The following is a 60,948-nucleotide window of genomic DNA, read 5'->3' as shown; positions in this document are numbered from 1 at the left end:
TTTGCATCTTAAAACGAGGTACTAAAATGGCAAGGTTTATCTCAAGTCTCAACCATTTTCTAAACGGTAGCTACAGATTTGATCCTAATTAGAAGTAACGGTTACTCCGCAGAAGCAGATCGGAATCAGTTATGACGTAGACAGTAATCATTCTAATCGTAATCATGTTCATTGACCATAACGACGATGAAAGCACACCATATAATGACGTTTCGACATCATATAATGAAGTAAATAAAACCACATAATATAAGATTACAAGCACATAATATAATGACACAAGCGCATCATATAAAGATGTTTGCACATAATATAAGGGAAACTGCACATCATATAATGATATGTACATATCATATAAGCATATTTGCACAGCATATAAGTATATTTGCACAGCATATAAGTATATTTGTACAGCATATAAGTATATTTGCACATCATATAAGGAACTTTCAACATAATATAAGTATATTTTCACATCATATAAGAATGTTTGCACATCATATAAGAATGTTTGCACATCATATAAGTACATTTGCACATCATAAAGGTATATTTGCACATCATATAAGTATATATGCGCATCATATAAGTATGTTTGCACATCATATAATGATGTTTGCACATCATATAATGATGTTTGCACATCATACAAGGATGTTTGCACATCATATAAGGATATTTGCACATCATATAAAGGTGTTTGCACATTATATGATGACAAGTGTACATCATATAAAGGTAAATGCACATCATATAAAGGTAAATGCACAACATATAATGAAAAATGGGCATAATAAGACAGTGTTGGCGTTCCATAATATAACATGGAAACAATCATTATGAAAACATTGAAGTCCCTGTGGTTGAAAATGTTGGTAAACACAAATGCCATGGAAAAGATGTTGTTTCGTAAGACATTGATTTTCCCACGCCTATAATTCTATAGAGAATCTTCTTATTCAAAACGATACACGCATTTCTTTTGAAATGAGAACTATAAACACAACTTAGTTTTGTATAATGCCAAATATGTATAATGTCCTCCACATAATTACAATAGTAATCAACAATCTTTTGGAAGTTTGAAACAATTTGTTTTTTTTCCAAATCAAACGCGTACTATTTTCTGAAAACTTCGGATATTATTCTATAAGATTTTGAGGTTGTTCAGGGAAAAACAGACTTGTTAAAACACTGTGGGGTTACTAGGGTGTTTCCTGGCGACGATTGTTATTAAAATTGCTTTATGTATGAAGTTCATGGTCTTTTTTTTTATGCCGTGGTTGGTTTTTTTTTGCCTTTTTCTGTGCAATATATGTTAACTGATTAGACAGATTGTGACACATGCACCATGTTCTGCGTTCTGCATAAAATAAACATCTTTTGTCACAAGCATTGCATAAGTCAAAGGCAACACTATTTTCTAATGTTTAACATTCGTAATCTATCCATCTATATATAGTTACATTTTATATTGCTTCTCTTTTTAAGACGCAAAATAGTTGACATAAAAACCGGATAATTAGATACACGTATATTCAGACATGGTTATTTTGATAATGAAAGGTTTTATGGTTTATATGACATTTTGTGGTCACTCGTATGGCCTTACTTTCTGTCTGAACATTTTATGGAATCTGTAGAACCACCAGACACATTCTTAATAAATAAAACATCTAATAAACTATGCTTAATGTTTTACTAATAGCATAGCGCGGTTTTACCACATAAAATGACGGATTCTATTCTGTGATATTATATGTAAATTTAATTTGTCCATATTCTATGGATTTCACTTGTAGGGTTTTTATCTAGCCATGATCGTAACGACAATTACTGCAAATTCAGTTTGGCTTTGATATACAAGTATTAGTGATTTGACTGTTAGATACTGATGCATATAATAATACAGAATTGAGTGTTGATAACTTCCTTTCCAGAACAATTTTGTTTTAGTCTAGAAATAGTTATTCCGTGCTCAACAGAGCGTAAGTGACAAGCTTCTGTCCTCTCATAAACGTTACTAGAAATAAACGATATATTCTAGACAAATTGTATTAATGAAGTGGCATGCCAGGAATATAGAACATGGACAGAATCTACCGTCATTAATGAACAGCTTTATTGAGTGTGACAATAACTCCGAGAGCAAAACAAATCGAATAAACAAATAAGTACATGAATGATTAGATGTAAATTACTCATCTTATACAATTACGGTTTAACAGTAGGATGCTGTGGAATACGAACGACTAGTTAATACATCGCCGTCGAATAATGTCACGTCACATACGCTGAATATTATGTTTTACATTTCCTTGATTGAAATCTATAAATCAAATGGAATAGAGAGTAAATATATCTATATTTCTAATACAATGATGTACTTACTTCTGCATCTGTTTATTGCGACAAACCATCTTTTCCGCAAGTTTATTGTTATCTGTTTGGTATTAGATTAATGATTAAGATCTATTTTGTTACATCTTGTGATTCGTTTATTTGGCAATCACCAATGGTAGTCAGCAGGGTGTAAGAACATCCGTTGTTCAATCACCAATGGTAGTCAGCAGGGTGTAAGAACATCCGTTGTTCAATCACCAATGGTGGTCAGCAGGGTGTAAGAACATCCGTTGTTCAATCACCAATGGTGGTCAGCAGGGTGTAAGAACATCCGTTGTTCAATCACCAATGGTGGTCAGCAGGGTGTAAGAACATCCGTTGTTCAATCACCAATGGTGGTCAGCAGGGTGTAAGAACATCCGTTGTTCAATCACCAATGGTAGTCAGCAGGGTGTAAGAACATCCGTTGTTCAATTACCAATGGTGGTCAGCAGGCTGTAAGAACATCCGTTGTTCAATCACCAATGGTAGTCAGCAGGGTGTAAGAACATCCGTTGTTCAATCACCAATGGTAGTCAGCAGGGTGTAAGAACATCCGTTGTTCAATCACCAATGGTAGTCAGCAGGGTGTAAGAACATACGTTGTTCAAGGCAATCACCAATGGAAGTCAGCAGGGTATAAGAACATCTGTTGTTCAAGGCAATCACCAATGGTAGTCAGCAGGGTGTAAGAACATCCGTTGTTCAAGGCAATCACCAATGGTAGTCAGCAGAGTGTAAGAACATCCGTTGTTCAAGGCAATCACCAATGGTAGTCAGCAGGGTGTAAGAACATCCGTTGTTCAAGGCAATCACCAATGGTAGTCAGCAGGGTGTAAGAACATCCGATGGTAGTCAGCAGGGTGTTAGAACATCCGATGGTAGTCAGCAGGGTGTAAGAACATCAATCCCCAATGGTAGTCAGCAGGGTGTAAGAACATCCGTTGGTAGACAGCAGGGTGTAAGAACATCCGATGGTAGTCAGCAGGGTGTAAGAACATCCGTTGGTAGTCAGCAGGGTGTAAGAACATCAATCCCCAATGGTAATCAGCAGGGTGTAAGAACATCCGTTGGTAGTCAGCAGGGTGTAAGAACATCCGTTGGTAGTCAGCAGGGTGTAAGAACATCCGATGGTAGTCAGCAGGGTGTAAGAACATCCGTTGGTAGTCAGCAGGGTGTAAGAACATCAGTTGTTCAAGTGCGCTTTGTTACACTGAGTATATACTTTTCACTGTTTTGACCTTTTAGAAAATGTTGTTTGTGCTGTAATTAGACCCCTCTACCAAGAAATTTGTTTTGCATGCACAGGATTTCAACGATTCCCAAAAATTGTTACACGTATAGAATTTATCCAACGCAATCATAGGTTTGTTTATTTCTAATACACATCCTTAAAATAAGCCAATTACGAATTGCAATAGTATGGTTCTATAGAACTGCATCACAACGACTGTCTTAAATTGCTTAGATTGAACAATTTCTGGGATTCCCTATTTTTCGCATCTCGTTAACGTATACATTATATGGTTTCGTTTATTTTCGTCTATATTTCTGATTAAAAGTTGCATTGCGCAATTATCACTATTGTTTATATCTGTTTGCTTAGATATTGTCATATGCGGTTATGAACACCGTCTAAAGTCTGAATGCGATTTGTTAGTTGTTATTCTTGTATTTTTTTCGTAAAGTTATGATAGAATGTAGGACGTTATTTTTAGTCCTTTTATATGTGAATGTAGGATTAGCGATGATTTTAGTTTCTTTATAGTAAGTTATTAGCTTAATACCGATATCCATTGGACATGTCCCTCATGTCTGTATTTTGTCCGTAATACTCCACAATATTTATTTGTTATCTATGAAACGTGAACATTATTTTCTTATCTTATTGAATATCTGTCAGTGACTTTGTTGTTATGATTTATTCTGACTTCACTGTTTTAACCATTTATATCATTTTTTAATTATCAGAAAAGTACGTTGGTTTCTTAATTAAAAGATAATGAAACAAACATTAAACGTCTATGAGATAGCAAACAGATATAAAAATAAAACGACCATATCCTTTAGTAGAAAAGTCAACATGCATACAACATGGCGGAATACACGTTAGGATCAAAATGTTACTTTTTATTTTACATTATTTTCCCTTTTATGTCTACATGCATATTTTTCATTAAAATTAAACAATTCGGTGAGCTTCGTCCATTAATTGAATTAAAAATATGTATCATTGGCAATCGATTCCTATTATCTTACATTTCATTTTCAGGATGATTTCAAACATAATTACATGGAACAAATTCGACACCAAATTCTATTTTCTTGAGATTTAATACGCGACATTGGTAATTATTTCGTTGGATATGAGAGGAAAAGAGTAGATTACATCGTAGAGATAGAAAATTAGAAACCCCTGTGACAGTTGTCAGGCTAAAACGTCAAATGACTCGATTTAATGCTTAACTGGCACTAAAGTAATTTACACGATGTCCAAGAAATCAAAACAACTAGACAATGGACGGTAATTTCTATGCATGGAGGTTCATAATTTCGGTTTCCAAATTACTTGGCTTTTAAATGAAAACCGTAAACTAAACCTATTTTCTAGCAGATGAAGTTAAGATTTTTAGATGATAAAATGAGATTTTTGTTTTTTATTAAATAAAAAGAGAGGTGGCATGATTGCCAGTGAGACAACTATCATACAAAGTCTAAATGACGTGGCTGAAATAATCTATTTATATGTCACTAAATATCCTTCAACAATGAGATAAACCAATACCGTATAGTAAGCTTTAAAAAAGTGCTCGATACGAAATATTGTAAACTAATTAAACGAAAAATGCACACTGTTAAGGGGAAGGAATTAATATAATGTTACGGGGTGTTTGTGAGCGTTCAATCTTTCCTGTGTCAGTGGTGTAGCAGTGTTATAAAACAGACTGTAAAAAACATTTGGAAAGTGCTTGTCTCATCACTGAACAGTTGAACATTTAAATAAACACGACTTCTTAGTATGATGTTTTGCAAATTTTTGTATAACACACGATATCTCTTAGACTTCTTTTGAAGTAGACCTTTGTCAAATACATTTCTTTTATCCTTTTGGTCTAATTTCGCTCAGATCACATGTAAATTCACATTGCGATAAGACGTGTCACGGTACTTGTCTATCCCAAATTCATGTATTTGGTTTTGATGTTTTATATATATTATTCTCGTGGGATTTTGTCTATGGGTGTTACATTTTAGTGTTATGTCGTTGTTCTCCTCTTATATTTAATGCGTTTCCCTCGGTTTAGTTTGTTATCCCGATTTTGTTTTTTGTCCATGGATTTATGAGTTTTGAACAGCGGTATACTACTGTTGCCTTTATTTGTATATCGTGACGGAGCCATATTGGCCGAATTAATGTCTCATCGAAATTTTAGAGTTTACTTTGGTAAACTTTATCAAACGGCTGTTATTATTATTCTGTATTCCGGTTTGGTAAATGTGTAAAACAGCCTCCAATTTTCCCCCATCCTATGCTGTCGAAATCGAAGTTAGCGTCGGTTTAAAGTAATAATTTATACCAAAAAATACTAACAACGAGATAAGTCATTTAAGTTTTAAAATATCTGAAACTAGACCTGAAGTTAATTAAAAAAAAATAAATAATAAAAGTGTAAAAAAGACATTTTTCTATACCAGCAGATTACCTCCTGTTATCTACATCTTTGAGTAACTAAAACACCTATATTTGATGTAAGAATTTATAATATTGTTAGGTGAAAATGTCTGTCTGGCATAGTTCATATAACTTGGATCCCATTTTCATAGAATACTGATAATGTTAAGTTTATTGGATACTTAGTTGTAGTAAAACCTTCCTTTTAAGCTGGGGTCACACATTCACGATTTTCACAGCCGTCCTTGCAGGACCATTCCCGATTAAAATTTAATAAAAGTCTGATCAAGATCCTGTAAATCGTGGATGGAAATTCAAACTTTAATTAAAATTTGTAAAAAAAAATTTAATCACAACAATCAGATATTGTTCAGGAAGCGTCGATATTCAACCGTTTCCAAGCGAATTTATCCCGATAATCCCGTTCTAAATCCGCTTCTAATCCGATTTGTATCTTTCGCTAGGTAAAATTCGACCGAGTCTGTCACGACTGCGTCCCGATTCTACCGAATGTAATCCGACAGAGATCAGATAGTGACAAGACAGTGAACCGACGCTGACGGAAGTTATCCGTTCGAAAACTGTCGGCATACTCGGGATGATCAGGTACTGTCGGAATGTAATCCTATCACGGTCCGCTCTATCGCATTGCAAACGGTTTTGTCTTGTCTCAGTCGTATTGTATTCTGTAATTGTCCGGATTCGGACGTGGGTATCATTGACGAATTTAGAATTAATAATGGGACTGTTTCGGAACGGTTTCGGCAAAAACGGTTCGCAATCGACAAGATCTGGATGCAATCTGGACTCAATCGGCAGAAAAACAGCAATGAAAAATTTCTCCAGATCATTCCCGTTCCACAGTACACCGTCCCGAATACACAGAACATTGTTAGGAATTCGATACGATACAGCAGAATCTGTCACGACATAGTCACGATTGTAATCCGACTAGACAAAATCGGTTGAGTTTCCCCGAATGTTACAGGAGGCACCTAACTGTCGGGGTGCTTTGCCGAACTATTCGGACCCTTCCCGACCAATAGGAATCTGTTACGAACTAAAACGACTGCGTTCAGACAATAATAGAACATTCCAGATAATTGAGGATACTAATCCGACTTCTTCACTTTTCGTGTCGTATCGCTGTCTGATCTCAAACGGGAGCAATAATCGGCAATGTGTGAACCCCGCATTACAGACTTTCAACATAAATTCTATGATGCGAGACTGCGAGACGTTTTCTGGGGGTGCACTCTTGCTCTATCGCGTTGTTTTGTTTTTGCTTTGTCCACTGTAACTTTGTGATGAAGAATTGCAGTATTCAAAAATTTTATTTGCTTTTTAGTTTATCAGTAGATATAAATAATATTAGATGTAGAATGTACGCCAGTGAGACAGCAACAACACAACACAAAGAACAAATTGACAATACAGTATTTTACTCTAACTAACTGCTCCTATGCTTAAATAAGTCTTTTGTTTTTCAATACAACTCCTCGTTCTTAGTATTGATCTGAATTAGATTAATCTTGTCTGTTAAATATGTTTTACCACTGCCCACACACCCGGCAACACACTTTATTTACCAGTCTAATCTACCCGTGCGGTGCTTATCCTTCACTTTCTTATAGGCCATTGTCCCTTTATAATTGTTTCACACTTAATTTTCCTGCCGCCTTTTATAAATTAACTTATAGAAGGGGTCGTTGTTCATTTTTTGTAAATTGGTTAATAACACATAAGTTCAATATCACTTATCTCAATCACATAAAAAATACTGATATATTTTATATTCATTTTATTTCATAGATGACTTCAACTATGACAAATAAAGATACAGTAATTGTTTATTGTATAAAATGTCTCAAAACCTGTTTTGAAATTTGATTTAAGGCTGTCTATAAACTGTTTTGAAGCTCATTTTTATATTTGTCTGTAGACATGTTTTGTAGCTGGCGTTTTTTGGATGTCCGTTTACCCGTTTTGTCGTTTATTCTTTGATTGTGCGTAAATTAGTTTATCTTTATTCCTTAATTGTCCGTAAACTTGTTTTGTATCTTATTCTTAACAGTTTGATTGTCCCTGTTTCCCATCACATCTGTCCCAGTTTGAGATCGATATAAAAAAAGAAATAAATAATTTGTGCAGAAAGAAAATTCTATTTTTTAGTAGAATGTCAGCTAATTCCTAGAATACCTGGCTGTCACTCCAACACAACCAGCAGCAGATTCGTACCTTGATGTGTATGGTGATAAAACAGATAATAAGTAGTAATTTATTTAGATGGAAAAAAAGAAACTTAATCAAATTGCCCATATATCTAATTCTTAAAATCGTCGTCCAAGTTATATCAAGGGAAGAATTCATATTACAAGATGAATGCCATTATTTCCATCTCTATAGCGTGTTACATTCCCTTTTCTTAGTTTTAGTATCTGGATAGTAATAGCATACATGGCATGTTCATCAAATGATTACATCATTTGCATTAATTTCATTCAAATAACACACTTAATTTCAAAGAAAAACCCCGAACATTCTACAGTTAGTTGTCTCATATTTCAATTGTTTTCTTGCCTTGCTAATTCTGAAATTGATACCTTCCTGCACTGAAGTAAGTTAACTTTCACCTGTTGATTTATTTGTGACGCAATTCACGATATCTATCATCCGATAATGCCAAATTACTGCTATTAATGGCAATTATTGCAATGGACTATGGTTTATTGGATAACTTTAAATAGACCTATAAAATGTTACACGAACTATTCGTAATAGTGATTATTTTTTTCTTTATTATGCAAGAAACTAAATCAAAGGTAAGTATTTATTTCGTGATATACGAATAACAAACAATACTGAGTGAAGATCATTTTGATCTCCAAATCGAACTAAAAGCTAACTTCTACGTCTGACTCATTAGTCTATGATTTGAAGTTGTCTCATTGGCAATCATACCCCATCTACCTATTTAGAAATGGTTGAAACCCAAGTTCAAAGTGCCTCATCCAGAGTTAACCGTAAATGAATTTATCTATTATTTTAGGTCCTGTTTCTTTTTCAAAAGTTTCGGGTCTTTTACATTATTGTCTATCAATTTTTTCGTCTGGAGTTGGGCGTTTCTGATGAAAGTATATCATCATTAAAGCTTCGGATGCTTATAATTAAAGTTTAATAAGTGTATGTAAACTAATATTGTGACAACTTGTGTTATATTCTTTAAAACTGCGTTAAAGGCACTGTTACTCCAAGATGATAAACAACAGTGCAAAAATAATTTCAAAACGGTAGCAGTTAGAATTGAAAAATAATTGCAATATATAAAAAAAAAAAAAAAAAAAAAAAAAAATGCATTTGAAAAGATTTAACAACAATAGAATGACTAAATAACCTTTTCTTTGAAGTATAAACCAGATACAAATGTCCAAAATGACAATGTTTATCACCACAATGCTTATTAATTCTCTAAGTTTTGATTATAATTGACTTGAATGAATGAACGAACTTCTCTCAAAGAACTTAAATCAAATTTACAGAGAACATTAGAAAGAAGAAAAATGTCAATGTATTTAAACACTGTGATTAAATAAGAAATACAACATCTTCTGAACAAGCTGAGTGATAAATCAGGCGTAGAAAAAATATGAAATTATTTTACAAACAGTTGAAAATCTTTTTTTTTGAGAATTTTGTATCACTGATGACTTGCGTGGGGTGTCTGTTTGACTATGTGGAATGCACAAGTACGCAGCCACATTCGGCCAAAATGGGGACATTAAATCCGATGCTTCGTTCAGAGAGAGTGCCACACAAAATTCTGGTCACATCCAATATACATTTGTTCTCGTCCTGAACATACATGGAATATTTGCAATTTCACGTTTAAATTGATGTATTTATACCGTTTTTAGAGATTAGTAAATAAAGTACTGATACGGTTTTCAGATTTGCCCCCACACTGAGCATACTTGTGACACTTCTTACAATGTATTCTGTCTTGTAACACTCTTTACAATGTGTAATGTCTTGTGACACTTCTTACAATGTGTAATGTCTTGTATCACTCTTTACAACTTGTAATGTCTTGTGACATTTCTTACACTGTATAATGTCTAGTAACACTCTTTACAATGTAATATCGCGTAACACTCCTTGCAATATTTAATGTCTTGGAAACTGCATTGCAGTATATAATGTCTACTAACACAACTGCAGTGTATAATGTCGTGTAACACTTCTGGCAATGTTTCATATTTTGTAACACTATTTTCAGTGTACAATGTCTAGTTTCACCCCTACAATGTATAATGTCTTATGAAACGCCTTACAATGTATCACTCCTGGCTATGTATAATGTATTATAACACTCTTGGCAATTTATAATGTCTTAAAACACTCCTGTCAATGTTTTGTAGCACAAATTTTAAACACAGTTAATATACTGTAACGCACCTAACAAAGTTATTTGAGTTGTGCCACTTCCCAGCAAACGCTGTTTTATTACCTCTTGTAATTTAATTGCCATTAACATTTCAGGTCATGCTTTATATTGCCCTCTTTATTCTTTTATTGTTGCTGTTTCTGTATTGCAAATGATAACAATCAATCTCAACATGATATCAAACATTTTAAGCACACGCGTTTTCTAATGTAAAACATAAGACAGGTGCACAAAACTTTTACACAGAACTACTCCTTATTGAGACGGATATTCTCATGAATTGTCTGATGATGTCCATTCTGTCTAAAAATAAAGCAAGCCTAACATAGAATGTCTATAAGAGAGATTATAATCTCTTGACAATTATTCATATTTTCAGGCTATAGAGATTGTGAGCATCGAACGTTTGACACAACAAGTGATAATTATGATTTTCTGTTCAATTAGCACAAGAGTGATAATCTTTTATCGATTTTTATCATTCACACAATAGCATTTTCGTTATGACAATGTGCGATATTTTCAATTCTAGATCATATACAAGATGTTTTCTGGTTGAGATTTGATGGAGGAATCCTGATGGAATTATGGCAAATATCTTTAAAAAGGTATTGAATTTTCTTCTTTATTAATATGTCATTGTTGGACAGAATGTGCATGATAAATTGATGTCATTGATAGTAAAGGAAAATACTTATTTTACGGTAATCAATTAAGTAACGTTAAGATCACGAAGTGGAACATAATTGGATAATCAATTAATGTCAAAAGCACTTCAGACACCGTACAAGATAACGCTGACGTTCAAATCTATGTCGAATCTCGATATAACTTTGATATTGATACTATTGAAAGTTGTCAGTTCGGAAAACAAAATGTATGATTAGGTAAAATCTATTGATATTCCTCGGATGAACAGGTGTTCCTTAGCTGGTGTTTGTCTCCTTTTTGATTTATGAATTGTTACTCTTTAAATCATTTGATTTCCAATGTTTGGTTTTGAAAATCATTGCAAAAAAAAAAAAAAAAATGATAATAATTTCGAAATGCACAGTTTCGAGAGTTGATAAACACATTTAACACAACCACGTTTTTTGTCCGGCTTTCCAACCCAGGATCATTGAAACAGTGATTGACGTTGGTTAGACTAGTTGATTAGATTTTGTTAATTTGACGTTAAATAAACTAGACTGTTAGGTTTCTATTGAATTGGTTTTACTTTTGTCATTCCAGGAATTGTAATAGCTTACTATGCAGTATTGGTTTTATGCAATGGTGAACTGTTTTTGTTCACATCTTTATTCTATGGTCATTATGGATATTTGTCTACATGGAAATCATACCACGTATCCCTTTTTAAAAACAGCTTTCAATTTCGATATCTTGGATACTACCCAATGCTGATATAATAGTAAACTCCATTTCTTCGTTTTGTGTGATCAGTATTTTTCAATTATGAATTATTTAATTTTTCAGGCATTCAAAGGTCGTCATCTAAATCCGAATAACAATGAATGTAAACGTTCTCGAAGTCCACAACCTCCACCATCGCCAGATCTTACAGGACTAAGTTCAGTTGAACTTGCAGCACTTAATGATGTCATAAAGCGACAAGAAGAATTCGAAAATAAAGAGAAAAACAGAATAGAGTAAGTAATTTTTACCTTTTTGTTTTTACCCTTTTTAGCATTGTTTTTTTTCAATTTTAAAAGCAAACATAGCGAATATATAGACATATCGGCTATCCGAACTTAGTGTTATTCGCAATTCAAAACGGCACAATTCAATTAGGTTGTGTTCGGGAAATACAATAAACTTATGAAGATTCACCAGGATAAATTATGAAAATAATTTTATTTCCATAATGCTTAAAAGTCGATAAAACCAAAGAAAAACTCATCAAAGATACTAGGCTTAATTTTGTACAGACAACAAAAAACCCCGAATGATTTAAGTTAAAGAGTCAAATCATGCAAGAAGGTAAAGAGCCCTGATGACCTAATATGAAAGGTATTGCCTTATACATTTTTATGTGTTAGGTTGCTGTTTAAATGACAAATACCTTACATTTATACCTTACAAGTATAACCGTATAACATTATTGTCACCATCCTTCAAACATATTTAGATATTGTTATCTAGACGTAAATATTAATTCATTTTTGTTTAAAATTTTCAGTAAAAACAATAGAAATAGTCGACATCTGTTTACTGAAGTAAAAATCAATGCCATTTTACCTGTTGTATATGTATGACGTCTTTAATGTCTTAAAGGACACAGGACATCGATGAGATTTATATCTTAATATTTCATTTTATGGACAACTGAGATATAAATTAATTCTAATTGAAACCTGCATAGACGATCAATTTTCTACCGCAATGATAAATGTTCCTAGCAATTAAAATACCTTGATGTTTGTGAAGCCTGAATGATGGAGATTCAGTTAAGTTTTTAATATCGTACCGTTTAAGTTAGATTTACTCATCTACAGATTTCCACATGATTCTGCTCCATGTCCTATTTGTACTTATATCTTCTATTATATTTATCCGTATTTTGAATTTCTGCATTCATAGGTAAAAATAACGAAGCATGACTGGTCGTTATTGAAGAGTAAACAATTTCTTACGGTTGACCTAAAATTATATATAACCTTTTTTGTCATATATTGTAGACAAATCAAAGAACAGTTGAGGGTATACGAATGTCAAGTAAAAAGACAAAGCAGCACAAAGGGTAAACTGAAGCATATAGACCTTAGACTATGCAGGCTATGTTATAAAACAAAGTTTGCTGATGGTATTGGTCGTGTTTGTTATGACTGTAGGAAAAGAGTATGTCAGAGATGTGGATCGTATGTTCGAGACCCATATAATCACAAGTCAAGCAAGGTAAGTTTAGCATTAAGGTTATAGATCTATTCAGAGTTATGCCAACTATAGTAAGTTGGCCTATACATAAGTTCTTTGACAAGGATTATGTCAGAGATTTGAATAGTCAAAATGAAAACAAGGAAGTTCAACATACAGGTCTCATATCAGAGATTGGTGCAATCTTTTATCAAGCATAAAGGACTTATGGTAGAGATTGTTGCAAGCTTTTATGAAGCATTAAGATATCATATCAAAGGTAAGAACAATCTTTTATCAACCTAAAGGTCTTTTGTCAGAGGTTAGTGCAATGTTTTTATTAAGCATAAAGGTCTTATGCCAGAATTTGGTGCAATATTCTATCAATGTTAGATATTGGTGTAATCTTTTATCAATCATAAAGGTCTTATGCCAAAGACTACTGCAATCTATTATCAAGCATAAAGTTCTTATTGTAGGGATTGATGCAATATTTTTATCTATCATAAAGGTATCATATCAGAGATAAGAACACTCTTTTATCAAGCATAAAGGTCTTATTTCAGATCGTTGCAATCTCTAATCCAGTACAGGTCCTGTACGGGTCCTGTTTTAGATATGGTTTTCTCATACAACTCATCCGTTGTATTTACAAATTTTAAACAAACAGTTAGATAAAGAAAAAAAAACAATGGGCCTTTTAGACAGTGAGATAAGTTTCCTTATGAACATCAAGTTATCAGTATTAAATACATGTCGGAATTCCTCTACAAATAAAGAATTTCTGCAAACACATGTCAAGATTGCTTATAGATATCAATTTTTCTTTAAAACACATTGCAGTAAGAACGTTACAATATGTCTGTTATCTAATTAGCACGACATATTTTACACTTATTTTACACCAGCAAAAGTGACATATTTCATCGCAGTAATACATAAAACTATTTTTGCGTGCACTTTATTTTTTTAATGTTTCTGCAAAATGATTTGGCTTCTCTATAATTTGTTAATTTAATCGTATGCATTCCTCCTGGGTTGATCACAAAATGTCTAAGTGCAACACCTCCGCAAAATATAATGGATTGATTTAAAACGGATATTAATGGTTAATACTATTTATGATGGAGTATGAACGGTGAAATCAGTAATCCAATTTTGTTTTAATGAATTTAGTTTCATACTGCAATTGCCATGAATCACTATTTCTTCATTTTTTATATCATATCATGTTACTATAAAAAGAAGAGACTAAAATAGTGTCTTTAAGTTATCATTGTCCCTCGTTCTTCTTACTGAAAAGTTTGATGAAAAAGAGAAAAGGCGGATCACAATTTGTTGGTGCTTTCTGCAATAAAAAATGCATATAGCTTGTTAATCATCTCTTCAAGACTGTAAGGGATAACACATGTATCGTTCCTGCCAGATGTATTTCTTACTGGAATAAAGAGAATCTTTCGACAAATTAAATCTGGAAAATGAAAAAAACGTTTAGACCAACTATTATTGATACTTTTATTTATCAATGGATGTAGATACACATAAGAGTTTATCAAAACATGACGCTTTTATCTTCAACATAGTGAATTTACATTCTCTGGGTATCAAAACTAAAATAACAAAAAAAAAAACGTACTTTCAGGAAAATTCTAAATAGAAAGTCCCTAAGCAAATGGCTAAATCAAAACCTCAAATTCAACAAACGAAAGGATAACAATTGTCATATTTTTGACTTGGTACAGGCATTTTTTGTGTGTAGAAAATGGCAGATTAAACCTGGTTTTATAGTTAGCTTAACCTCTCACTTGTATGACAGTCGCATTATCAAGCTTCTGGTATGAATTATATCTTTTAACTTTTGATTGGTACTGAATATCCTTTAACTATATCAGTGACATGTAGTGTATAGTTAAGGTTATATTTATCTTTAGCTCTGACCATCAATATGCCTTTAAATGGTCACAATTAGATGAAAGATCAATATAGAGTTAACTTGTTACAAATATATATTTTAATAGATATTTCCAATTTTATCTCATATCGTTTTTGACCAATTGTAATCGGCAATGTCAATGAGTGTCTATTTAACGTTATATTACAAAAAGGAATTAATTATGAATTGGTGTCTTTGAAACTGTTTTTGATAGAGGATTTAATGTTTATGAATTCGGTGTACATTCATCATTTCATTGATTTATTATTCGTCAACATATTGCTGTTAAACGAAACGAAAAAATTATATATGTGCTAATTATGAACACATAATAGAAATTCAGGCATACCTTCGTCGCAAATATTAAAACCGACCCATTCTAAATGAATAGGACCATTTCAAGGTTGTATACCCCTGACGGAGGTCTTCGCCTAAATTCCTCATATTCGGAAATCGTATTAAAATACCGAGTATCAGTTCTGTGTTACGTAACTATTTACATTTTCTATCAATTTCTCAAGGACTGGAATATTAAACGAATAATTAGCGCCTTTACCACATTTTGAGGCCGACTAAAACTAAGCGCGAGGTTTGACTAGCCACAAAACCAGGTTCAACTTACCATTTTATCTTGAAATGTCCTGTGCCAAGTTAGGAAAATGGCAGTTGTTATCTTATAGTTCGTTTCTTTGTGTGTTACATTGTCGTTTTTTTGTTGTTGCACCTAAGTATTTCTGTTGTTTGGTTGATTTCCTCTTATACAAGCAGTTGATGTATTTCCCTCGGTTTTAGTTTGTAACCCGGACTTGTTTTCTCTCAATCGATTTATGACTTTCGAACAGCGGCATACCACTGTTGCCTTCATTTACCTTGCATATAATACAAAATAGTAAACTTTTAGCACTGCTCGTGCTCATGTAAGTCATTAAAAGCATCTAGAAGTTTAGTCGTCATAAGGGACATGTTCAGAAACTAATCGATACAGACACTTCACTCTTTTGAGACGACAGGTCAACTTTTTTTAAAGGATTATTTCGACGTTTCCATTAACCACAGGAATTTAGCTTAACCTTGTCTACTTGTGATTAGTATATTTTATTTGTTGTATAACGTGACGGTACCCAAATTGCATCTATTTTGACAGTTTTTTCACCTACGTTTTTTATGATAAAGAAAAAAAAAACCATTCTGTGTTTATTTTGTAGCCGTATCCTTCTTTATTATATAGGTACACCAATTTGATTGTTAATCCATATGGAATCATAGAAAAATTGGTCTAAACTGACCTCCAAACCATCAATGATTCTGAAATGAGGAGTACCCAAATTGCATCCATGCTTAAATTCGCACTGTCAAAATTCTAATAACAGAGCTTTTGTTGAATTTTTTTCAAATATTTTGAACAATTGGATATTAGTCCATGCTTACTCTTAATTTTTTTTTATGGAGACATGTAACATATTGAATTTGATCATTTTAAAAAGATGACGTTTTGATGACGTCGCATTACGACGTTTCTGTACATTTTGCCTTTTCAGTAAACACTTCACCTGTTGATAAATACGTTGAACGTTTTGTGCATATCTAAATAGTTTTACCTATGTTGAAAGATGTGCATAGTATCAAATCATAAAAATACAAATTGTTTACGGTCTCTAGGAAATCTTGTAAGATTATTTTTACTATTTTGGCTTAATAGGTGCAATGTGGGTACTCGGAGCAATTTGGGTACCGTTACGTTACATTCTTTTGGTATCTCAAAGAAATTTTGATGGTCTGTTTAGTAGATTTCCTTTTCTATGCTTGTTTTTCATAGAAAATTTTCTGTTCCCAAGAAAGTTTTGCTGTTCAGAGTAGATTTAATATCGACAGCTTAAACTAATTACAAGTGTCCTACACTAAAGTAAATATACAGTCAAATTTGGTTGGGTAAAACTTACAAATTTCTGATTCGCCAAACTTTTCAATTCATAAGTGCAAAAACACTGAACTAAATAAATTGCTATCATGATTTCCGATCAAAATATCCTAGGTCCATGAAGCTGAATTTAACAATGATAATCTAAGAAAGTTTGAACCACTAATTCTCTAAAACCTTTGGTAAAGATTTAATCGATAAAATGCATGATTTATGAAATTAATCTTTTTCTGTCGATATGCATCTTAGATCGCTGCTACATACTAAAACAGCCAACATGGAACAACATATAAAGAGCTTCTTCATTAAAACCGAATCTTCTGTAATACCGGATAGTATATAAAGATGATATGATCATTTACACAAGATTTATGTCGTGCTCGCTTCCAATAAATTACCAGTAGAGTTTCCAAAAGTTTTTAAAAATATTTATAAACCTGAAACAAATGATTCGAAAAGTTTTCTCCAACAGAAACATACAAAAACATATTATGACATGATATATTTCTATAAAAGCTTAAGAGCCATTTCGACAGTCCATCAGTAATAAAGATTACACTAATTCCAATGAAAGACCACTTCATTAAACTATCAATATTTATTACACCAAGAAAGCTATCAATTACCTGTAGGATGACAGAAGATTCATTTGTTTGTAAATGTATTGACCAGAACAAATCATTGATTTCAGAGAGGCCGAGGCAGATGGCAATGTAACATGTGTCTACTAAAACGAGAACTTCTGTGCAAGACAGGGGAATGGTATCACGGACATAAAGCTCAACCAAGTTTAAACAAACAGGCCTTTACTGAAAAATTAGATTCTATAGATGTTGATTCTTCGGACATTGAGGTAAGATCATATTTTTTTTAATAGTTTTGCATCAGCATTATGGTTCTTGTAAATAAAGCTACTCGACAAAATCTTTCGAAATTTTGTTCAGCAGTACTCTTCAACTTCGTAGTTTATTTGACTTTTTAAAACTTTTTTTATTCGAGCGGTCACATAGTCTTTTGTAAACGAAATTGCGTCTGACGTATACAATTTTAAATCTTGTTATCTATGATGAGTTTATTTACTTAATGTTTTGCAAGAACTTAGTTTTTATATTGATATCCAGGTATGCTGTGCTCATACTACATGAAGATTTTTTTTTAATTTTACAACTGATAGATGCTTATTTGAAAAACCATATTGTGCCCATTTTCATACGTATGGTACTTTTGTCTAGAACGATGATATATGTCAATCGTGTTATGTAATAAATCGATTAAAAGATCTTTAACCTACAACTGTTGCCGGTAATGAATAAGTTCTGTAAACAAATCTATGTTATAATGGTATGACAAAGAGTTTTGTATTGATCATGACAGGAAGGTTAAGTTATAATGTGGAGTAAAGAAAAGGCTGTCAGGATAACACAACCATTTGTTTGAAGATAATGCTTGAAATACAATGGAAGATTTTGTCTAATCTGTACTAAAGATCATGTGATTATTTTCAATAATTTCAAAAGTCTATTCCTTGTCTTTTGTGAAGATAAATATTCGAATGTTCTGCTGAAAAACTAATATATAGAAACAATTGTAATAAAAATTGAATTTGATTATCTATAAAAGAGGTCTTTACATTTAGATATTCCCTTTTTTTTTAAACCCCTAAAATTTCCCCTTCAAGGAATTAAGGAAAGGAAAAAAAGTGTTTACTTAGTGTTCAGTGATAAAATGAAAATAACTTTCTATAAATTTTATGTATCAAAAGCGCTTTTCTCGATTTACCTTATTCTGGAACACTTTACCTTATTCTGGAACACTCAAAGCCAAGAATGTATAAAATCTAAAACATTTGGAGAGTTATACGACCCAAGCGACAAAACAACTATACCCATATATCAATCTAAAACATTTGGTGAATTATACGACCACAAGGGACAAAACAACTATACCCCTATATCAATCTAAAACATTTGGAGAATTATACGACCACAAGGGACAAAACAACTATACCCCTATATCAATCTAAAACATTTGGAGAGTTATACGACCACAAGGGAAAAACAACTATACCCCTATATCAATCTAAAACATTTGGAGAGTTTTACGACCACAAGGGACAAAACAACTATACCCCTATATCAATCTAAAACATTTGGAGAGTTATACGACCACAAGGGACAAAACAACTATACCCCTATATCAATCTAAAACATTTGGAGAGTTATACGACCACAAGGGAAAAAACAACTATACCCCTATATCAATCTAAAACATTTGGAGAGTTATACGACCACAAGGGAAAAAACAACTATACCCCTATATCAATCTAAAACATTTGGAGAGTTATACGACCACAAGGGAAAAAACAACTATACCCATATATCAATCTAAAACATTTAGAGAGTTATACGACCACAAGGGAAAAACAATTATACCCCTATATCAATCTAAAACATTTGGAGAGTTATACGACCACAAGGGACAAAACAACTATACCCATATATCAATCTAAAACATTTGGAGAGTTATACTACCACAAGGGAAAAAAACAACTATACCCCTATATCAATCTAAAACATTTGGAGAGTTATACGACCACAAGGGACAAAACAACTATACCCCTATATCAATCTAAAACATTTAGAGAGTTATACGACCACAAGGGACAAAACAACTATACCCCTATATCAATCTAAAACATTTGGAGAGTTATACGACCACAAGGGACAAAACAACTATACCCCTATATCAATCTAAAACATTTGGAGAGTTATACGACCACAAGGGAAAAAAACAACTATACCCATATATCAATCTAAAATATTTGGAGAGTTATACGACCACAAGGGACAAAACAACTATACCCATATATCAATCTAAAACATTTGGAGAGTTATACGACCACAAGGGACAAAACAACTATACCCCTATATCAATCTAAAACATTTGGAGAGTTATACGACCACAAGGAAAAAAACAACTATACCCCTATATCAATCTAAAACATTTGGAGAATTATACGACCACAAGGGAAAAAACAACTATACCCCTATATCAATCTAAAACATTTGGAGAGTTATACGACCACAAGGGAAAAAAAACTATACCCATATATCAATCTAAAACATTTGGAGAGTTATACGACCACAAGGGACAAAACAACTATACCCATATATCAATCTAAAACATTTGGAGAGTTATACGACCCAAGCGACAAAACAACTATACCCATATATCAATCTAAAACATTTGGAGAATTATACGACCCAAGCGACAAAACAACTATACCCCTATATCAATCAAAGGTCAACTCTGCCTGATTGAAGATAATTTATAATCTTACCGAAGCAACGACTACTAAGCCGCTGATACCCTCGGTGGCTCATTGTCAACCGGCCACGTCATCAGTATTTTTATCTTGTAAATTCATTTTTTTTAACGTAAATTCCAATATTTTGGTAAATTGTATGTAAGTTTTGTTTCATTATGTTTTATCTCAATGTGCACTTTTAAAATCTAACTAAAGGCAACAGTAGTTTATAGCTGGGCAAAAGTCATAAATCGATTATGAGAAAACAAATTTAGGTTACAAATAAGTAACTCAAAGGTCAAAAGAATAGACAAGAAAAACATTTTTCTATGTTTGTTTTGTGTTTGTGTAAGGATCATACACCTGGTGAAGATGTGTGCATAGTTGGGACAGTCAAGATAGTTACGTTTCAATTAATATATGTAAACGCGATACGAAGCAGCAGATGATATGTTACTGATGAGAAATGAGAATTTGACAATTGGAAAGTTAAAATCATCGCATTTTTTTTTTATAGATTTTAATTAGAATTAGTTCATTTGTGTCAATATCAAGGAAAAGGCTAAGATATGAAGCATACCTTCTGTTATTGTTTGTTCAATGGGATATATGATATTTAGAAATGTGGGACATTGAATTACAGGACATCATCAATATGTCTAAAAGTGAAATTAAAAAAACTATGCAAGGTGCTTTTCTTTTTGTCTTTGAGAAAAAAGTAAAATAAAAAAATACTGAACTCCGAGGAAAATTCATTCGGAAAGTCCCTAATCACATTGCAAAATCAAATGACAAAATACATCAAACGAATGGACAACAAATGTCATAATCCTGACTTGGTGCAGGTATTTTCAAATGTAGAAAATGGTGGATTGAACCTGTTTTTTTGTAGCAGATTCGATAAGTATTCTACTTCATATAAGTACCCAAAAGAAATCGATATGCGGTGTTGGTGGACTACTAATACTCATTGGAATAACGATGACATACTACCTCCAGAAATGCCAACAAATATGTTATCGATAGAAAAAAGTCAAAAACATTTGATGACATCATCTTCAGTTCATATTTTATAAAATTGAGAATGGAAATGGGGAATGTGTCAAAATAAAAAACAACAGCAGAGGGTCACCAACAGGTATTCAGTCTTGTAGTCTTCAGAAATAAAGATTGTTCATGACCCAAAACTTTGTATCTACGTTCTCCATTTTCCTAGAAAATTTATGTGACCAGTTGTCATCTTAAGAAAGTAACAATACCAGCTATATCTTAGAGATTACTTCTGAGTATTCGGAAGGAGAATTATTGTTTCAAACTTGATACAGTTACAGAAAGATGACCCGGTTTGAACTCAGTTTTATAAACAAAGTGGAGACATCGTAGTACCAATAATTTTCTACAAAAAGTGTGAAAAATGTTTTGTTTTTAAACAGTTCATTCTAAAGATAAGTCATGTATTGGTCTACTCATTTATGCATTAGATTATGTTTCAAATGTGTCTTTGAACTAGAGGTAGTGACCTCAAATGTAGTCCTTGGAAATTTAAAAAAAAGTTTTTCGTAACTTCTAAGAAATATAGTTTTAATGTTTTAGTTTAAAATAAGTATGTTAGGTGACATTTCGGTCTTTATTATATCAAATGCACGTACATCGAACTAGTGGAGTAGTTATATTCCTTAGTTGGCAGTTTAGTTAAACTTTTTTTTTTTGGTACTATTATGATTATTTAGCACCATATAATGTATAATACGTGTAAATGATAGGATTTTTTGTCCTTTCGTTCAAATGACATTAATCTGTCAGACATTAGTATTTATTTTCATTTTTTTCCGTATATATTTTCATTAAGGCTTTAGAGTTTTTTTATTTATGCAAACCTGTCTATACTGTCTAGATAGACACATTGTGAGATCTTGTCAATATCAGCTGTACCAGCTACACGATTTTTTTTTACACAGATGTCAGGGTGTGTAAATTATCTGTTTGTGTAAGGCTGTTGCTCATATTTATTTTGTGCAAACACTACGTTTGAAAGGCTATGTGATGTCAAATATGTCAATATAAACATTTTATGAATCCACAGTGACACAAAAAGTGACTTATTGCACTCCAGTGTCAAGATTATATAAACATTTTCTTTAATCAATACAATTAACCTTATTTCGATAGATGTGAGTAACTTTACTATTTTTGAAATTTCAGTAACCAAATAATAGCACTTATCAAATCTCCTCGTTGACATATAAATAGAAATCTACTGCACTGAGACTTTGGCAAGTAAAAATATGTTTATAACATAGACTTAGTGTTAAAATCATAGTAATAAATAGTTTTAGCATTTACATAAGAAATCAAGTTATTTCATTTTACTTCATCAGGTAGCAATATTTTTGAAAACTTGGTTTTTTTTTTATTTACATGTTCTATCCAAAGTTGAAGTACATCTACCGTAAGAAACTCAAAGATTTGAGAGAGAAAAAAATAAACAGATAATAAACAAATGCATATTATTAATATTCATCCTATTCAAATAAAAACTGTGAACCATAGCAGTTTTCTTTTTATCGAAAATACAAAGGTGTAACAGAACTATAAACACTGTTTAGCCTCGTTTTAAAAACAGGCTTAACCCAACATTTTTATCCAAAAAATGCCACTAACATTATAGGGAATATGACAGTTGTTTTCCATTCGTTATGGTAGTTGAAATAGTCTAGTGTTTGATTTTGTCAATATCATATATTGAATTACCAGAATCTGCAGTTTGAGACTGTACAAAAATGAATCCAACACAATTGAACATACAATTTTATCGAGTTACTCAAACCTTTCAAGCTGATTTTACATTATTTTCAGAAGAAACAACAGTTATCGTGTACAAATAAAAAGAATGACGTGCAATTCAGAACAAGTGAAATCAAGTGTGCAAATATGGTAAGACAAATCAGCTAACCACGAATCTATACATGCAAAACTAAATTCAAGCAGGTAAAACACTCCACGATTTAAAGTAGACTTGCCGCAATATCATAGAGTGAAATACCTCTGGTAGTACAAATACAGAGATAATAGCAGACACGAGTTGAAGTAGACTTGTCTTATATCATGGATCTATTGTATTAAGGACTATTATTAAAGTCATGTAGTGTTTATAATACTTGTCTTTTGCATGGTCTTAAATATTATGCATTTGCTATTGACACCTTTCATATAAAACCTACTATCAACTACTAAATAAATATACATTTTGAATAACTGTCATTATCTGTATTTGAAAACGACTTCGGCAAATAAAATATAAGGGGTCGTCTCAAAAATGATAGGATCCTCTATAAATATTGCTAATAGGTTACTGGTTTAAAAATGTTGATTGCATGTTTTAGTTGTAAAGCATTTGTTATTTGAAGATTAATCATTTTTGAATTGAGTATGGGGAAAAGGAAGGGTCTAAATATTTCAATTCATCTTAAGGATGACGAGCTTCTAGAACAGCATATTTTACCTGCCCTTATCAAAGTGCAGTAGAATTTTCATTTATCATGTTTATACGCCAGTGCTATTCAGTAACAACAGATGATAAATATAAAGCATTTTAGTTAGACATGCTGTATACTGTAGTACATTGAACTGTTTAGAAATATGTATTTTGAAAATGAATCAATATATTTTTTGAATGTTTTATGATCTTTTATATATGTTTGTTTTTTTGTTTTTTGTTTGTTTGCATTGATCATTTATCAGATATACATTTCATAATCATTATATACACACATATACAATACAGGTTAATGTATTTATATACAATAGTATCACACTTGGAAAATGTCCTTCAAATTTACAAGTTATACTTCTGTATATATCTTTTTTAAATATTATCTCTCATCTATACATATTTTTTTGGTGGTGTAATACTATTTGGATTCGAGCGTCAACGATGAATGTTATGCACATGATGTGCAATTAACGAATCAAATCAAAAGCCCAGTATCTTGTCTTGGTTTAAAAACAACTTTGTCGATAACATTACTAGTGTGTGTCTCGTTGAGGGGAGTATTACTAACAAAATAGTATAAATATATATACTGACATACCAAATAAGGATGTGTTATTATGCCGTCTCTATAATTGTTCATAATTATTGAAAATATTTATTAACACATCCTTATTTAGTACCACTCAGCCCTCGTAAAAGTAAGATACATGTAGGTGTGGTATTTTTTTTTATGATACTTTAACGCCTAATTTTGCAATACAGTATCAGAGGATTTGGGTATCTTAATTTGTTTTGTCAAAGAATTGATTTCAGTTTGTTTTTACCTAGCATTTGTTTTCTAAGTTAAAAACATATATAGAAAAACAAGGGACAAGGTACTTGAGACCAACAATAGAACTTACATAAAGTAGTATTGTGAACATCATCATCATCACCTAAGAGTGCGATTTTTAGCACAAATTAATCAATTCTATTGCACTTTTACAGTTAACGATTTTTTTTCATCTAAAGCTCCAATCAATTACCCCTATATTTTAGAAATTTAATATCTGTGGAAAATATTTAATAGAGTATTAATCAGGAGCCTGTAATTCAGTGGTTGTCGTTTGTTTATGTGTTCAATATTTGTTTTTCGTTCAACCGTTAGTTTTCTCGTTTGAATTGTTTTACATTGTTATTTCGGGGCCTTTTATAGCTGAATATACGGTATGGTATTTGCTCATTTTTGAAGGCCGTACGGTAACCTATAGTTGTTAATTTCCGTATTTTTTTGGTCTCTTGCGGACAGTTGTCTCAATGGCAATCATATTACATCCTCCTTTTTTTATAGATCTTTAAAAACATTTGTTTTCATCGTATTAATCAAGAAAAAATGTCATGTTTTATATTTTGCTTGCCAACTTTCAAGCATTTATCAAACGATTACCGATATTCAGAAAATGCTTATTAAAGGCCAGTGCTTTGATTATCAACTGTTGTGTAGTAGAAGCCAATCAATTATAGTATGCAATGGTAGCCTCTTTATTTATACTTATATTAACTGTTGTCTTACGACCATGATATATCTTATTTGTATTTCTGTGACATAGGTGATATTTATGATATTTATAAAATGGATCAAACACATCGTCAAATGACGATATCTCCAATGTATTTTCGTTACGAATGCCCACATGTCGTCAAATCTTTAAATTAACACTTAAGTATTTTTTATCTCATTCATATATTTAAGGAGTTCTCTAGAAAACAGACGTGTTCATCAGTCTCAGAATCTGCGTCAGAAACAGCTACTGATACAGAGGTTTTATGTAACAGAACAAACCACAAAAACGTCAGTCAGCAAATACCAAGAAGGCGTAGTATGTTTGCAAGTACAACAATCGAAGTGAGCGAGTTTGAAAGTGATAACGGTGAACATTATGAACGGCGCCCTAGAAGAAGCTCAAGGCGTCATACAAGTAGATCTGATGTAAAAAAGAAACGTCATAAGATGCAATGGCAGGATAATTCAGATTCAAATTCAGAAAATCAAACTGACGAAGAGATGGACTACATTTCTAACAACCATTTAAATGTACCACGTGAAATAAAAAACAGCAGACGACGAAAAGGTTCGGAGAAAAGAAAACAATATTCAAGTTCCGACAAAAACAACGCAAATTTGAATCGTGTGAAGGACAAGTGCTTGCATAATTATAAGGGCAAAGCTAGTGCAAATTCTAAAAATCTAACACTGAGTATTAACGATATTGATGAGAAATGTAGACGTTCATCAAACGAATCCGTCCATTCGTCAAAAAATGGAGGAGTTTGTGTTTTCTTCCATCCATATGACTCGTTATCGGAGGGTCAAATTTCAAAAAGTACCACCAGTTCGTCACAAATACATCGGCAAGATGCAGTATGCTTTAGTAGTTCTTCCAGTATTTTATCAGAAAACATGTTAACAAACCGTATACGTCGTCAGTCATTATCACCGGCACCATCACCATCAAACAGCAGAAAATATAAAAGTGAAACACGTCGTCAATCATTGTCACCAGCACCATCTCCATTAAACAATAGACAATACAAAAGTGAAACACCCCGCCAAAGATCGAGAGCTTCATCTGCAGATTATCTTGAATATGATAACAACTCCGAACAAAAACATCAACTTCAGGTGGATGCAGCAGAGAGTAATAGTAGACGTTGCTCAGATGAATCTATACGATCTAGGCGGTCGACACAATCAGATGCGAGTCAGTATTATAGAGGTACGATCACATGTGTAGATAAGGATAATACAATGCTATTTCTTATTTCAAAATGATCTTCCTATGAATATGTTAGTAAACCACGTAAAATATCATATTTTATACAAAATATGAAGAGGGTATAGCTAGTTTGCACAATCATATTGAATCATAGCTTCTTCGATAAGTATCATATGAATGTTGTCACCATATGGTAATACATTTATATTTCCTTTTTATTCACTTTGCAATCATATTCAAAGAACATAATAATGTGAATAAATGGCAAACAGAAACAAATCCTCTGATCTAATATTACTATTTTAGTTTTGCTTCTTGTATTGGATTTTATATAATCTAGTCTAGTACCACGCTTAGTCATTACTCATTCATCAACATCTTTTTGCATGAAATATGTTGAAAATCTTGCGAAATCAGATTGAGACAAAGTTTCCTTCATATTTACCTCTTTACTAATCATTACTCATGAGTTATCGTAAAAAAAGTATAAAAGCATGGTCTAGTAGGTGTTGCTGTTTAATATCCCATGACGATGTATTCTTTGACAATTATTGTTGAGCCCCGAACGTTTTATTGTTTTTTTTAAAGATGATCTCAAGCCTATTTTAATAAACTATTCCTATAGAAATTCGTTCATTACAATAGTGTCAAACCATGCCGATTGGAGTCATTTTTATTCCATAGTAGATTCCGAGTTAGTATTCTTCACTCTTGTGGTGGATACTGTCATTGACATTCATACCACATCTACTTATTCTTGTTATTACTGCAGGGTCTGTTACTCGTGCAGTGTGGATGGATCATTAGTGTGCCAGTATCCTTAGTGTATGCCCTTATATCATTATGCCGTAACTATAATACCACTTCCTTTTGACGAATGTTACATACCGAATTAGACTATTTACCGGATTTGTAATAACTTAAAGAACACGACGGGTGCCACATGTGAAGCAGGATATGCCTACCCTTCCGGAGCACCTGAGATCACGCCTAGTTTTTGGTGTTTTTACTATTGCTTAGTCTTTAGTTTTTCTATCTTGTGTCTTCTGTACTATTATTTGTCTGTTTGACTTTTTTTATTTTAAGCCATGGCGTTGTCAGTTTATTTCAATCTACGAGTTTGTCTATTCCTCTGGTATCTTTCGTCCCCCTTCTCTCACAGTTATGTTTTTGGCTGTCTACATAATCCATTATAATAATGATCATTATTTTTTAAATGTATTTTTTATGTTTCCTCTTCTGTTGTTATACTAAGAACTTTTTATATAATTCTGTTATATGTCTCGTTTGGAGAGTCGTCTAATTAGCAATCATACCACATCTTATTTTTATAGAAAGTATTATTCGTTTTTATTACAGCTTTAATTGTAGATATATTTGTTTTTTCATTTCCACATTCAAATTAATTTATATATTGATGAACATCTCCGAGTTATTATATTCTATTTATATTACCAGATTTAAACATCGATGTTCGGAGATTGGTTTTAACTAGAATCTTACATGGAAATTTTAAACAGAAAATGTCAAGTTAGATTTGAACATATCATTTAAAAAAGCAGAGATGAAATATAGAGTTAATTTTTATTTCTAAAAAATAAATCACAAAAATACTGAATTCTGAGGAAAATTCAAATCGTAGGATCCCTAATCAAATGGAAAAACCGAAAGCTCAAACACATAAAACGAATGGACAACACCTTAGTGACAATCTTTTTTAAATTCACTGTACATGATGGAGGATTTCTGGTAAATAGTCCTGTTATATCGATACCTTTTATCAGCTTAGTCTATGAAAGACTGCTGTTCATACTCGGGGGAATAAATTGTGTATTTCTTAACTTGTAGGACTAGGACAACGATGTAAAATTTCAATGAAAAGAGACTAAATTAGTTCATGTATTAGAGCCTTTTCGGCTAAATTTGTCTATTTAATTATGACCACAGTAATTTCCATAAATATTTCAAAACAAGTTAGAAAAATTGAAGCAATAACAAAAAAAACCCAATTACATCTTTTTTTGAATTGTTGTCACCTGAAATAAATGGCTTCTGTTATTTCAGTTCTTATGATGCTGAAAAATGGATATGCTGTATATAGATTGTTTTACTAAAAAAAAATTGAATTATGATTATAAGATTGTATATATATATAGCGGGACGGCTGCAGTGCAGGCGATTTGGTGTCACTATATCACAGTAGCATGGGTTCGAATCCCGACGAGGGAGGAACCAAAAATTTGCGAAAGCAAATTTACAGGGTTGATGTTTAGACGAGTTGTATATATATATATATATCTTAACTTTAGCTCTTTTTCGTTATTTCTACTAGTATTATTACAATTTAATAGATGGTACATTAAAAGAATAGTATTTTCTAACAAATTTTATAATATCATGAAGCTAACAGAATACTTTAATATATGACGAACCTATTTTTGTTTTTTTGAACCATTTACATAGATCTTTACAGTTATTTCTTTTCTGCAATAATGGTAGATAAGTGTTTAAGAGATAAAGTCTTCAGAGGTATTTCTGTTTGTGTAATTTTAAGAACAGTCATTCAACGTATGATAGTTCAATTGTGCTACAAGCTACAAGAAGTAAAATAACAAAAACTCCGATTCAAAATGAAAGTCCCTAATCAAAAGTATAAGTTAATAATATTGCTATTTTGAATAAGTAGATAAACACTTTGTTCATTTTGTTAAAACTAAAAAGTGTACAAACATATAAATGACAGATCTAAAAATTAGACATTATAAAACTTTGTTAATAGGTGTATAAATCGTCCATGCATTTTTTCCAGATTATTTCAATAATTTGAAGCCAAGAGAGGTATTACTGTACAGAGATAGTGTGCCTTACAGTCCACGACGTAAGTTTATATTTAGTTAATTGTGAACTTTATAAAACCGTACCGAATTCATACAAGCGATAAAATAAAATCAACAACCCAACGCAATACTACAAGCTTATTAAAAAGAAGACGCAATCAATTGAATAAAATGCTAGCAACAAACTCTTTGAATAGATCACTATGAAAAATGCAGAAATAATATTTACCAAACGACACATTTAGGATTTCAGCAGTTTATTTTACCGAGAGCAGAACTTAATGAATACACTAAATGGTTACAAAATTTGAATTGATATCTTTGAATTAAAAAAAATAAGTGGTTATAAGTGTTTATAATGAATTTGACATGAACACGCGAAGCATCTTTTAACATCAGCTTAACTACAGCCATTGGTTTATTCTTTTTTTCCGTTAACCCCCCCCCCCCCCCCTTTCCCCCCTGATATTTAGTACCTACCTATTCGATGCAAATTTTAATCAATTTTGAATCCGTCCATTGACATTAGGTCGTGTACATCCTATTCGTTTTAATTTGTCTTTGATAGACATTTTCTCATTGGTAATCATACAAATTTCCTTATTCTTTTTTAATAAGTTTCTTGAATATCATAAAAATAAGCGTTTACTATTTATATCAGAGCACAAATCACGAAATTTAATACTTTTTCAACTTATTACGACCGTGGTTATTGAACATACATGTATGACAAAGTATATTTTAAATCATTATTATCCTTAAGTGTAATATTAAAACTAAAAAATCTAAACTTCATGCGATTGTTTTTAATAAGATCACGGACTGGGCATGCGTGTGATAGGTGGGAAACGTGGTCCTGATGGTGGACTTGGTGCTTATGTTACATATGTAGAGAAAAAAGGCCCAGCTGATTCATACGACATTGTTGAAGGTATTTATCAATAGTTACTACATATGACATTGTTGAAGGTAAATTTCAAGTTAGTACATTCAATGAAGGCATCAGTAGTATACCTTTCTTCAATAGTCATAAATCGATTAAGCGAACACAAATCCGGTTTTCAAACCAAAAACGATGGAAATGCATCAACTCTAAGAGAAATCAACGGAACAGAAGAAACACTTAACTGCTTCAAAAACAAACGCCAACATACACAGAAACGGACTATTTGTTATCAACTGCCATATATTTGACTTAATACAGGAAATGTTGACGAAAAATGGCTAGCCAAACTTCCCACTTATATGGCAATGTTTATATACCGCTAAAATGATATTTAAAATAAGATATGTTAGAGGAAATAACTGAAAACTGAAGAATAAAGTATGGACAACAAATGAATAAGTTATAAAAATATATTACACTTTATTTTAAATTGAATTTTTATGATTAAAAAATAAATAAATACCTTATCAACACAGACACTATAACACAATAACAAATGTGCATAGTTTTACTATTGTGAAATATTTGGAAAGTGCTTGCAAACATTTGGTTATTATTAATGACAAAACTTTAATTTTTTCCATTTTTAGGTGACCAAATATTATTCTGGAATGGTAAATCTCTCATAGATGTATCTTTTGAAGAATCTCGGGATATCATGAGTCAAAGTACAGACTTTGTTCAGTTGCTTGTAGTACATTTTCCTGAAAGGTAATTAGCTATTTTCTATATGTATTCTGGTTGGGTTCTTTAATATTAATATACAAAATCTATGACAAAGTAGAACAAGACATGACTAAGTACATTATAATGGTTGAGATATTGATTTTGTATTGTCACTTCAGGTATTGAAAACTAGAAGTCGTTACTATTAACACACAGTAATACATCATCAGATACTTATAACCTTGAATATAATATCAAACCAATATTGGATAAACCTTCTTAATCCTTTTTCTTTACGCAAATTTATTTGATCTTCTGCAAAATGTATGTTTAATCTGTTATATTTTTTTTCTCTATTTTACAGAAAAGAAGACGATTTTTATAGAAGAAATAGAACAGTGGCAAAACCAATTTGGGCTATAGGTATATAAACTGATTTAATTGATTACAATACATGCCTAAATGAAAGATCTCTTTATTCAACAACCCAACGGGAATCATAAGACAACACTCAAAATGTGAATGCACGTTAAACAACCACCAATCAATCAATCAATTAAAATTGAAACAATTGAGTTAAAATAACATAGGAATGGAAGGCATATATTATTTTTTCAGTTCGTATCTTTTTTTTAAAAGAGGATTTGCTTTATAACGAATAATTTCCTTACAAGTTTAATTTACACCTACACTTGTACTCAAAGATCCACAAGTAGAATTGTAGACTGTTAGCAGAAGCGGTAACAAGTCAAAACAATGACATTTGATTATTCCCTCTAGAATCGTTTGTATACATTATATCCAAGAACAGCTTGTAGATATTGACGGTTCTTTTCCAAATTACATTGAAGCTTGGCTCATTTTCGTCTTTATTCATGAGTACACTAAAAATATTTTGTAAGCTCTGGAAGCATTTGTAAGTAATTAAAATAATGTTTTTGAAATTACACGAAACAGCTAATAGGTCCTTGTAGAAGGTGACAATATTTTATGATTTCATCAGTTTTTGGTTTTAAACGATCTCTATATAGTCGAATAGATATTACATTTGCAAGTAAGTAAGTTAATGCTTGTGTGTATATATTGACAGGGTCTACATACAATTCAATTAAAGCTACTTATGCAAGAAAATTAACAATTCCACACACATCGGTTTCAAATCTAAAAACAAAACAATAACAAAAAACAGACGAGGTAGAAAGATTTGATAAAGTGCAGATTCCTAGTTTGTTTATGCAAAAGATATTGCATATTCATGTACATTTTCTTTTTATTCAAATAGTTAAACATTGCGAATCATATTTTTTCAAATATGAATATACCACAACTGTAAATATCTGATAAAAACGACGGACACTGAAAACGTTTTATAGAAATAAGATACAAAAATAAAATGCTTTATGTAGAATAAAAGGTATTTAATTCAAAGAATAATATATATATTTTCAACAGAAAGCAACGGAAACAATCCATTAGTAGATATACCTGTGGTCGTATCATCTCAAATGGCAAAGTCCAATTCGCCCGTCCTTGAACCACCAAAGACACTTCCATTACAAAAGCCTAAAAGGCGGATGCTGCCTAAAACACCGGTATGTCAAGAACATTTATAGTAAAGACATGTTTTGTAATTTGTCAGATATGATTAATCACTTGATTGGATTTTGAAAAAATAACATTAGTTAGACAAGCTCTCATCCGTTCATTTAATGGTATGAACTTAAAATAGTAATTTGAAATCAATATTATGGTCAAGGTTTTGCTTGTTATATACAATGATATATGTAAATTGCTGTACGGTATATGCAGATAACTATTTAACATCATACAAATTTTAAGCCTGGTATTGATGAGATTATAGATATAGGAAGATGTGGTGTGAGTGCCAATGAGACAACTCTCCATCCAAATAACAATTTTAAAAAAGTAAACCATTATAGGTCAATGTACGGCCTTCAACACGGAGCCTTGGCTCACACCGAACAACAAGCTATAAAGGGCCCCAAAATTACTAGTGTAAAACCATTCAAACGGGAAAACCAACGGTCTAATATATATAAAAAAAACGAGAAACGAGAAACACGTATAAATTACATAAACAAACTACTGTTCATCAGATCCTGACTTAGAACAGGTGCAAACATTTGCAGTGGGATTAAACGTTTTAATGGATCCAAACCTTCTCCCTTTTTCTGAAACAATAGCATAACATCACAACATAGAAAAACACTCGATAAAATATCAATTGGCAGGCTTAACTCAATCAAAAACGTAAATTAATACACTATGAACGAATAAATTTGATCTGCGATATCTGAATGCAAATGCACAGTTATATACTTGTATAAAATATATAATTTTTTTCTAGCTAGAGATTAAGAAAGAAGACCGACCAGTTACTGGCAAGCTTCTGTTCAGTTTAGGTTATAATGAAGAGGACGAATGTTTGTCTGTCAATCTCGTTAGCGCAGAAACTCTTAAACCTCCTGATCGATTGTCTGTGGCGGACATGAATCCAATTGCAATGGTACATATCTTGCCAGACAGGAGGTAAACACTATGTAAACCTTATATTTTACTCGTGTGAAATACATATTTATTCTGTTTCGCCTGTCTGTGTAAAGAAACATGATTGCTGTGCTGAGTTTAGAGCAGCAGGATATCCTTACCCTTCTATAACACCGAGATCAGCCCCAGCTTTTGGTGGTGTTCGTGAAGCTCAGTCTTTAGTTTCTTTGTTGTGTTTTGTATACTGTTGTTTGTATTTTTGTTAGTTTTGTCTTATAATTTCGATTATCACTTTGGTATCCTTCGCCTTTCTTTAAAGGGAGTTCTTCTTGTATCTTCTGATGACATAGAGGAAATAATAATAGATGTAAATAGATCTAATGTCACTTCCAAACATAGATGTGCTGTCGTTGGAGACGATATGTGCTAGACATTGTTTTAAAAAAAAAACATAAATATACATATACTCCGATAACGTATGCAAAATGACAAATAATATACATTATAGTTCGTTACCGTTGCTTCAGTTCTATATTGGTTGAATTCTTAATATGTCTTTTTTCACGTTTTGATTCATCGTTTAATGTAAACTCCATGGATATAATAAGCTTTATAATCTTATCCAATGAAAATCTTTGGTATTGATAAAAAGCCTCGGAGACCTATGGATTGATTGTCACGTTTTTGCTAACACTCCCTGAGAAAACATGCAGCTACTAAACGATTTTGTTAGGAAATTTATTGATGTTTCTCTTCGTAAAGAGCTTAAATTTATTATTAAATGTTGAAACGTTGCAATCGCAGAATGTCTTTGTGTTAGTGATGGATTAAAGTTATCGACACGAGTTGCTTTTGAGCTAAATGTTGATTTTTTTCCCTAAAAAATGCAAAATCTTAATGTGTATATTTTTATGCCCCACCTACGATAGTAGATGGGCATTAAGTTTTCTATTCTGTGCGTCCTTCCGTCTGTTCGTCCCGCTTCATATTAAAAGTTTTTGATCAAGGTAGTTTTTGATGAAGTTAAAGTCCAATCAACTTGAAACTTAGTACACATGTTCCCTATGATATAATCTTTCTAATTTTAATGCCAAATTAGAGTATTTACCCCAATTTCATGGTCCACTGAACATAGAAAATGAAAGTGCAAGTTTCAGGTTAAAGTTTTTGGTCAAGGTTGTTTTGGATGAAGTTGAAGTCCAATCAACTTGAAACTTACTACGCATGTTCCCTTTGATATAGTCTTTCTACTGCCAAATTTTTTGAGTTTTGATCCCAATTTCATGGTACACTACACATAGAAATGATAGTGCGAGTGGGACATCCGTGTACTATGGACACATTCTTGTTCAACTTATTTTAAGCTGATTAAGATAATAAAAGCGACAATTCAGGATATAAATTTCATTGGTAGATTACGGTTACAGTTTCGAGTTTGTTATATATAGTTTTATCTTAATATATGTGTTTTTGTTTTTTGGATTTTATCATTTATATTAATGAAGGCATTATGAATGAAAGAAATTCTTATACCTTATACTTGTTCTCTTAGTCTTTAATTACAGTATAACATCATTAAAATTATTGGTAATATTAACAACAATAACTGTGAGGTAAACACGTAGGGTGTATAGTAAGCTAATATACTAGACGATAATTTGAAAGGATTGAAAACGTAGTAATTGTGATATTTGCTGACTGAAACATTTCAGGTTAAATTTATAAAATTATAATATGTAATCATGATGATTTTAGAATTCTTTTTCTATGATTTTTTTTTGTATTTAAGTTTGTTTTGTTTTACAGCTTGTTTCCACCATATGAAACGATACCACAGTTTAATGTTAATTCACCTATTTGGGAAGAAACTTTCAATCTCCTTGACCTGTCGAAGTCAGAGGTAAGAGTAAATTGTGAAATTTAAACGTAAGACAATATTTCCAATACACATAACATATGTTCCTAAAATAATTAACATCATGTTCGAGACCAACACGTAAGAAAGACAAAAACATAAATCGTTTTAGATTATCAATTACTATAGAGGCCTCAGAAATAATCGAAAAAGTATAAGATTTTCCAAAATACTTGAGGGATTTGGATCGTGAGATTTACTAGAATTGCATGATTTATAACTAACACTCCAGTGTAACAATGTATGATTGAAATTATGCCAGTGCAAAAGGTTGTCTTAGAAACTACACATTGAAAGAAGAATAAAAGATTGCAAAATTGATGAAGCTTTTTTACTAGCAATGTTTATTGACAGTGCGTTTACTGTTGTTGGTTGTCCCTGTTTGTACAATATACGTTTTGAAAGAATTTGGTTGGTTGTAGATGGGTTTGCTTTTTATGCAATTTTAGTAGTGTTTGGTGTCTTCTATTACCCTTTTTAGGTTTTTTATTTTTATATATATATGAAACTTTTGTTTATTTTCAATAGATCTAGAAGTGTTATTATTTCCCTGTTATTTACGAAATTATGTCAAGCTTCATTTATAGTTATACTGTTATGCAAGCTTCTATGTATGATAGTTTTATCAAAGTGTTTGAACCTTGTTCATAGAGAAACTTACCATACATTATTTGTAATTTTCGAAAATGTTGTCTGAGCTTATGATGATCCTCATTATACTTCCGAGTAAACAGTGGAGGACATTGTCGATCCATACAAACTATATCAACCATAAATAATTGTTTTATTTTCTAACAGCTGGAAGAAAAATCCTTAGAAGTAACGATTTGGAACTATCTCGGGCATGAATATGAATTTCTGGGTGAAGTTCTCCTTGATTTGGCAGATTCTAAGCTTGATAATGAAGTGGTGACGTATGATCTGCAGGATCACGACGAAAATAGTTCACCATTACCTGTCCGACGACGGAGGGAGTCGGGGTCAGATATTAATGCTGGCAGTTTTGTAAGCCCAGTAGATACTTCAAGTATGACATCAAGTCCTTGTAATTTTGGATCACCATCGCAAAGCAGGGATATGTTACACCATACAGATGGTAAATCAGATTCAAAGAAAACACCGAAAAGAAAATCTAGTCCTGGTGAGAAAATATCTAAACTTAAAATGTACTTCACTACATCAATAGTGTTATAATGGCATAAAGTGGATTCCGAGATCTAATCAAGTCATGTATATATCAGATATCCATTCGTTTGATGTATTTGAGTTTTTGGTTTTGCCATTTGATTAGGGACTTACCCTTTTTAGATAGGCACTTACCCTTTTTTTCATCACTTGGCATCCGTCGTCCGTCGTCGTCCATCGTCGTCGACGTCCGTCGTCGTTAACTTTTACAAAAATCTTCTCCTCTGAAACTACTGGGCCAAATTTAACCAAACCTAGCCACAATCATCATTTGGGTATCTAGTTCAAAAAATATGTCCGGTGACCCGGCCAACCAACCAAGATGGCCGCCATGGCTAAAAAATAGAACCTAAGAGTAAAATGTAGATTTTGGCTTATAAATCTGAAACCAAAGCATTTAGAGCAAATCTGACAGGGTAAAATTGTCAAGTCAAGATCTATCTGCCCTGAAATTTTCCAATGAATCGGACAACCAGTTGTTGGGTAGCTGCCCCTGAATTGGTAATTTTAAGGAAATTTAGACGTTATTGGTTGTTATCTTGAAAATTATTATAGACAGAGATAGACTGTAATCAGCAATAATGTTCAGCAAAGTAATCTACAAATAAGTCAACATGACAAAATGGTCAGTTGACCCTTTCAGGAGTTATTACCCTTTATAGTCATTGTTTACCAATTTTCGTAAATTTTTGTAATCTTCTATAAAAATCTCCTTTCTGAAATTACTTGGCCAAATTTGATCAAACTTAGCCACAATCATTATTAGGGGATCTAGTTTAAAAATGTGTGCGGTGACCCGGCCAACCAACCAAGATGGCCGCCATGGCTAAAATAGAACATAGGGGTAAAATGTAGATTTTGGCTTATAAATCTGAAACCAAAGCATTTAGAGCAAATCTGACAAGGTGTTAAATTGTTTATCAAGTCATTATCTATCTGCCCTGAAATTTTCAGATGAATTGGAAAACTGGTTGTTGGGTTGCTGCCCCCCAATTGGTAATTTTTAAAGAAATTTTGCCATTTTTGGTTGGATAGAGATAAACTGTAAGCAGCAATAATGTTTAGCAAAGTAAGATCTACAAATAAGTCAACATGACCAAAATGGTCAGTTGATCCCTTAAGGAGTAATTGACCTTTATAGTAAATTTTTAACAATCTTCATTAATTTTGTAAATTATTGTAAAATTTTTCAAAATATTTTCCTCTATAACGAAAGGGCAAAGTTTATTATAGATAGAGACAATTGTAAGTAGCAAGAAAGTTCTGTAAAATAAAATCTACTGTACAAACACATCACAATCACCAAAATACAATTTTGTCATGAATCCATCTGTGTAATTTGTTTAATATGCACATATACCCAAGGTGAGCGACACAGACTCTTAAGAGCCTCTAGTTTAATTGCGTCGAAGCTCGATGTTTTTGTTATTTTACTTTATAGATTGCGTTTAAAACAACTTATTACAATAACGTTTGATAAATCGTCATCCAACAAACCTTTTAATGAGCTTTTTTATTACTATGATCTGGTGTTCAATCCCAGCTTTGATATCAATAATGAAGGCAAATTTATTTTAAATGTAGCATGTGTTCCCATTAAAATTAAATAAATACAATTTGAGAAACATACGAACAGTTATACTTTGTAAATAGAAAGAGTATTGAGGAAACAAGAATTCGCAATGATTATTTATAGCCTCTGGTGACCAGAAACTTTAAAGGCTGTTGTTAATATTAATCCATACAGATAACTTTGAAATGTCAAAATATAATTAATTGTAGATAATCAATTTAAGTTTTTTGTTTATTCATTTGTTGATCAACTAATTTCCCAATCAGAAACAAGACAAACTGATTTATTGAGGGCTCAGTCGTTGTACCTTATGGGATTAAAGGGTTAAATATTCTAATTTCACCCATTTGTGTAAACTTTTAAGAAATAGGCCTCCTTTTTCAGTAGGTAACGTTGTTATCTGGTCACGGAAACAGGATTACAATGTGTAGTGATAATAAAAGATGAAGGGAATTAAACGATTTATTTTTTGCTTAATCTTGAAGGAGATTTTATGAAAATCTGCTTAAAATAAATACTAGAATAAGTTATTTGTCCAACGTAAAATATAATTATGCGTGAATCACTGATTATGTGTTTGACTTTAACAATGTTTAGTGTGAGGTGTTGAGTAAACTTGTCGATTTCGGAGCATGAATTAATCTTTTCAGCAAGACATTTCCCAATAAAACAAATGATAATATGTCAATGTTACACAAATAACATAAAAAGACGTGTTTTAATAATGTCTTCATTTCATACTATTTGTAATGTTAACCCTATATAATTGGTATGATCATTTCAGGACTTGAAAAGTTACACAGAGTGTATCAATCTGTTCCATCGTCACCTACGATATCCCCGGATACTAATAAAGATGTAGGCTTTTACGAACAACGTAAGTCTCATTTCAAGATTTGCATAACATTCCTCATACTATATCGTTTTGCTAATTGTTAGGGAAATTATATGAGCGGGGTAAATAAACACTCCAAATAACTATTTGAAATAAATGCAAATATCGGGAAAAACATTAAAGAAATATGCAACCTTGTTACATTTCTGATTTCTGCAAAGATAATGATATTGTGCCAATGATTTTCTTCTTTGACAAATTTTCCTGCATAACATAGTTCTATATACATTAGCCTTGTCATATATACATCTTTAAATACCACTAATTATATTGATAGTCGTATTTTTTTAATCTATCCGATATTTGAACTATTGCAGTTACTCATAGAGGTAGTATCTCCAGTAAAATGAGAAGACGAGTTTCAAGTGCAATGGCAAAAATATCTTCATTCTCTCATCCAGAGCGAAGAAATAGCCGAGGTAAGCAGTATTAGTCTAATTCTTTCTATTTTGAGAATCCAAAAAGAGATTTAGTTGCTTTAAATTTATCCGAGAATGAGACTTCTACGTCTTGCCAATTGTTCCTTTATTCAGGAGACATCCTTCATACAGGAGCTTTTTATGATGACTGAAGAAAAGCTAGCATAATCCTTAAGCTGTAGGTTCTACTATTTAGATAAAATCATCAAATAATTCAAAATATTTCATAGAATAATGATTAAGTATATGTTTAAATTGTCGAAACCATAATTCCGTCCGCTTTTTCTCGAATGTGTCATCAACGAAAAAGTTTTATCACCGGGTTTGTACCTACATGAACAACATGACATATGCCCCATCTGCCTACCCTCCTAGAGCACATGCTATCACCCCCAGTTTTGGTGTGATTAGTGTTCTAGTTTTCTGTGGTGTTTGTCCTCGAAATGAGTAATAGATATCTTTGGTATCTTCCACTTTTCTTATGATATATGTTTATATGTTTATATGTTTATATGTTTATATTCAAGCTGACTATTTAATCTTAAAATTGAGAATGGAAATGGGGAATGTGTCAAAGAGACAACAACCCGACCAAATAAAAAAAACAACAGCAGAGGGTCACCAACAGGTCTTCAATGTAGCGAGAAATTCCCGCACCCGGAGGCGTCCTTCAGCTGGCCCCTAAACAAATATATACTAGTCCAGTGATAATGAACGCCATAATAATTTTCAAATTGTACACAAGAAACTAAAATTAAAATAATACAAGACTAACAAAGGCCAGAGGCTCCTGACTTGGGACAGGCGCAAAAATGTTTATCTCTCATTTAATTTCCTATTTTGCACATTCAATTTTTGTACCAAATTACAAGTAACGTTATAAACCAGGCATTACCACTTATCATTTTGTAATGTTGTTGTTTTTTTATAAGCCATATGATACCATTCCAGGCATACTATTTTTTGATAACGCCCTCGTCAACTTAGCTTTTGTCTTAACAAAATCTATTTTCTATAATTAAACTACATGTAAAGTACTTTATAAACAATACCAAAACAATAGAACAACATTGAAAACTTACAATATAAAATTGTAAAGATTTTAGAGCTCAATCCGATTCATTTTAGAATCGTAACGATTCTTGAAGACCGTAAGTTGACCTCGAGAATTCGTCATAGGTTTCTGTGTCCTTGGATTACTGATGTATTGACGTTTGTCTCAGATCTTCTTTCAATGATATTATATAGTACACAATATTTCCTTAAGAGAGACCATTATTTATTTCATGTGTGTTTTTTTAGTTAGATTATCAATTTACTCAAATCAGGTTTTTTTCTCTCGGATTTTACATTTTATTTAGTGGCTTTATTGCAAATTATGACAAGTCGCAGTATACCGTATATAACAGATAGTATGAAAATAAATAGTTTTAAATAAATATATATACTAACATACGTTGTAGATTTAATTATACCATAAATACCATTATTCTGAGGTTTAAATGCCATCACTTTGTCACTGAATCCATATCTATTTATGGATACTTTGGTTTGATCTAAGTCACGAACATTACTGTATGTTTCAACATTGACAATGATGATTTCTGATACATCTTAAAATCTCATTAAGTCAAAGATATTAATACATGCTTTATGAAGCAGGCTAGATAATTAGTCACATAGTTGGCCATCAACATTGTGTTTGCGATATACTTTATTAACGGATAATGAACAGCTGCGTTGATTATATAGACCCAAATGTAAGATTGATCAATATGACGTATTTCCCCAAAGGTCTTGCTTATCTAGTTCGTGGCTATCAGAACAAGGAGCTAAAAGAAAATTGAGAGGATGAAGTGAATACCCTATTGAACTTCGTTTTAAGCATTTCGTTCGTATATGTTGTCTACTTATGTCTTGTAGAATATTGGCCGTGCAGTTGATAAGTCTAAATCAGTTATTGCAGATTTATCTTTAATCTTCTGAATAGCCTACGACAGAGTATTATTAATGATAAATTAACTTCAAAAGACTGAAAATGACAATCTGAATGTTCAAACGCAAACTAAATCATTTGCGTTTTCTTTCTCCTATTGCAACATTCAAGCTTATTTTATAAGAACTGCTAAGCCGGATCAATAAACGCTTAATCTGTATTGTATGTGAAAACTAATAAATATAAATTCATGTTTTATTTATTTTTTTGACTTTAAATGATTTTGAATTTAAAGAAATGTTTATGATACATTTATATTATTACAATTACTAGAACCCCAGTTTAAAACGGTAGATACTAGAGGGATAATACAAATTCATATTTAATTGACTAGGATAATCAGTATTCCTATGAAAGGTCGGTGGTTTTCACCGGGAAATACGGCTTCCTTCACCAATAAAAAGTGACCGCCACGGTAATTTTTTAAGCCAAAAAGCGGAGCTTAAAAGTTGCGTTAAAACATCAAAAATCAAATCAAAGTCAAATTCACAAGGTTAAGAGAAACAGACAACATCATGACAATAACAAAGACCAGACGAATGTCATGCCTTTGTAATTTCATTAGTGTCTTCGTTGCTTGTTATTAACCGGCATCATTATTTTTAACAGATATTGATAAATGTGACATGTTAAGCGTATTCTGGTTTATTACTATTGAACAGTGATAAACTATTGCTGCTTTATTGCTAACTTTAAATTCAGGTGCAATCCATAATTTTCTACATAATAAAATGCCTGTACCAGGTCAGGAATATGACAGTTGTTATCCATTCGTTTGACGTGTTTGATCTTTTGATTTTGCCTTTTGATTAGGGACTTTGTGTTTTGAATTTTCCTCGGAGTTAAGTTTTTTTGTGATTTTACTTGTTGTCGAGCCTTCGAATTTTGTCGAAACAAGAATGTGTCCAAAGTACACGGATGACCCCATCCGCACAATCATTCTCTATGTTCAGTGGACCGTGAAAATTGGATAAAATCTCTAATTTGGCATTAAATTAGAAAGATCATATCATAGGGAACATGTTTACTATGTTTCAAGTTGATTGGACTTCAACTTCATCAAAAACTACCTTGACCAAAAACTTTAACCAAAACTTTAACCGAAACGGGACGAATGGACGAACGGACGGACGAACGGACAAAAGAACGAACAGACGACCGAACGGACGGACGGACGCACAGACTAGAACACACGATACACATAAATGGGGCCTAAAAAGCGAGACATAGCGATCCTACATTCGTGGTTAATTTTTTTGAAATTTTAATCACTATCTCAAACTATCCTGGATTTCTACAAAATTTGGACAGAAGTTTTATTATGCTCATAAGATAGTATTCAGAAGTAAATCTTGTAAATAAAAAAATAAATCCTGTTTTTCCGTATTTAATTTATAAATGGACTTAGTTTTTCGGCCTGAAAACATTACATTCACTCTGTTGTTAAAGTTTTAAAATTGATAACTTTCTTAAACTATCCTGGATTTGTACCAAACTTGGACAGAAGCCTGTTATGATCACACGCTAGTATCTAGAAGAAAATTGTGTTAAAATTTTGTACCTGTATTTTCTCAGTTTTTTACTTATAAATGGACTTAGTTCTTCTTCCAGTTAACATTACATACAGTCTGCAGTTAAAATTTTAAACACATTTATTAGATTCATAAACTATCCTTGAGTTTTACAAAATTTGGACAGAAGTTTCTTACAATCAAAAGATAGTATTGAGAGGAATATCTTTTTCCCCTCATTTTTGTTGAGCCTGCATCTAACAGCGAAAGTAGGCGAGACACTGGGTTCCGCCAGAACCCTTACAATGTTTTACCATATACAAACAACTTATTGTTTTAATCTTGAAAACAAAACAAATACAAAATCCTCCTGATGTTTTACAATATTATTATGCAGTGATACGGATAAAAATATCCATTTGCTGTATGATTACATTTGAGATGTTAATTTAAGAAATCTAATACAGGAGTCATTATGATGATACTACTACAGAATGTAGTCTTAGAAATGCTTGATACAAAATGTGAGTTAGTAATTTGATATTGTTATGATAACTAACGTTTTTCAGAAACAGAAAAAGAAGCACTAGCAAATAGAAGTAAGAGTGCTGGTGACGTAATATTTCAAATCACCAATACGCCTTGTAAGTATGATTTGGTGACCAAACTATACTCCATTTTCACTTTAAGATATTATAAGGTATGATAACAAAACTCTGAAATAAGCAGCAAATGATAAGCTAGACTCTGTCGTAGTTTGAGCGATATGCATGATGCAATTTGATTATAGACCAGAAAAGATTGATGAAATTCTTCATGTACATTTTCTTTATTTGTTTGTCATGAAAATGACGACTTTCGATAAGTAAATGCCTAAATCATGAATACGGCAGTTTGTTTACGTTTGGTGTGTTTGAGCTTTTGATTTTTCATTTGTTCAGTGAAATCCTGTTTAGAATTTTCTTAAGAGTTCGGTATTTGTGTTTTTTACATTAGGGTAAATGGCATCGCAACGACTAATTATTTGAAAATGGTTAGACATCAACCAAATTATACTGGCATTTTCCGCCTAGTTTGACAGTGCAAACGTTTTGAGCAAAATCTGTTTTGTTTTGAATTCTAACTTTATTTGGAGTAATTTATTCATTTCACAACGATGGATACATTTTGATCCTGTATTTTGTGTTTTAACCAGCAAAATGTTACAATCTTATATTTTATAGCACCACGACATTCCATACAAAACACCATTGCATCATGTGCCACCAGTTTAAGCAGTTTCTATGACAATGATAGTGACGGAGAGGATGACAAACATCTAAGTAAAAGGTGCGGGTTTGAATGTTTATAATAAAGCATTATATAAAAACGAAACAATTCATACTAGCATCAAAAAATATTTCTGATAACAGATATCCTCCATCAGTATGATTTTACTGAACAACCTTCACTGTAAAACAAATTAAAAACAAAACGACCCCTGAATAAGTCTGAAATTTCAAATTTCGAGTAACTTTAATATTTACAACGGAACTGTGTATCTTACACATACACCTGCGATGGTTAGCACTGTGTGATTTGAATATAACATTTTCATTGATAATATTTGGTGCCAAAGTTTTTAGTTTTCTTCTCCAAAATCTTTACCGAATGATTCTCTCGATCCGGGTTAAAGCAGTGGTATGGTCTATCTAATAAACAGTCGATTAATATCTGCCTAAGTGTAGCCACAGGGTCGCAAATGTCGACTGAGAGGGAGGTCTGGCTACTATTTATAGTCTCTACGATGGCCGCTTATACGTTTGTAAAAAGGCAGTTCTGATTCGTTTTTAAAATAAGAATATGCGGTCATTTAAAAATTCAAAATGAGTTTTACTATCCTTATACATAAATAGGATCGCAGAAGTTTACCGATGTTCAAATCCCATAAATCTATTGAGAAGAAATATGAAGGCTTCGAACAAACACTTTAGAAATTGCACGAACTCTAAACCGGAGCGCGGCCGGGTGCGTCGAGATATCTAAACTATATTAAAGGGGAAGCGAAATTTAAAGGAAAATAAAAGTTGTCAACAATCACAAGCAACAAAATAGGTATAGGGACAAACAAAAAAAAGACGTATATAATCAGACAATATTACGCCGTATAGTCCAGCACTTAAAGCAAAACATTTATAAAAATAACAGCTTTGTGAACGTTAGGTTTCTTCTGCTTCGTCAGATCTTTTGCGTTTGGTTAGGCCGGATTTTCAAATAATTCGGCCCCGATCATCAATAAGTAGATATTAACTACCGAAATGCTCAACATGTGGCTATGTGTTTCAATATTGACACTGTTACAGTGGTGATCATTTATTTGAGTGGAATATAATGAATTTAAACTTGGGATTACATAATTTGAAGTTTTGATGCTTTGTTAATTTTAAACGAGTATGATTATACTTACATACTTTTATATATTTATAAATTTAGTGATAGGTTGTTATCTGTTGATCGACCACCACCAGAGGGAGATGATATAACATCCAGTTTGGGATCATCACAAATTCCTCCAAAGCCATCTAGTGGTAAGTGTATATCTTAAGACGAAAACACTTGAAGGAATATATGACATTATCTACAAATATGACATTACCCCGTTTTGGGGTACCAATATTTGTAGTTGGGATATCTTGAAATGATTAACCATTTAGACTTTTTTATTTGCAAAGATTAATAAATATAGTTCAATTTATCAAAGAAAAATGTTCTGTAGATTACTGAACACGTGTGTTTTTTACTTTTCAAAAAATCTTCTTGAATACTAAAAGGTAAAGAATTTCCGAAGCTTTTATATCGCGTTCTATCTAAATCTGATATGCATTGGAACTTCATTACTAACAATCATTGTTCTCGTCATTTAATCTAAAATGCAATTAGCATGATTAAAAAGAGATTTTGTGGATAAAATATATTCTAAACATTAATATTTAATGTACTTTTCAAAGGTAGGTTCCCTTACAATCAATTCAATTTGATACATGATATCTAAATGGGATTTTCGAAATATGAATTCATAAAGAATGTCAATTATTCTGAGTTAATAAAAAACCGAACATATGCCTTTCGGTAGTCGCCTTGGGGTTTTAATGTCTATATTCTTAGCACATAATTTTATATTATACATATTCTATAGGAGGATTCAATAAAAAGAATTTCCGCAATATCGTTTCATGTACGACTATTAAATATGTTCTAAGATAGAGTTGGTTTTTATTTGTGTTTTTTAATTGTTATTGCAGTCTTATTTATGTCTTCCAATATATTCTTTTATTTATATGTATACGAGTTATTTTTGGATATTGAAATGACAGTCAATCAAGATATATAAAATAGAGAAAAAAATAAATGCAGATATTAACAAACGTCTTTCGTGATATTGATTTTGGAAACAAAAAACTCAATGGTTTGTCAAGAATGAACCAGTATTATTTATTCGTATTCGGGCACTCCTAAATGCACGTGTAAATTAAAAATAATAGGTAGTTATTAGCCTTTTGCTTGTGATTTATACTAAACAACATGTTTATTTTCAATATGGTTGCATCAAGTTTAATTGTTTTCAATACATTTCACTTACAATAGTGATGTATACTTTTTGACTATAGAGAATATTGACGAAAAAAAGCAGTCCACAAAATACTCAACTAAAGATTGAGTAACACAAACCACATAAAATGCGAGGCTAAAAATCAGGTTTCGATGACAATAAAACACAATAGTATAATCGTAAAGCATAATGGCCATACATTTAATGTGTTTTTTTCTTTCAGAACAATCAGTTTGTGGTAATATACGCTTAGGATTTATGGTTTCTAAAGGTCAATTGGAAATAGATGTTATACATGTTTCAGGGCTCCAAAATGGGAACGAATCACCACCGCCAGGTAAGTAAAATTGAGAATGGAAATGGGGAATGTGTCAAAGAGACAACAACCCGACCAAATAAAAAACAACAGCAGAGGGTCACCAACAGGTCTTCAATGTAGCGAGAAATTCCCGCACCCGGAGGCATCCTTCAGCTGGCCCCTAAACAAATATATACTAGTCCAGTGATAATGAACGCCATACTAATTTCCAAATTGTACACAAGAAACTAAAATTAAAATAATACAAGACTAACAAAGGCCAGAGGCTCCTGACTTGGGACAGGCGCAAAAAGGCGGCGGGGTTAAACATGTTTGTGAGATCTCAACCCTCCCCTATACCTCTAACCAATGTAGAAAAGTAAACGCATAACAATAATAACACCTAGCTGAAGGGCTGATAGAGCAGATTGTTACCACGAGAAAACATTTTCTAACAAGAGACAAGACCAAAAGAAATGGGATTAAAACTTTAAATCCATCCTACCGCTTTTGACTATAGAACCGCGGTATTCTAATGTTGCCTCTATTTACTCATTTTTTTAAAAACACATACATTGATGTCAATTACTGACTAAAATGTCTGAAGGTAAACTACATGCATTCTACTCTTACCAATTTTAAATTTACGTGTATTTCCGTTCGGAGGAAAGTTTGATAGAAGGTTCACAACTTATAAATTAGATTTTTGGTTCCAACTTTTGGCACGTTTGGTCCTCAATGCTCTTCAACTTTGTACTTGTTTGGCTTTGATCTGAGGTTCACTGATGAGTCTTATGTAGTCGAACAGCGCGTCTGGCGTATTAAAATGTAAGCATGGTACCTTTAATAACTATTGAAATAAAAATGTACTATAAAAACGGTAACATATTCACAAAAGATGAAATCGTTCGACAATGATAAGCTCTTGTGATTCTCTTCCTAAGAAATCTAAACCAATGACACATATTTTTCTTATAATTTTACCAACCACACTAGTTACACACCATTTCATGAAGTTGTTGAGGGTATACAATTTTTAACCCGTCTATTAATCCGTCCGTTTTATACTTTGTTGTTTCTATGTTTAAGCTTTCATCTTTCATTAGACCTAATTGCGATGAAGAGGTTTACATATCACAACCCCGGATATATAAGATAATCAAAACAATTTGAAATGAGCAATCTTTTGTTTGGAGAGTGACATTTAATCTAATTATATATATATATATATATATATATATATATAAGTACGTCTGAGTCAGTGACAACCCTACAACAGATGTATCCATCGGATCGCCATCAATGATGGTGATACATGGCTGTGTACATAATGTATATACAACTCGTCTAAACATCAACCCAACAATGTTAGATCTGTAAATTTGCTTTCGCAAATTTTTGGTTCTTCCCTCGTCGGGATTCGAACCCATGCTACTGTGATATCGTGACACCAAATCGCCTGCACTGCAGCCGTCCCGCTAGACCACACGACCACCTGGGCTCTCAAAAAAAGAGCTTTCGCTGGCCATGTGTTACCTTTCCACGTCAGTTTTAATCTAGCGGCGTACTACAGTACATGATATATAAGGCATGAAGATGTTATTGTTACAGATCAGCTAAATTATCCATAGCAAAGGATCCTACAAATTAATGTAAGATACAGTCACAGAAAATAATTATATTCGAATCCCGGCGAGGGAAGAACCAAAAATTTGCGAAAGCAAATTTACAGATCTAACATTGTTGGGTTGATGTTTAGACGAGTTGTATATACATTATGTACACAGCCATGTATCACCATCATTGATGGCGATCCGATGGATACATCTGTTGTAGGGTTGTCACTGACTCAGACGTACTTATGAATATAATTATTTTCTGTGACTGTATCTTACATTAATTTGTAGGATCCTTTGCTATAGATAATTTAGCTGATCTGTAACAATAACATCTTCATGCCTTATATATCATGTACTGTAGTACGCCGCTAGATTAAAACTGACGTGGAAAGGTAACACATGGCCAGCGAAAGCTCTTTTTTTGAGAGCCCAGGTGGTCGTGTGGTCTAGCGGGACGGCTGCAGTGCAGGCGATTTGGTGTCACGATATCACAGTAGCATGGGTTCGAATCCCGGCGAGGGAAGAACCAAAAATTTGCGAAAGCAAATTTACAGATCTAACATTGTTGGGTTGATGTTTAGACGAGTTGTATATACATTATGTACACAGCCATGTATCACCATCATTGATGGCGATCCGATGGATACATCTGTTGTAGGGTTGTCACTGACTCAGACGTACTTATGAATATAATTATTTTCTGTGACGGTATCTTACATTAATTTGTAGGATCCTTTGCTATAGATAATTTAGCTGATCTGTAACAATAACATCTTCATGCCTTATATATCATGTACTGTAGTACGCCGCTAGATTAAAACTGACGTGGAAAGGTAACACATGGCCAGCGAAAGCTCTTTTTTTGAGAGCCCAGGTGGTCGTGTGGTCTAGCGGGACGGCTGCAGTGCAGGCGATTTGGTGTCACGATATCACAGTAGCATGGGTTCGAATCCCGGCGAGGGAAGAACCAAAAATTTGCGAAAGCAAATTTACAGATCTAACATTGTTGGGTTGATGTTTAGACGAGTTGTATATATATATATATATATTCACAGTGAAATCACCTTATTTGTTATAATATATCTATTTTTAAGTATTTGGAAATTGATAATCATAAAAGCTGTACCCTCTTTTATGAAAAGGTAAATGTTTAAGGGATCGACTCATCATTATTAAATCATATCTAACTTGGGTGTTCATTCATTGAAAAAGCATTGAAGTTTATATAAAAATATAGATTAACAAATTTCATAATTTTTTTCCATTAAAGAAATCATTTTATGGTACTACAATAAAAACAAAGATATGTTATTCTTAAATTGTAATCTTAAAGACTTCCTAAAATGTTCATGTTTATATATGAAATTATTCATTTCAGACACATATGTAAAAACGTACTTGGTTGAAGGGCTGAAGACAATTCAGAAAAAGAAAACACAAGTTATCAAAGCGTCATTTGAGCCAATGTTTAGAAAGAAAATAAAGTATTCTGCTTGCAACATTCATGGAAGGAGTATAAAGGTACGTTTCATCTAAATTATAGGAAACGACAATGATAATTGTTAAAATGCGTATGATGTTATAACATTAAACGGTACCAGTTTTACTGACCAAAAGTTAAGAAGCAAGACGATAAAAAATTGTTAAAAAAAGCAATTTTTCATTTTTAAAATAATAATCTATTGATTGCTATTTCATTGGCAATGAAATGTCAATGACGTGGGCTTTGGCGTCATTGTGCTTTCATTCTATTTGACTGAGAGAAAAATCTTAGTGGATATGCTTGATTTAAAAAAAAAAGATAAAATCAAAATGTAAGAGAATAACGATAAAAATAATATTGTCTATTTTATATACAGTGTTCATAATGTATATTATGTACTTGAAATGACATTAGCTATTGAAGTAATCTTATAAATTTCATGTTGCCTGTAATAATTGAAATATGTTATGGCATAAATATGATCAGTATGGTAAACCTCGACATATTATCGTGAAAATATCTTTGTTCATGCATCAAGTATTAAAACAAAACCTAATTATTACAGATAATCGTATGGGCCAGACAAAAAACTTTTGACAAAAAGTTGAGTCTTGGGGAGGCTATTATCAAGCTTGATGGACTGAACCTGAGTGAACATACTGTGTCGTGGTACAAACTCTTCCAAACTGGTGCAGCGGATTATGGATCTAATGAATCACTCTCATTCTGGTGAAAGGTAGCAAAGGATGCATTAAACGATGTAAATGACGGTTGTAAAAACAATCAAAATTTTGAATGACAAAGGCTGATGAAATGGATTAGGATAACGTTGAATAAAAAAGCGCCTCTAAGTACGATGTTCAGTATTCTTTTATCAATTAATTAATACGGAGAAGACACTAATATTTAAATGGTGGAGTGAATATTAAATACTTGTCAACTAACACTGTAATGAACTTAGAAGGAGGCAATTACCAAATGTTTACAGATACGAGTGTTACAAAGAGTGTGTTATGAAGGACACGTGTTTTCTGTTTGGTTGAGGTTAAATCAGAGCTGGCCTCTGTGTGACAATAACGGTGCATATGTACAAAGATCTTTCAACATTACTGATTGCCCTTGTTTTGCGTAATCTTTATAGGAAAAAAGTTTTTTGTATATTTATTACATTTGTGAATGGGAATATATATATGGAGATAATGAGACTGTCGATGATAGAGCAACCTAATGACAAAACAATCGAAATACACCTTGAATCGCGTATATTGATTATTAATGTTTGTCAAAGACATTTCTTACACAAATGCAAAAGAAAGACAATATGAACCATTGCAGGGTTTCTGGTTATTAATAACTCCAATACACTGTCATTTATTTCTAATTGTACTCCATAATTGGTCATAATACGAATTGGCGAATATTCAACAAACTTCAGTATTTTGTTTGTTCTTTGACTGAAACTGTACCATATGATTTAACGAAATATTATGCTTAAGATATACACTTATATTCTTCTTTTGTTTTGTTTTTTAGTCTACATTTATAAAGCGAGAATAAGTCTGGTCATTGCTTCAGCTAATTATTGTATCACATTTGAATATTTGCAAAATCATATATATATAAATAGGTACGACAATGAAATAAAACACAAATTGTTTAATGTTTATTTACTGCTCAGTTTGTATCATTGTACTATGTTTGTTATAACAAAACCAATCATTTTATTTGTACCCAAATAATCCAATCTGAATTAAGACAATTCCGAGCACAACTTTGATATGTGCTGCATAAATAGAATTTGGATTTTGATTAAACATTCGAATCAGCTTTTTGTTTGGTTGGTTAAAAAGTGGAAGCGAACTAAGTAGCCGATTTTAAAAAGATTGTATGATTTTTGTTTTTAATATTATATTCTAGAGTTATAGGACTTTAATCGTACAAAGTAAATAATTTTGTAAATGTTTCAAAATAAATCTAGTATGCTTCCTAAATAAAACGGAAATTGACGAGACTGCCATCAAAGTGAGAGGGTTAGCGCTATAAAGCCACGTTTAATCCACCATTTTCTACATTTAAAAATGTCTGTACCAAGTCAGGAATATGACAGTTCTTGTCCATTCGTTTTTGAGGCGTTTCGTTATTTGATTTTGCCATGTTATTATGGACTTTCCGAATTGATTTTCCTCTAAGTTCAGTATTTTTGTGATTTTACTTTCCACTACCGTTACATAATAGTTTCAAAATTTGACTTTCGGCTTCTAATGTTAGTGGTAATATACTTCAAATAACAAATTATATGCCTAACCTTTAACTTTGATTAAACCGATGTCTTTAGTTTATTTTTCATCACATTTAACTTGATAATCAGACAACATTTGTTTTACATTAGAGGGTCACCATACTGTAAGCCTTCAATATAAAACTAAATTAGAGATTAAATATTAAATATGCATTAACCTTTTACTCTTACTTCTACGACATTTTGTGAACTGGTTTTTGTATGAAAAACTGTTCACCTTTTCAAAGTGTCAATATGTTCTCAGTTAATATGATTCATAAAATTCATTTTTTATCTGGCTCTTTCTTTCTTTCTTTCTTTCTTTATTTAAACTATTATTCTACAGTCTCAGTTAACAAGAAATTTGTAGGTAAAAGATTCAGATCTACCTTTCCTCGTTCATGTCAGGTACACTGGTTGCTATTAACAAAACCATTGCAAAATTACAGGGTAAGACTGGATTCGTGAAAACAATTAACAACAGAATAGTGCTAAATGATGATTCGCCTTCAATTAATTTGCACAAGATAAGTCAAGATACCCTACTAATCGGAAAATTAAGGTGAAAATGACAAACTGTAGTGTTAAATATTTATATATTTTATAAAAAAAATGTCCATACCAAACAGGTATTGTAAAATCAAAAGTTGGTGGAGTTTTTTATATTGTGATATTGTTGAGTTGGTGCTGTGATATTACATTGTTGATTATTAATGTCAATGATTTGGTAATGATATGTTTTAATAAAGAATTAAAATTTGCTTGTGTGTTGACTATGCCTCTGCTTTATTCATAAAAACAACATTAATTAAAAAAAATTCTTGTAGGTTACTTTTGGTCATGTATCTAACGTACTTCCCTGGCCCTCATCTCGTAGTTTTACATACGTCAACCGTGTAGATCATGTTGCCCTAAATATATGTCCATATCCATTCAAAACATAAATCTCAATATAAAAAACAAAACCTGAAAACAATTGGTTAATTATTTTTGATATAAATTGATCAAATACCACGAAATATGGTCGTTAGTGTGTTGAACACAGATACGTTGTAGCAGTCAAAACATTTATGTTGTTGAAAGTTAAACTAAGGTCGTGTCAATTTTATCATAACCTTGTTCGTTCATTGTTGTGTCGGAAGCACACCATATATGTTAACGCCTATTTTGAAATAAGAAAGCCTTTCAAGTTGACAAAAAATCATTTGCCATATCAAATATGCATTCAAAAGTTTTTCCTGAATATTAAAAAAATGATTTAATAAAAGTTTGATTTAAAAAAAAAAGACTCATTGGTAACGCCATGAAAAAGAAACACTCAATAAAGAACGATTCAACTCGATTGAAAATCAGTGTAGATCATGGATCGTCTGATTAGACGTGTTAAGAAAGTCGACACTACTGCTGGCGCTCGTGTTGGGTGGAAGATGAATACAATATGATGTGTGGACCATCTCAAAAAGTACAAACTAAATATTTGTGTTACCTGGATAGGCGTGTTTGATACCTCTGAGATTAATCTTAAACAATTATAGTTACTAAAGTGCGCAGGAGAAGATCAAAAATAAAAAATATATTTTAAGAACACGTAATGGTTTAACAGATACTTTTTAGAATAATTAATATTAATCTTGTAAATAATTTATCTTAATCTAACGTTTTGCAAACAAATAGTAAAAGGGTGTAGTCATATAACTACGAAAGCCATAAAAGGAACACTAAAAAAATTACCCGTGATTATTTTCTACCCTATAACGGACTTTCATCTATATAAATACATTAAATTTCACCCCCTCCTAAACACCCAACCTCCATTGCCATCATGTAAAATAACATGTGCCTGTATTTCCGATTCAAATGGTTGTTATCTTATCGCTTACAAAATTGGGGGGGGGGGGATCTTGTAACGATACCGTCTGTCCGTCCGTTTGTCAACTTTCGTCCGTAGCACCCTTGTTAACACTTTATATTCAATCGTTCCAACATTTTGACCAAACTTGCTAATACTTAGTCCATATGAATATCTAGAATCCTATAAATTTTCGAGGTCAAACGTCAGGGTTACTATTAGACTTGTAATTCATTTTAACACTAGACTCGATTTTGACTTAACTTGGCGTATACTTAGCCCTTATGACTATATAGAACCTAATTAATTTTCAAGTTCAGCGGGCAAAAGTCAATTGACCACAAAATATTACACCATATAAAAGACATCAATTAATGCACAAACGCCGAGCTAACAAAATCTAAATAAAGGAATCGTGTGTATGTTGAACACGTAATGAGACCATGGAGACGTTTCAAGATAAACAGGGTCGTTTGGAACTTTCTGGCGACATGAAAGGAACGAACTTAATCAAATAGTTGAATTGTGTACCGGAATAATCGAGATATATTTTCTTATTCAACCATTGCAACTGAATACTGATGATAATAGGCAAGTGACCAAATAATCCCAATTTGCATTTTAGAATAAATCATCGAGCATTCATCTTGTGTAAAAGGGGGAACTTGTATCTAGTTTCCAAAAATGAATTGTTTTATTCTTATTTTTATCTTTAAATCGTTATAGAATGATAGTAAAACGATGCATTGTTTCCATTCGGAGATAAGGTGGGACAAAACACTTTGTTGATTTTGAAACTAAAATAAAAACATGTCTCCCCCTTTTTCTCCACTAAAGGTAAAAATTTGCTTATTGTTTTATCATATTTTGCATTATTTAATCAAATAATTACAGTTACATTACTTTTTTGTATGGTTAAAACTATCTCTTCAAAACTAGTACCATACGTAATTTATTTTAAAATTCACATTTAGTTATTATTGTTGGGTCTTTAAAAAATAATCGAGTTGCTCATTATAAATAAAGTATTTCAGTGGTCATACAGGTTATACAAAACGATATAGTATTTATACTTTTGGAGATGACCCCCACATCATATTGTATTCATCTTCCATCCAACACGAGCGCCAGCAGTAGTGTTGACTTTCCTAACACGTCCAATAGGCATTTGAAATTCAGCTCTCTGTTAAGGTATGTTTGGCTATTTCAATTGGAATATTCGAATGAAGTACATAGAGAATCTGCTCACACTTCCGGAGCATCGAAGATCACCACCCGTTTTGAACCTGGTTCATTGCTGCTCGATCTTTAGTTTTCTAGGTTGTGTTTTGTATCAGTTGTTTCTCTTTTTACCCATGGCGTTGTCACCTCGTTGACTTATGAGTTTGAATGTCCATTTGGTATCTTTCAACTTTTTTCCAGAACGTTGTTTTGACATTGATATGCAAAACCATTCTTTAAGTTTTTTTGTCCCTCTTCGGTAATGCTGAATTTTAATGAAAGGAATATCTTGGTATTAGATCTTTAGTTGACACAATATTTGTCTGCCTGTCTGGTCTATAAATTAACTCACTTCTTTATCGTGATTCATGACAATCCCTGATTTATGAGTTTATCTTTGTTTGTAAATTCAGGATAAAATTACCTGATTTTATCAACATTAAATTATGCTTCTTTAGGATACGACAGTCTTATGTAGACGAAACGCGCGTCTGGCGTATTAAATTATAATCCTGGTACCTTTAATAACTATTTACACCACTGGGTCGATGCCACTGCTGGTGGACGTTTCGTCCCCGAGTGTATCACCAGCCCAGTAGTCAGAACTCCGGTGTTGACATGAATATCAATTATATGGTTATTTTTTTTTTAAATTTCCTGTCGAAAACCTTTGAATTTATCGAAAAACTAAGGATTTTCGTATCCCAGGAATAGATTACCTTAGCCGTATGTGGCACAACTTTTGGGAACTTTGGGTCCTCAATGCTTTTCACCTTTGTGCTTTTTGGCTTCATAACTTTTTTGATCTGAGCGTCACTGATGAGTCCTATGTAGACGAAACGCGCGTCAGGCGTATTAAATTATAATCCTGGGGCCGGTAACAAGAAGCATTCTTATGTCTTACGAACGTCTATAGGGCGTCTTAAGATTTAAGAATGTAACAAGACCCAACCTCAGACCTATCTTATAATGATTGACAGCCCTTAATGTTTTGAAAAAGTGCATGATTTAAGAACGATTCTTACGTCTACCTTAAAGCGATCTTACTAATTCCAGTAACACAAAATAATTCTTAAATTTTGGTCAGTTATTAAGTGTTCTTAAAACAAACTTAGTAACTTAGGGGTGTACCAAGAACAATTCGCAATAGCTTCACTTGATATTTTTTGTAAGAGTGGTCCCGACTACTCTTAGCTGTACATTCACTTGTTAATAATAGAACACGTTGCTTTAAAACGTTAATACATGAACCTTAGAACTTTTTTATTCTAATTATTAATTCATCTGAATAGGAAATTATATATCTGTTTTATTTGCCATGTGTGTGGAGGATGGTAGTTACTCTTTATTGTAAATCGTAACAATTTTGGCTTGTTGAGAGAAGTGTAAAGAGCAAGGAGGAATTTGTGACCTTTTTCAATTTTAAACCAAGAGTTCGATGAAGTTTAAATCATCTCTTCTTAAATTTTACGGAAGCCATCATGAGTTGGTTGACCATTATGGAATATCCGTTATACAGATGATATCGGATATGTTCATTATGTCGTAACTACAGTCCCATTCCCTTTTCACGAATGTGACCCAACGAATTGGACTATTTACCGGCTTCGTAATATAATGAGCGACACGATGGGCGCAACACATGGAGCAGGGTCTGCTTACCCTTACGGATCATCTGAAATCATCCCCAGTTTTTAGTGGGGTTCGTGTTGCTGTTATACACCTATTTTTGAAATTTTTGTCTATTGTGTCTGTTTTGGTATCACCAGCCCAGTTGTCAGCACTTCAGTGTTGACATGAATATCAATTATGTGGTTGGTCATTTTTATAAATTTCCTGTTTACAAAACTTTGAATTTTTCGAAAAAAACTAAGGATTTTCTTATCCCAGGAATAGATTACCTTAGCCGTATTTGGCACAACTTTTGGAAATTTTGGATCCTCAATGCTCTTCAACTTCGTACTTGTTTGGCTTAAAGTGATAAATACTTTGATATGAGCGTCACTGATGAGTCTTATGTAGACGAAACGCGCGTCTGGCGTACTAAATTACAATCCTGGTACCTTTGATAACTATTGTTGTCATTGTTCACGCATCGTCATCAATATAATAGAATTTGATAAGACTGGCTTACAAGTGAGAGGTTCAGCTCATTCAACCAGGTTCAATCCATCATTTTTTTACACTTTGAAAATGCCTGTAACAAGTCAGGAATATGAAAATTGTCGTCCCGGCCATGATTCGTTTGAAGTGTTTTATCATTTGATTTTGCCATTTGGTTAGGGACTTTCCGTTATGAATTTTCCTCGGAGTTCAGTATTTTTGAGATTTTATTTTTTGTTGTAAGAAGGCTTTCAAAATGATGTGAAGAAAAAAATATTGTTTAAAGTGAAAAGATATAGGAAGATGTGGTATGAGTGCCAATGAGATAACTCTCCATCCAAATAACAATTTATAAAAGTAAATCATTATAGTAGTGATTTGACCGAAATAAAAGTAGGACAGAAAAATAAGCCTATAGATATAGGAAGATGTGGTGTGAGTGCCAATGAGACAACTCTCCATACAAATAACAATTTAAAAACTACTTCATTTATACAAGATTCAAATCCTACCATTGGCCTGGTGAATAATAGGGCACTTAAAAGAAAACCCAGATGGATTGTCCTCAGACAAGCATATATTTTTATTAAAATAATTATGGTCTATAAGCAGTTAAATTAATTTCATGTTTGAAGCGGTGAAATTTTGTTTAATTCAATTTGACTTTTATATAAAAAAAAAAAAGCATTGTAGCAAAGGGGAAGAATAATGGTGGTCTGATGCCAGAATGGTTTTCCTTTGGTTAAATGGGTAGTTGATTGTTATGCGCATTTTATCGTTCATTAAAACGTTTTTATGATTCATTTAAGGTGATTCTAATTTCTTTGCGAGGAGCCAAAATCGGAGACGCCAGAAAATTATTAAGAACTCGTAACTTGAAAACTATTACGATGCAACTTAAGGGGGAAATAAGACCGATCTACGAACAACCTGAGGGAGCTTTGATTTACACTCTTTCAATGATCTTAGAATTATCTTATCTTCCCCTTAATTCAATACTTACGACCTCTCTTAATAAAATTTCTTGTTACCGGCCCCTGGTACCTTTGATAACTTTTAAATGAAGTGCTAAAGATTTAAAAAAAAAAGAAAAGGCATTTCACATCGTAAGAAAATGAAACTACAATGACCAAACTTTTATTTGTGAGCTATTATTTGTGATTCAATATACCCTTTTCAGAGATCAAATCCATCATTCTTGCTCATTGACTGGCTGGAGTAGTTTTAACCTCTGTTAGTGAAAACGTCAGATTTAAAATAAGGAGAAAGCAGGTGGGTACACTACTTGAAAAAAAAATAAAAAAAATAAAAAAAACATCCCAGTAATTCGGTAAAAGACGGTTATTTTGTCAACTGCTTGCATGGATTTCATGAATGAAGACGCCATATTTGATCTTCTGTATTGAGAAATGAGAACTACTGAAAGCATAATTTAATACATTATACAATCTATTTTAAATATAGATCTCTGATTTCGTTATACTACGTCAACGTTGCATAACGAAATCAGAGATATTTTAATTAGATTGTACATTATAGGGTAGCGAGTTAGTTGATCGAATACATGTCATATTGTCTCTGACAAACGAGACGATTTTTAATTTCGAAATTATCAATTTGCCCCACCTTAGTAGCAATATACCAACTTCACCTGCATATGGGATATACATTTCCCAACTTAATTCGATATCTAAGTGATTGTAGCTTGTACTCAGACTTTGTAAAACGTCACCAGTGTTTGGGCAGAAAGTTGATGAACCAGGGGTATGTCAAGGATCGTCTCGTCCTTTTTCTACTTTTTGCGTTTCTTTGGTTCATATGACGTGACTCTGTACTTTTAAAATTCTAAAGAACTTCTGGATAATTTTAAATCTTGGTCTGTTTTTGAAATTAGTTCAAACATACTTTTGATTTTTTAACCCTGTATACAACTGTGAAATTATATTTTTTTGAAAATAACATTGAACGGCAAAATTATTAAAATATATTTCTTCCTATGTGACGTTAACATTTTATGACGTTAAACACGCGAAGCAATGCATGTGATTTTTAAATTTGATAGATGCCTTGTGTGCTTTTTGTTAGATACTTATTTGTTTTGAGATTGTGACACAGTGATGTCTGATGTACCCATATTTTTGACTATTTTACCTTTTATGTCTGTTTTAAATATGTTGTAAATATAATGGAACTTGATGCCACTTTACTCTGTTATAGATCCTGCGTGTTCATGATGACGTAACTGGTTCTGTCGTGTCACTGTGGTAAGTGGATATGAATATGGAATTGCATAACGAGAAATGTGTGTATTGCAAAGCTTATTTACATGATCCAACCCCTGGATCTTTCTAAATTTGTGATTCCTGTATTTTTCACATCCACAGTTTTTAATTAGGAAAAGCAACGTTAATATTCAAAAAGATATTCGTCATTTAATCATAATGATAATGAAACGTTGCATGTTTATCTTATGAACAGATATATAAGAGTTTCTCTACAACTTAAGTAGTACCATCTGCAAGTAAACACTTCAGTCGACGGAGGAAACAGTCAAACAATTTCACACAAAAATTTCACAGGATGAAGATTGCACTGTCTCTTGTTCCAGTGGCCACGATAAAGTCTTTATAACAGATTGTCTAAAAGTTGAAAAATCGACACGGCTTTCCTGTTTATTGACGTTGTAAACAGCAATTAACGGCGTTTATCAGACATAATCATTGAATGAATACTTCATCTCGAGATGAGTAGATTTTTTTATCTTTAGAAGAGTAGATTACAAAGTTATACTCAACCAATATTTAGTTACTAGAATTTAATTCAATAATAATTAAATTCAGTTATTGTAATTATATAACTTGGTATGCCTATTATTGATTTAAATTGACGGTGTGTTCGATTCATTTTATACTGGTCACTTTAATATGCTAATTAGTTTAGCCCGCGAAATGTTAGTCCGTGCAATTTACCTCGTGTGGTTTGGTCATTTGAATTCAAACCTTACACGGAGCTTGACCAAAGCTATAGAATTTAAAACACAGAAGAAAAGATGAGTATTCTTTTTTAGTTTTAGAATTAAGCAACATTTTATAAAAAATAATAGCTCAACAATTTGAACTGTTAATCTGGTTTTTCTTTCTTAAATAATTTTAACTTTGTTAAATGCTTTAAATAGTCGTGAACTTTTTCTTTGGTGTTATAACTGAATTTAAATTCTATCATTGTGTAAATTGTCAATCTTTTCTTGGATATTATTTTATATTTATATTTGTAAATTGAGTAGATGGTTATACTTATT

The 60,948-nt window shown here is 32.2% G+C and overlaps 2 protein-coding genes across 2 annotated transcripts; both read left to right on the top strand.

Moving 5' to 3' along the window:
- The first annotated feature begins 714 nt into the window (after positions 1 to 714).
- Positions 715 to 3,622, top strand: LOC139500790 (putative per-hexamer repeat protein 5). The gene is made up of 2 exons (XM_071289685.1): positions 715 to 738; positions 3,191 to 3,622. The coding sequence occupies exons 1-2, from the start codon at positions 715 to 717 to the stop codon at positions 3,620 to 3,622; spliced, it is 456 nt and encodes a 151-aa protein (XP_071145786.1).
- A 7,381-nt stretch (positions 3,623 to 11,003) lies between these two features.
- On the top strand, positions 11,004 to 53,238 carry LOC139500829 (regulating synaptic membrane exocytosis protein 2-like). The gene is made up of 21 exons (XM_071289707.1): positions 11,004 to 11,107; positions 11,976 to 12,148; positions 13,178 to 13,394; positions 17,895 to 18,056; positions 25,736 to 26,759; positions 29,569 to 29,637; positions 30,411 to 30,527; positions 31,133 to 31,253; positions 31,573 to 31,631; positions 32,661 to 32,800; positions 33,577 to 33,758; positions 35,523 to 35,616; positions 36,430 to 36,772; positions 39,174 to 39,266; positions 39,602 to 39,703; positions 43,780 to 43,854; positions 44,434 to 44,539; positions 45,683 to 45,777; positions 47,023 to 47,136; positions 50,095 to 50,237; positions 50,765 to 53,238. The coding sequence occupies exons 1-21, from the start codon at positions 11,087 to 11,089 to the stop codon at positions 50,930 to 50,932; spliced, it is 3,618 nt and encodes a 1,205-aa protein (XP_071145808.1). The 5' UTR covers positions 11,004 to 11,086; the 3' UTR covers positions 50,933 to 53,238.
- The last annotated feature ends 7,710 nt before the right edge of the window (positions 53,239 to 60,948 follow it).

The sequence above is a fragment of the Mytilus edulis genome, chromosome 1, assembly GCF_963676685.1.
Source record: "Mytilus edulis chromosome 1, xbMytEdul2.2, whole genome shotgun sequence".
Classification (NCBI taxonomy): Eukaryota; Metazoa; Mollusca; class Bivalvia; order Mytilida; family Mytilidae; genus Mytilus; species Mytilus edulis.
Note: the sequence above shows the minus strand (reverse complement) of the source record. Positions and strands in the feature narration are given on the sequence as shown.

Coding starts and splice junctions, on each gene's coding strand:
- LOC139500790 (XM_071289685.1), top strand. CDS start 715: ATGACAAGTGTACATCATATAAAG. Junction 739..3,190: donor CAAGTGTACATCATATAAAG/GTAAATGCACAT, acceptor CCGTTGTTCAAG/GCAATCACCAATGGTAGTCA.
- LOC139500829 (XM_071289707.1), top strand. CDS start 11,087: ATGGCAAATATCTTTAAAAAG. Junction 26,760..29,568: donor TGCGAGTCAGTATTATAGAG/GTACGATCACAT, acceptor CATTTTTTCCAG/ATTATTTCAATAATTTGAAG. Junction 31,254..31,572: donor GTAGTACATTTTCCTGAAAG/GTAATTAGCTAT, acceptor TCTATTTTACAG/AAAAGAAGACGATTTTTATA.